Genomic DNA, 72,089 nt, shown 5'->3' on the forward strand with positions numbered 1-72,089 from the left:
ATAGTATTTCTCATTTTATATGCATATACTTACTTGTGTATATGTTAACTTCTTAAATCTTTTCCTCTTATATTTGCCTAACATCTAAAATATTAATGATACTAATAAAATTAATAGTAGTTAATAATGAATCATAGTTTGATTGATATCAAAGACGAATGTGATTGAGGAGGGATGAGCATCACTTAAGGATGAATAAAGGGTATTGTATCTCATTTTGGGGAGAGGGTTGTGCAAGGGACAGTTGCCTTATGTTGTATGGAAGCAGAATTTTGCTATTGTTTTACATATACATTTTTTAAAGATTTTATTTATTTATTCACGAGCGATGCCAGGGCGGGGAGGTGGTGTGCAGAGACAAGGCAGAGGGAGAAGCAGGCTCCATGTGGGGAACCCGATGTGGGACTTGATCATGGGACTCCAGAATCACAACCTGGGTGGAAGGCAGGTGCTTAACCGCTGAGCCACCCAGGCATCCCTTACATATAAATTACTTTAAGTGTGGTTAATAAAGGTGTATATAAATGTCAAGTAGACAAGGGCTGAATTGTGGTGGAATTGCATTGTATCAATTCAGCACAGCTAGAGCTACATTTCGCAGAAATACATTTCCCCTTATCAATCTGGGTTTAGTGTGGGCCAGATTTACTTAAATGAAAATTGGAAGAGAGTAGGAAGATAACAGTTGTATTCTTTTTACACTCATAGGTTAGAATAGGTCACAAGGCACGAGGCAGTTTACCTGTGTTATCATCTATCTGCTGTTCCAGCTCACCTTTTCTTGATGTGGAGCAGCATCTGGACCTGCAACAACTCCAGCTCCTGCTGCATTTCCTCTTAATTTTCTGATTCATGGACCAGGTGCATGTTCTCCTAGAGCTAAGGATACCAGCTTTATCATCAGGACAGGCTCATGGGCATATTTGGAGGCTGAGAGGCAGTTAGCAATCCATGCAAGTTCCAATCTGTCCACATGGATTCCATTTATCCTCAGAATTTTCCTTTAGTCTTTGCTGTCCCCGTGGGATGGCCATCTTCCTTCCCTTATTGCCTGCCCTGCCGACTATGGGCTTCAGCCCCAGACGGTATAAACAACCTCCCAAAGTCTATTTAACCAGCTTCCTAAATTGTGTAAGATCTAATCCTAACAATCAGTTGTGTGTTTTCCAGTAGTTCTGCTTTTCTGATTGAATGATAAAATGAGTTAGAAATTTTAGAGTCAATAGGAGAGTACTTTTTTATTTTTAGCAAATTATTTATTTTGCAATCATGGAAAACTGAAGTTACATATCTATCTGTACATGTGTATCAACTTATTATTCTACCAAACCACGTAATTATTTCTCACCCACTGAATTTTATCAGTTTCTAAGACAGCAAAGTACTATGAATTTTGTCATTATTTAATAAATATGACATTTGCACAGCTGTAGGAAATACATTTTTAACTCAAATTGACAGAAGCCAATCACTTCATTTCACTAAAAAAAACTCATCATTTTTAAGAATGCAGTGTAGCCCTTTTTATAATATTCTATGAATGATCAATTTTACTATATTAAAATCGTTTCTAATTTTGAAACTTAGTTTAGTCTTTAAATGCTACTTAAATTTTAGACTTCATTTTCATTTTGTTTTGAAAAATGAATAAGGTCTGAAGAATTCTATTCTGACATTGGTCATTCTTCCAACAAAACATTTTCAATATTTTGATTTGTTTTTCCCTCTGTAAGTATGTGCCCTGGGTAAAAGTGCTATTACTGACCAGATTAACACATAAAAGGAAAAATATGAGTTTGGCACTTGATAGCGGTTTTCTCTTCCAGCTCAGGATTATATTCCCTTCCAGATTTGAGTTATTGTTGGAACAGATGGACAGTCAGCCAATAAATGGCCTGCTATTGCATTTATTATCTTATAAAACACAATGGTCTCATAAATATTTTAATTTAAAATTCCTGGGCAATAGCTGAACTCTGTCTACTTGTCCATGGTGCTGTTGATATAGTGGTACTATGCAATTCAGATAAGGAAAAGAAAAAAGGTAGGTAGGATAGAGAGAGTAAAGCCCAGGAGATAATTATAATGCTGCACTTTATGAACAAAGAAAATGGAAAACAAACTGTTTAAAAACCACAATCAGATATAGCAATGTAACTGAGTACAGGAACCATCTTTATATATCACAGAAAATTTGGTATTTTAGAGCATGTCTTTATATATTTTAGAAAATGTATCTTTTGTCATTTGATTACACAGGCAATAATTTAACTTGTATTTGTGCTAATTAAAAATGTGGGAGACTAAAACTCAAACTCAGATCTAATGTCCCTTAGCTCGTTCATTGAAAATTATGTTCTCTTTTAATTGGCAAGAATACCACAGTGTGGCCAAGGAATGAGAATAGAGTCATCAGCTGATTCTTTATTAGAATTATGTAACCTGTTTAACGATATTAAAATAATCTTTTCAAAATGACAGCCATTCTGCAGTCATCTGTACTTCCAAATACATTGTACATAGATCCAACTGCAAAGTATTGAGATCCATATATTAAGTATTGACTCAAAGATGCCACATATTGAATACAATTATTGAATCTACTTTTCTATAGTTATCCTTTTAAATACATGCAGACTTAATTTATAAGAATGCCTGGGATTTTTAGGAAGTGAATAGCAATGTAATTTGTTAGTTCTTTAAATTTAATTTTTTAGATAAAATGAGCCTTACTTCCCTGAATAATAGTGAATATGTATGATAGTTCCATCACACACATACCAAGAAATCCCCCACTTATACTACAATTGAGAGAGATTTAATAATAATATTTTTACTAGCTTTATATGCAGTTCCTCTTGGACTATAAGATAAAAAGAGATATTGGATAATTTATTACCAAGTGAAAGTATTTTAAAAATGAAAAGAGGTTGGGGAGAAGAGAAATAGATATAACAAGAGAGAGAGACAGAAAGGACAATCAAAGCGGAGGCAATGCAAAAGATCAAAGAGATATAATGCACCTAGAGATTTTCTCTCATCTTAGTTTATTGATGTTAAAGGCAGTCATGAAAAGTGTAACCAGTGATGAAGTTGAAACTAAAATATTTCAATTGTAAATCATGCTTGACTTCAGAATTAACATGGTACGTTTTCTCATTACATTTATTTTTCTAATTCTAGAGTTTGACTTAAATTCAGGCACCTGGGTGGCTCAGTTGGTTTAAGCATCTGACTCTTGATTTGGCAGGGTTGTAAGATTGAGCCATGCGTGGGGCTCTGTGCTCAGCGGGGAATCTGCTGAGAGAGATTCCCTCTCTCCCTTTCCCTGGCTTCTCCCCACTGTGAGTGCGCTCCCTCTCTCTCTCTCTCTCTCTCTCTCTCTCTCTCTCAAAATAAATACATAAATCTTTAAAAAATAAAAAATAATTTAATGGTAAATTCTCTTAATCTAGGCTTTTCAAAACATTTCTAACTACTGAATTTCTACTCATTCTACAGATCAGATTAATACTTAAAAATTTCTGACCCTTCTCCCCAGAAGTCAAAATCAGTTCCTATTCTTACTTTACTCCCACCACGCTAGAACTGTCTCTTTTCATCCCCTATCATTCTGTCTTGCATAACATTTGTTTATACAATTGGCCCTTGAACAACATGGGTTTGAACTACGCAAGTCCACTAATATGTGAATTTTTTTCAATATTTTACAGAGGTATAAATGTATTCTCTCTTATGATTGTCTTGAAAACATTTTCTTTCCCCTAGCTTACTTTATTGTAAGAATACAGTGTATATGTATTTTTAGATATATGTACGTTAAGTTATATGCAAATATACAAAATAATGTCTTTCTCGTTCATTTATATATTAATTTTAAACTCTTGATATTTGTGATAATCATATTCAAGAATATTACACATTATTCCAATTTCCAGTCGTCCTTTAAGTAATTTAATACAGGGATCCCTGGGTGGCGCAGCGGTTTGGCACCTGCCCTTTGGCCCAGGGCGCGATCCTGGAGACCCGGGATCGAATCCCACGTCAGGCTCCTGGTGCATGGAGCCTGCTTCTCCCTCTGCCTATGTCTCTGCCTCTCTCTCTCTCTCTCTGTGACTATCAAATAAATATAAATTAAAAAAAAAGTAATTTAATACAATTTTATGTTTTTGTTCTTAATGGCTCTGCAGCTTTGATTTATTTTATTCTTAACAGAATGCGGTTTTCCCTCACCACTGTATTTTTTTCCCTTAATTCATCCTGTTTCCAGGCACATTAATAATTATCACTTTTTGTTTGACAAGGTATCTTTGATTTTACAAGCACAGTATCTTTACCAAAGAAGGATAACACTATGTATCTTTTTAAATATTCAAACTGATCGATTTATTTTCTCAACACATTAGCTAGATCGTCCATCAATATGTTAAATATTAGTGCTGATTGCAGACAGCTCTGTTTTATTCCTGATTTCAATAGAAATAAGATCATTTTGCTGTTAGTTGTGGCATAAGAGGATTTTTCATTTGGGATGGCATCTTGTTCCCATTTTCTGACTGTCCTTCCTACAAAGAATATGCATGGCCTTCTCCATGCCTTTTGATTTCCAGTACCTCTCAGTTGAAGAAATATGCTTCTCCCTTTCTTTCATATCAGACTTGACACAGGAATTTTTTTGGTTAAAGGAAGCACTGAACACCATGTTCACTGGAAGCTTTAAGAATCATCTCATGGCTTTGCCGGGACTCATTTTTTTCTACTACTATGAGAATAGCACGTTGCAGATAAAGACTACTACATTAGCCAGGATCCAAAATGAAGAGGCTATGTGGGATAAAATTAAATAGAAACAAGCAGAACTAGAGTTATGCCCTGAATACATGTAACTGGAAAGAAGTAAGCATTTCTTGCTCTATAATAGTTACCAAATCATTTGCTTCCAAACATTCCTATTTTATTTAAATTTTCATTAGAGTCCCTGGGAAGTTTTATCTAATGTCCTTTTGTCATCTGTTTCTATAGCTATATGGTTTTTCCTTTTAATTTATTAATTGAATGGATTACATTGATACAGTTCCTGAAAGACGACAATGTTCCTAGAATAAAGGCTACCTAGTTATAGCATATTATTTTTTAAAATATAATACTAGGTTCTGTGTACAGCAGTCTCTCTTTATCTATGCTTTCCCTTTCTGTGGTTTCTGTTACCTGGAGTCAACCAAGGTCTAGAAGCAGATGATCCTCCTTCCAGCCTACCGTCAAATCAATAACACTGATGTAACATCGCAATGCTTATATTATTCACTTCACTTCATCTTGTTAAGTAGACATTTTATCATCTGACATAATGACAAGAAGAAGAAGGGTGAGTACAGTATAAAAAGATACTTTGAGACAGGCTGGATTCACATACCTTATTTTATAGTATATGTCATAATTGTTCTATTTTTTATTAGTTATAATTGTTATTCTCTTATTATGCCTAATTTATAAGTTAAACTTTATCATAGGTGTGTATGCATAGGGGCAAAAAAATCAAAGTATATATAAGGCTCACTACAATCTGCAGTTTCAGGCATCCACTGGGGGTCTTGGGACATAGCCATGGATAAAGGCAGGGAGGGGACTACTGTATATAGTAATATTTTAAATTAGGTCTGTGGCATAAAATGTGAGAAATACCTTGTAGTATTATATCACCTGAATACTTTTAATTCCACAGGTCTTAGTTTTGCAAAGGCTCCTAAAAACTTTAAAATCTTCTGTACTAAATTCTCATTGATGATGGCAGCAGATTGCAATCCTCTCTATCCTCCAGATTCATGAAAATTATGAAAAAAAAAAGGAAAGCCAAAAGATAGGCACTTAAGAAATAGAAGAGAATATTTCACCATTTCATTGACCATAGAAGAGAGAGACATCTCTCAGAGATGGGCACGCTATAGGATGATACAGGAAAGTCACAAAAATAGGACAAAACAAAAGACAAAAGCAGCTCCAAGATTGTTTTATACATGGAGGGGATAGATACTAAGATCTGGATGGAGCCAGAGGCGCTAAAACAGTAGTAGCCAAGCAAGTGAACCCCTAGTGTATGTTTCCAAACAGGAGTGATGGGTGAGTGCTATCAGACAAGAGAAGCAGGGTGTTGTGGATGATGGAGGATGGAAAGAGCAGGGAGGACCTGTATGTAGAAGGCTAGCACTGGAAATACCATTAAGATACTGCCTTCTTTCTCTGAAAGTAGGATTCAAGACACATTCTACTGTCTCTAAGCAGTCTGCACAAACAGATACAAAAGATAGTTGAAATGGAAGCTTATTCCCAAAGATATATAGTCACACAGTCAAGATGTCTAACAGATCAAAAACTCCAAGACAAATACGAAGCTCAACATAGGAAAGGATTTAAACATCAGAAGAATGTTGATAGACAAGGCAAAACTGGACTTTCAAATATACGTAAAAACATTAATCCTAGTAGCTAACATTATTTCCTAGGTGGCTAACACCTCGTTATGTTTTTGTGTGTACTGCCATTAAATGGATAAAGGAACGGAGGACTAAACCATAGTCATACAATAAGAATTTTTAGCAGTAAAGGGATAAAAGTGGTAAACCTCAAAAATGAAAACTGTTTTTGAAATTCAAAACCAAAGTCCAGAATGTACTGAGAAGATGCATAAATGAGGTTCCAGAAGATCTTGTTAAAGAGTTAAACCAGAAAGCACGACAGTTGGAGAGAGACAAGAAGCGTGAAGGAAGAGCTGCAACACATGGAGGAGGCATCCATTAGTTTCAACATCTAACCGACTGGAAACCCAGAAGTACACAGGGTATATGTATGGACAAGACCACAGATGATCTGTAGAACTGAGGAATGAGTCTGTGATGAAAAGAACCCACTTCAGTCTTAAAGAGAATAAATTTAAAAAGCAAACTAATACATTTAGACATGGTGGCAAAGAGTAAAAATAAAACCTTAAAAGCTTCCAGGAAAGTATGAAGATAGGGCTACTGAACAATAAAACAATATCTTCGAGCAGAAACAGTGCAAAGGTCCTGACATATAAGGGAGAAAATTTACAGCCGTACATTAATGTGTTAATAACAAAAAGACTACACATCAGTGAACCCTGCTTTCATATTAGGTTAGGAAACAAACAAAATAAACTCATTAAAGCATAAGAAAGGATTAATACAGGGATAGTAAAAGTTAACATATACAAGCAAGAGTAGAATTAGTTCTAAAAACATATAAAAATAATATAATAACATACACGAACTTTTTGAAGTATGACCAAGAAAAGAAGGATGAAAAGCTAATAATTTTAGAATGAAGGTATGCAATAAATACAGATACAAAGAAGATTAAAATAATTGTAAGAAAATACTGTGGACAATTTAGCCTAATTTGTTTTGGGGAATATATATGAGAAAAGTGGCTCGAGAAGCAGAGAATTAGAATGGAGATGGGGTCGGATTGTAATCTCCTGAGACATTGACATGTTCTGTGAAGATCCACCCGGCTAGAATGCTTGTCCCTTGTCATTCAGCTTTCATCTCAAATATCAGGTATTTTGAAACTTTCTCAAAAGTCTCAAATGAAATCAGTTGCCTAGTCTACATCTTTACCCCATTTATTTTTCTCACGGCTCTTATCAGTGCTTGGGAATTTGCTATGTTGCTGTATAATGTTGCACCTGATAGTAACTACTCAATAAATTATCATCTCATTAGTTGATTGATGGACTGATTAATTAATCCCATTTTATCTTCTCTGATTCTTTTTGTTATTTTTTTTTCCTGCTACCACTTCGTACCTTTTGTTTATGTTTTCCTTTGTGTTCTTCCATTAGATTGCAGAATATAAACTATGATATTTTTTCCAGTGACAATTTTAAAGACGAAATCTAACAAACCTTCAAAAAACAAAATTTCTATCTAGGCTTGCTCTGTCAGCACCGGAAAAAGAGGAAGAGATGATGAATCACCCTTCTCCATCTGGCATCATGTTTCTTTTATCTTAATTGAAAAGAACCCAGAATCATCCCATGATGATTAGGCTCAAAATCAATAAAATTTCAAATTTCACATGAGCTGTTATAAATAGACAAATGCCATTTTAAGAGACAGCATCTACACGTAACCCAGACAGGAATAAAGTTCTGGGGAATGTCAGTGGGGAATAACATGGCAGGTACTGTGGATTCCTGGGGAAAACTGTTAAATAGTCCAAGAAAATTGTTGTGAGGCTGGGGCTAAGGTAAAATGCAGTCATAGAAGCAGCAGTAAGATGAAACATCAGGAGTTTAATTGTTGAGGTGTATTTGGAGTTTAGGGTTGACAAAAACAAGGTGGTAGAAAAGGCCACACCCAGGGACTAAACTTGCCTAAACTGGAAGATAGTTAAACAGCATTGGCTCCCTGGGGCTTTGACACTCAGGCCCTCTGCCCTGTGCTTGTCACATAGTTTAAGGTGTTACTTTATCAATTAATCATTGGTTAATGAATTTTCTAAAAGCACAAGACAATGGGATCAGAATTGAGAAATAATTCCATGAATTGGATATGCTATAATCCTTCAAAACTCTCCTCAATTCTCATTTTATCAGGGCAGTAATTATGTCCCATTTTCAAAAACCAATATTTCTATAATCATAGGTATTCATATTCTTCATAGCCAACTTGATTCCCTGGAAGAGCTCAATACTTAAAAAAAAAAGATTTATTTATTTGAGAGAGAGAGAGAGAGAGAGAGAGAGAACGCTAGTAGGGGAGGGACAGAGGGAGAGGGAAAGAAAGAAGCAGACTTCCTGCTGAGGTTGGAGCGTGACATGGGGCTCCATCCCTTGATCCTGAGATCACAACCTGAACTGCAATCAAGAGTCAGATGCCCAACTGACCAAACCACCCAGGCACCCCATGAGTTCAGTATTTTTAACTTTTTAGGCCTCAGGCACATTTTTAATGTGCAGGAGAATGGAATGGCTTCTTCTTGCTGTAAGTCTAAACACTTTTAAGTAGGTATGTTTTGCATTTAATTTTGGATTTTTCCATAAAGGACAGCCTGCTGTACTCTTTGAGACAGATAGTGTAGCATGCTTCCTTTACACTGGATAAACGGTGGGCGAGGAAATGAGCTGCCTGCCTGCTGGAAGAGTGACTGACGAGGACTCCAGTGCTGTGCTCTGAATCCACTGTCACCCAGTTCAGGTTTATACTTCTCAAGTCTGCTCTCAGGTGAGGAGGAGCAAAATACATGGCCCCAAAATATGCTGCCTTGGCATGTAGATTATTTCGAGCTGAAGGTGTTACAGGTTATTTTTTGCCTCCAGTGCCCAAGGTTCCTGGTCACTCTGCTTTGGAGAATAAGGAGGTAGACCAGACGAAGAGTGGTGGGCTGCAAAGCAAAGTTTATTGAGCGATAGTAAGTGATAGTACAAAGCTCCTGAAGAGAGTGGGGACCCAAGAGGGTTGTCATGAGAGTTTCTAAGTCTAGGGTTTTTATGGGCTTGTTGGCAGACTGCTTTAATCTGATTAATCTTCCATGAACCTGTCATCCAATCAGGTTTCTGTCCTCTACCTACCACACGGGGAAGGGTGGAGGGCTCCTTCCAGGGTGGCGTAAAATCCCTTTAAGGGTCGTTTCCTCTTAAGGTGAGGTCCCTGCCTGCCTTTCTTCCAACTAGCCTTCATCAAAGGCAGTTAAGACCCAGTCAACTCAAGAAAAACTTTTCTCTTTCTTTTGACTAACTGAAAGAATTTAGATTGGGAGCCCAGTCCAGAAAAAAAAGTTGTATTACCAGAGATAAATTTTTCTCTGAAAGATCTATCTGTGTGACAGGGCAAATGTCTAATTACCAAACATCTGCTCTTCTTATTGTCCTATAAACTACCCTCCTCCCCTTGGAAGCCCCAGGCCCCAGTCCCATCCCTTAATTTACAATGACACATAAGCCTCAACTGAGTGACTTGTCCTTGTGTCTCATATTCTTACAGGGCTTCCCATATGTATGTAATTAAATTTGTTTTTCTCCTGTTAATCTGTCTTATGTCAATTTAATTAATAGACCAGCCAAAAGATAACCTAGAAGGGTAGAGGGAAAAAAATGTCCTCCCCGACACAGGCAATGAGTGAGCACAGCAGAAGACTACGGCAGACCTGCTCCTGGAGGGTGACTTGGGCTGAAGGACTCTGTGAAAGTCTTGATGAAACGTCTGAGAACTGTACTGCAGAAGGAGCTACTTCTGCCCAAGTCTCCTCTTTTTCCCTCTCTCTTCCACAGGCATCAAACATGCATTGATCACTTCCCTTGACTGTGTCCCCATTTATCCTCACGAGCAGGGCACCTAATAAATCTCTTGCAGATTTAATTACATGTTGATGTCAGCTTCGCAGAGGGCCCAGCCAGGTACCAGGCTGTTTTACATACAGGCTTCAAACTTGTTTTTGGTAATATTTCTGAAAAAAATTTCCTCTCTCTTCTTACCAAATTGCCAGGTAAAACCACTGTAGCTTTTGAAACTAAAATAAGAAATGAATTGACACCAAAAAAATAAAACTCAGTGATGTAGGAAAGATGTTAGGGTTCGAAGCCAACAGCCAAGAAAGAATTCTTGAGAAGTCTTTGGTGAAGAAAGGGGATTTTATTCAAGACCGGGGACCGGACCCGTGGGCAGAAAGAGCTGCACCAGGGTCATGAGGTGTTGCACCTTATAAGCTTTCGAGCTGAGAGGGGATTAGGGATGATGTAAGAAGTCTCTAAGGAATTTTGGAAGCAAGGTTTCTAAGACATTGTGGGGGCTAGCTATTGTTAGAAAAAAGGTCATTCATTATAGTCTAATACATCCTTAGTCATGAGACCCTTCAGATGTATATCGGTGGGCCATGGTTGGGGGATGATTGGCAACATGTATCTTGGGGGGGTGGTTACAGATAAGGGAATCTCTAAAGGAATTTTCATATGTGAAAGTAGCCTCACAGGATCCTGGGGGTTGGGCAAAAATCACCTTTTGCTCTTAGTGAAGTATTAACGTGGAGGCAGCTGAGTCCCTACAGGAAGGTCACTCTGCCTGTGTCAGGGGCTTGTCAATGGGCTGTAGGGAGTAAGAAAATTTAATAATTGCTCTTCTGCCTTTGTTTCCCACATCCATTTAGACCACTGAATTAAGGGACCAAGTTCAAAACCTTGTTCTAGATGTTAGAAATACCTGTTGATAAAGTTTTGGAATGTGGGTGAGGTCCAGAGCCGATGACTAAGGAAGAATTCTGGGGGGACAGGGGTGCACTTGAGGGAGCAGAGTTAAAGTGGAAGTTACAACTGTGTGGCCAGCCAGGGGGCACTGGAAGTGTTGGTGTGGGAGAAACATCACAGCATGAGCAGCAGCAGAGCCTGGACACCCAGAAAATTCAATGTCCCTCAGGGAAGGGAGCACCGTCCTTAGGGTAACTGCTGGGAGGAAGTCTGAGAATAAAAATGAGCAGAACAGGAAAACTGGGAAAGGAAGGGGGGCGGGGGAATAAAGACATTCTGAAGAACACAGCACATTTATTAAATAAATTTCTAGGCGCTTAACAGAAGAGGGAGTCCTTGAGCTGAGCAACCCAGGCAGCTACTCCAAACCTTTCCTTCCACCTGAGACTAGCTCTCACCTCTCTTTTCAACTGCTACTAGCTGGGCCCTGGGGAAATTTATTAATATGGGAGGGAGGTAAAGAGTAGGGTGATTAGGGCAGGGATGTAAACAAGAAAAAAGAATCTCTCTGTTTACCTATTTATGTAGTTTAGACTCTTGGATCCCACAAATGTGATACTACTCAAAAACAAACAAGAAAATAATTTCTTGGGATTAAAAATGAATGGAAACAAGTTAACCAAATTGCATATCAGTTTTAAAGGTGACAGTGCAAAGAATGGGACTTCACAGCATACAATTTTGACTGTGTATCCTTGGTGAAGTGTACTGTAAGCACAGATAAAAAGGTTGATTTCATCTCATTCAGTGATTCAATTAATTAGTAGTAATATTAGTCATCGTATCTTGAAACCGTTTCTTGTATATAATGAGATAAGGCAATTAAGTATGTTAATTATCTTGATTCCTGATTTTCAGGGCTAGAGAAGGTAGATGTGGTTCAAAGACACTCTTTCTCTGTGTCTCTCATGAATAAATAAAATCCTAAAAAAAAAAAAAGAAGCTCAAAGAACTCAGGTGAATCTGCTGTTACGTTAAAATTGAACTGGATTATCAATGTGAATTCATTATTTTAAAACATATTTTCTAAGTGTCTTCTAATTATGCACCCAGAATGGTCTGAAAGCAATGTCGTTCCCATGGTGAGCATCTCTAAGCCTAGTGTTTGGCTCCCTCGTGCCATTTTTCACTAAAGGGAACTAGAGTTCTTTAGAAAACCCAAGCAAACTAGCAGTCAGCTTGCTCATTCCAAGAAACAGCCAGAGTGGTGATGCACATACTGTGCTCTTCCTCTGTCCCTACCTAAGTCCCCTTTTCCAACACCCTTGCTTCTCTCTAAGATGACACGTCGTGGTAATCTAGCACTGTGTAAGACTTTGTTTTCTAGAATCTAGAAACACCTTTAAACAAACTCCTGTCCTTGTAATTTGATTATAAAGAGAAATGATTTAGAATTTTTGCTACTCTTTTGTAATAGGAATGGCCCAATTAATGATAAAAGGCTTAATATGATAAAACAATATCAGTAAATGTAAAGAAACTATAAACATTAGAAAATTATCATGATACAACCCGGGTAGAAATTACAGTTGGTGTTAAAACCATTAGCTGACTTATTGATGAGGATTGAGAAATTGACAAAGTAACAGCACAGGGATCTTCCTCAGAGGGGGAAACTACAACTGCATAATGAAGAAATCATTTAGTTACCACTTATATCCAGTGATCAATGTTAGCAATGCAAACGTTTTGTCCAAGCCAAGTATAAAATATATTTTTGAGATAAGAGCAGAATTTTTTATATCAACAGCCTATTAGGTAATATTAGAGAATTAATATTTTTAATACATTTCACTCAAAATAACATATTTGGGGCCTTTCACAAGACCTAGTCATATGGACCTATTATTCTGTGTTTGTAGTAAAAAGAAAGAATATTGATGATCACTAGTAATGTCTTCTGCAACGATACCAAGGGTCTCTATCAATAAATACGGATATAATCATTTAATTTGGCCCTCTTTAATATACTTTGGTAAATTGCATGAGGATGTCTGGGGGTATGCGTAGGCATAGACAAGGTAACTATAATGTATAGCAATGAACCACTAATTTAAGAACAACAAATAGTGAAGCTTGATTAGTTTTCTAATGAAGCTATTCAGTCCTATACCAACATTATCAACATGTAATCTGGGCATGCTATTATTCAAAGTGAGGGATGGGGAATCCCTGGGTGGCTCAGTGCTTTAGCGCCTGCCTTCAGCCCAGGGTGTGATCCTGGAGACCTGGGATCAAGTCCCACATCGTGCTACCTGCATGGAGCCTGCTTCTCCCTCTGCCTCTCTCTCTCTCTCTCTCTGTCTCTCATGAATGAATAAATAAAAACCTTAAAAAAAAAAGTGAGGGATGAATGTGTAGTCCAATCCTGTGTGATGGCTCATAATCCTTGTCCCTCCTGAAGATAACAAACAAGCATTATGAACCTGGCCCACAGCATTGAGTCAAAACCCAAGTGACCAAAGGTGAGAATAGAAGAACTGACAGGGAGATCCTTGTAGGTAGGGCCTCAAGAGCTGAGATATAAAAACCGACAGCCTGCATGGTGTCAGAGTAGCTGGGAATGCAGAGCCAGATGCCCATGGACACCACAGATAAGTAAATAAATTGTTAGAGTCATGCAGTGGAATATCAGAAACCCGAGGTATGTAGGAAGTACTGTGGATGAATCTCAGTGACATAATTTTGAGGGAAGGAGGCATATTGCATGTAGCATAATGTTCTCTGATAAAACACAAAAGCAAGAAGACCCAAGAAAAATATTGTTTCCATTTAAATATATGCCAGAAAGCTATTAAAAGTAGGAGAAACACAGATAGTTATTTGGGGGGATGCTGTAAGATGAGATGAGAAGGAACACTGGATAAATTTAGGTAATCAATAATTATTGTCTCAAGTTGTATTCATTAGTTAAACAAAATAAAACAATGTCATGCAAGAACTGAAGAATAAAGGATAAAACTTAATCCAATTCTATGCACCTAGGGTCTAAAAGATTAACTTAGCTCTCACATTTGAAGATCTTATTAAGTAATTTGTTTGCAAACTAAAAAAAAAAGTATTATTGATCTCAATATTAATTCCTGTGACATTCCTGCAGCACAACATAATGTTAACATATGAACCAATTCTTAACTTGACGGAGATGATTAAGGACATTTTCAGAACCTCAGGTCTCTATAGAAACAATTAAAGCAGGGAAAAGAAATGTACATAGCTGCCTTTTATTTTCTGCTTTGTTGAGAATTTGCTTCATTGAAGTAAACAATATTAAAAATATTTTAAAAGGATAATATGCTTTTGAATGAAAATATTTGAATGAAATTAATATTACCTCTCTAAACAGTAGCTATGTATTGGTTACTTTTTTTTTCATGAAGGCTAAATTACCAGAGCCTAAAATGAAAAAGAAAAAAAATATATATATATATATAGAGAGAGAGAGAGAGTGAGCATGATTTTCATTCTACTATGGACTGATCTGGGTTTCCTCAAAATTCATATTTGAAGTCCTCACCCTAGTGTGACTGTATTTGGGAATAGGACTTACAAGAAGTAGTTAAAGTTAGATGAGGTCATAATGATAAGGCCCTAATCCAACAAGACGATGTCCTCATAAGAAGAAGGCCAGACAACAAGCTCTGTCTCTGCCATGTGACAATGGAGTAGACAGGCAGCCATCTATCTGCAATCCAAGAAGAGAGATTTCCACAGGACCTGACCATGTTCACACTCTGATCTCAGAATCTCAGCCTTTAGAATTGTAAGGAAATACATTTTATGTTATGACAGCCTAGCTGACTAATACACATATTGATAATAATATAAATATTATATATTTATTTAACTGAAATTTGCTATAATTCTTAAATATATGGCAGAGTGCTTTTTGTAGCAATAGAGAGGTGAAAAGAGCTCTGTAATCATAATAATGAACAATCCAAAACCTTTGCTTATTGATGTAAAATCAAGAAGTAACAATACATGCTAATTATTTAGAAACATGAAGTAAATTTCAAGCAGAATTCAGAAGAGAAGTGAAAATTTTTTATCTGGGGAGATGGAAATGAGTAAGGAGGTAGAAATGGAAAAAGATGTAGGACTGTGTTGGGGAGGAAGGATTTCCTCTGCCTTTCAAGATTCTTCTAGCTAGACTTAGAATCAAATTGACATGAGACAGATTAACAGGAGAAAATCAAATTTAATAACATATATGCAGGGAATCCACACAGACATAGAAATACTAAAGACAGACAAATGATGATTATATGAGCTAAAGAAAAAGGTAGGGGTCTGAGGATACAAAGGAGAGAAAGATCAAGAACATGAACTTGGAAGGAGACGTTTGGAAACCAAAGGTGCCCTAGGATGCAGGTAGGTTTCTTAGATAAAGAGGCATCTCTGTTAATTGCCCTCTCCCTGGTAGAGCAAGCAGCGGAGGGAGAGATAAGCTTTTTCTCAATCTGCTGGGTTTGGATTGCTTTAACTCAAAATAATATTCATGCCAAAGTTGTCCATCTTGAGGTGGTCTGCCCCTGGGCCCTAAAACTGCAAGCTTTGAAATAAAACAAAACTACTTTAATCTCCAAGTTATGTATATGTGAAATTTTAATAAATAATACAAATAAAGTAAATGTGTGTGGTGTATGTGTGTGTGTGTGTGTAAAAAGTTTGAATTTCAGTGATTTATTTTGGAGATGTGAATAATCTGGATCTTAGTAAGTAAAAACAAAATGCCACCAAAACTCCACTGTCTTTTTCCTGAAACTTAATTTATGAAAATCTGAACACTGGATCCAGAAGCTGTGTCACCTACCCTCTCAAAGTTAAGATCTAGTGGGGAAAAGTGAATCTGCTTCCCATTTGACCTCAGGGTACTCCCACCACTGCAGCAAGAGGATAGTAAGTCCTCATTACCTCAGGCCTTGATCACATACTTTGTTTCTGAGCTGCATATGGTGGCATCCTCACCAGAAACCAGGGACCAAGAGTTAGTAGGAAATATATCTCCAAGAGAAAGCAGGGTGAATGGATATGAGTGACCAATACAAAAAAAATAAGAGTGTAACCAAATGTCAGTTCTAAAATCCAAATTCTGTATGTTCAAAACTGAATGTCAGCTGGCTGTATCTCCCATGTGATAGTGGTGTCATCACTATAGGCATGCAGCTTTAGCATTTCTAAGTTGTCTTCGACTCTTTTCTGTTTTTTATTTTTATTTATTTATTTTTAAATATTTTATTTATTTATTCATGAAAGACACAGAGAGAGGCAGAGACACAGGCAGAGGGAGAAGCAGGCTCCATGCAGGGAGCCCGATGTGGGACTTGATACCAGGACTCCAGGTTCACACCCTGGACTAAAGGCGGCGCTAAACTGTTGAGCCACCCAGGCTGCCCTGTTTTTTTTTTATTTTTTTTTATTTTTAATATTTAAACATTTGCTAAATTCAATCATAAATACTGCTTAAGTGACTCTAAAGTATTTCATCATTATTGTAGTTCAGTATATTGCTACTGCTTGCTTAAATTATTGAAGTATTCCATTAATGGCTTAACTCAAGTTTTTTGTATTTTTTTTAACCTTACCCAAGTCCCATTATCACATATTTCTGATAATTTACTGCTTTTTCTTAACTAATTCCTACACTTTAATAGCTTAAAACTAGAAACAAACTAAATGCTTATTTAATAGACTTCAGTACTTTAACTTAATGGAATATTATACAACTCTTAGAATCATAATTCTGAATATTTTAGGGGACATATGTATATAATATATACATATATAAAATATATATATATATATGATATAACATTAAAGAAATAAAGAAGTATGCAACAACTGTTAAATCATTACACAGGGGTCACTATATACACCTTAGTTAATGAAGAAATGAATTCACAAAGCAAACAGACAAAATGTCTCAATGGATGCTAAAATTATGTTTCTCTATAGTTTTCTTCAATATTAATGATAACACATCTATTCTGGAGACTCCTAATGCTCACACACATTGATTATCTGTTCCTGTGGGACATTTGAGAGGCTAATATTTTACAGACTGTTTGTAGTTGGGTGGGATCAGATGATTGGTTTTGGCCAATAGACCTGTAATAGAAATGACATGTTACATTTTCATGCTGAAGCATTTATTTGCTGGGGTGAGCCTTCCAGCTATCTTTCTTCCCTTATCATAATGATCAGAGAAGAATTCTCATGTTAAGAAGCCTGGGTCACACTGTGCACTTTGTACAGGTAACAAATCTTTGTTGAGTTGTGTTTATTTGTTTAAGCAACATAAGCTAGCCTATCCTGATTAACACGTTTTAAAACAAAATTTACATGACAAAAATATTGGATAACCAAATGAAAAAAAAAAAAAAAACTCTTTTACATGCTTAACCCAAATGAGTACAAATCACAATTAAAATTGTCCTGAAGCTTGATGCACATTTAGAAATGAAACGATTAGTTTTCCACTGACTAATGTTAATCTGAATTTATTTTGTAGTTGCTCAAAGTCTGGCTTGATTGCTCCCTGGCAGCAATCCCTGGCATATCAGTCCTTCTGTGACTCATATGATTATTCATAAAAAGTAACCATAATTTTATTTAATTCCAACTGAAATTCAGTTCTTGATGTTTTAGTTCATTCATTTATTCTTTTGTAAATATATCAACCTATTTTAATTGAAAACCTTTCATATATCAGATACTCTTCTAAGTACTAAGAATACAATTGACAATAATCAAAAGTACATTTAATAACTATATTTTTTGCTTTAGACAGTATTTTAAACTTTTTATCTAATTTAATCTTCTCATATTATGATAAGCCAGACTACTATTCTAATTTTATTTTACTTTATTTTATTTTTTAAAGATTTTATTTTCAAGTAATCTCTACACTCAACATGGGGCTCAAACTCATAACCCCAAGATCAAGAGTCACATGTTCCACCGACTGAGCCATCAGGTGCCCCACTATTCTAGTTTTAGGTAAAGAACCTGAGGTCCAGAGAGTTCAAGTAACTTGCATGAGGTCACACAGACAATAAGAAACAGAACTAGAACTCAAACCCATGTCTGAATGCAACATCTGGACTCTTTGCCTCATCCTGAACATGACCATACACCCCAGTTTGCAATTTGCATATATTATTCTACCGTAGTTTCAAATAGAATACTCTATCCTCTTCCAAAGCAGTCAGGTTTAGAAGATAAAATATATGGTCACCCTACTCATGCCCTATAACTTCGCATGGCCCCAGTTCACAGGATAGACGGAGATTAACCATGTTTAGAGGTGTTTTAAAAAGTGATCATATATGAAAGTGAAATTCCAAGTGCAATGAGCTTTCCTAGCTCATCATTGTCCTATGCAGCAGATAGAATCTAAACAGAAAAGGGCATTTTAGGAAGAGCAAAAAAACAGAAAAGTGGGCAGCTCCGTATATAGAAAATCAAAGTCAGGCAATGCCAATAAGGAGAAAAACTGAGCTGTTTTGCTGTTAAGAAAGCAAAACACTAGACTCCATGATATTCAACCTTTTTTGGCTCTTCCTAGCTTGTTTACTCACTAGATTGTGCAAGAATAATCAGGTGATCAGTCAGGGTAATATGGGTGAGTAGGAAAGTGCAAGAAATTGCCGGAGAAGAATAATATCACTGCTAAATAAGGCTGATCAGTCCTTGAACATCACAATCAGTGCATTTGTGAACCAACACGGGGATCAAGGATGAAATGCAGCACAAGTTTATTCTGTGGCTCTGGGCATCAGTCATGGTGGGCTTCTTGGTCAGATTATAAATGAATTCCATAGCACTAGCCTCAGATTAATGGGTGTTTCACAGAAAATGACTGAGGTTTGCATAGATTTATGGAATCTTGGAATCTACCTTATTTTGAAGTAATTTATATGGCTATTCCTGTCTCTTTGGACATCTAGTATGATATTAGAACTCAGGAGGGGAAGCCTACGAACCAGAAATAGTCCATGAAAATAAAATTGTTTTGATACAATTATCCAAGTGACTTTCAAATGCAGTTTGTTCCTTGATGGCGTTATTCAGAAAAATATATCTCAATCTGTCGCAACACTTTATGTTAGTTTTGAAGTGCAGGAACCCTTTGTATCATTTGAAGATTTTGAATCCCTTTCCTTCTGAGATTTGAGAAGGATGCAAAGTATTATTCCATATAATGAGAACAAATTATGTTATTATCAGGCGGTATTAGAAAATGTGAAGTAACTCATGCTTAAAATTGGTGAATTAAACATAAGTAGCATTTTTACACTATTTGTAATTAAACTATTTATCCAATAAAAGCGCTAATTAAGGACAAGAAAGGCGTATCATAAGGTCATATAGTTTGTTAATCTATCTGAACTATGAGATGAATTCTTATGTATCTAGAGATATATACAGATGAAAACTGCATAATTTTCATTTCAGAAAGTTGGAAAGATACTTTATATTTTACTTGACTGAACTCTAGTCGTGATCTATTTTATGATCACAATTTTGCTGGATGAATGAAAGAATGAAGGGAGGAAGAAAGGGAAGGAGGAAAAATAATTTGTAGTGCAAAGATGTGGACAAATCTGGTTTCATATTTTGGATTTTCTTAGAAGTTATTGCACATGGAGAAAAAATATTTAACATCATTAATAGTGACCTCATCTATAAAGTAGGGCACATAACATTTAGAGTTGTTAGGGTGACAGGAGGAGCTTCCGAGAAAACTGATATTCAAAATGCATCAAGAATACAATGAATTCATATAAAATTTTAATATTATTTGGATGGAGTTCTTTTAAATATGATGTCCAATGCAAAGAATAAAACAGTCCTAAATAAATCATGGAGATGAAAAGTACACTATAGGAAAACAGTTAATAAAATTGTAAGAATGTTAAAATAATAACATGACAATATTAATACTGTGATATTATGATATTTTATATATTAATACTGATTGTAATATTATAATATTATATATATTATGGTGACTACACTTTTCTTGATGAGTATGGAATAATGTATAACATTGTCCAATCAATATGCTATACACCTAAAATTAATATGACATTATATGTTAATTATATTTCAGCTAAAAAAAGAAAGTAGTTCTGTACTTTAACACCAAGTTCAGCCCACATCTGGATAATTGACCCTTATATTTGCCAGCAAATAGTGGAATTTTGTTAGTAAGGAGTTGTTGAGGGGATAGTGAGGGCCCCGGCACCCATGACATTGGAAAATAGAAGAAATAAGGATATTTAGATTTTATCTGACATAACATTGAGAGAACATATCTGTCTAAATACTTAAAAGGCTTTCACCGTCAACACAAGTGAAATCAGTCAACGGTGAATGTTCTGGGAGTAAGATTTGGCTTACTCATTATAGATAGCATCGTTATTATTCTTTGATCCATTAGAATTTCTCCATGTTAGTGACACCTGGGTGGCTCAGTCAATTAAGCATCTGCCTTTGGCTCAGGTCATGATCCCAGGGTCCCGGGATGGAGCCCCATGTTGGGCTCCCTGCTTGGTGGGGAGTCTACTTCTCCCTCTCCCATGCCTCCTGCTTGTGTGCTCTCTTTCTCTCCCTCTGTTTCTCTCTCACTCTCTCTGCTGCTGTCAAATGAATAAAAAATATTTTTAAAAGGTTTAAATTATATATAATATATAGAAATTTTCATATATATTTAAATTTTTATATATAAATTTATATATATATATATAATTTCTTTACATTATTCCAGACAAATTCTTTCCATTTTTGAATGTCTTTAAAAGATACAGAAGGCTTTCTCAGAGCATAGGTGGAGGTGTGTCCAAATGTTTACAGATGGGAAAATGATATTTTGTACAACGTAGTAAGTTTAATCTTTTTTCTGTAGTAGTTATAGAAAAACCAACTATCAAAATTTCATATAGGTTAAAACACAACAAAGCAATAAAATACAGTCAACTACTTAGTAGGGTCAAATTCCCCTCTGCTCCTGTACGCTTTGACATGTCACAGAGGAGATCTAATTCTTTTGTTTTCCATTTCCACATGAAATTTAGAATTTAAAAGAAGGCCAGATCAGTTGTGCCTGTGTTGAAAAGGGGCTCAAAGGTAGCTTCCTGGGAGCAGTGACAGTGCCTGCTTTAGTGAAATATCTAGTTATTTGATGCTGGTTGTATGAGAGTCAACAAATGATATTTGTTCAGTGACAAGAGGGAAAACAAATTGGCATATGGTCAATAATATCCTACACCGTTATTAACAGAGAGAAAGATCTTCCTAGAGCACCGTCAACTCATTTGGTTCCTCTTACACAGCACAGATGTCCTCTCCGACTTTTTTTCTCCCGTTATTCCCTCTTAAAAATAAACTTCCAAAGCTCCACGTTGCTTATCCATTTACCATACATATACTTTAACATAATAAATTCATTCTCCCTCGCTCTCTAGTGCACAGCTAGACTTGTTTCCAAATCTTTCAATTAGTGATAGTGACATATGCCTCAGTCCTGACTGATGGAATAGAGTGGAGTGTCACAGCTTTGGGTTTTTGTGGAGTCATGCATCCCCGAATAATCACATAAAGGATGACCTTGCTCATCTGAATCACACTTGTTCAAACTGTATGTGAACAACAAACAGATTTCTGTTGTACTGAGATATTAAATAATAAGCTAATTTTCTAGCAGCTGAGCTCTAACGAGCCCACATGGCATTCAACACCGCTTAAGGCATATCCAGCTAGTATCCTCTTGCACAGCATTTGGCTTTTGCAGCATGTTTTCTAGCCATAATGGTCTGTTCTTTATTTCTAATTCTCCAAAATGATTTAATCCTCCCTGTTCTTATGTTGCCTTTTGTCAAGGATAACTTTTCTTGGAATTGGTTAACTTCTTGGAAATCTCCTACTCAGACTTCTTTAGAAATATTCCAGCATTAGTAGGGAAAACCATTATTTCCCACAAATACTCCCACAGCACCTTTCATACACCTATTATGGATCTTATGTCTAGTTCACCAGTAGTTCTTGGGTGAAGATCCAGCAGTTAGTGTCAATTAAAACTTTTTTTTGGTATCGTTTATATTGGAGTTTGATTTGCCAACATATAGCAGAACACCAAAGTGCTCATCCCGTCAAGTGCCCCCCTCAGTGCCTGTCACCCAGCCATCCCATCCCCCTGCCCACTTCCCCTTCCACTACCCCCTTGTTCTTTTCCCAGAGTTAGGAGTTGCTTATGTTCTGTCTCCGTCTCTATTTCCCACTCATTTTCTCTCCTTTCCCCTATAATCCCTTTCATTACTTTTTAATATTCCCCATATGAATGAAGCCATACAATGTTTGTCCTTCTCCAATTGACTTGACGTCCTTCACTCAGCATAATACCCTCCTCTGCTTCCACGTCGAAGCAAATGGTGGGTATCTGTGCTTTCTGATGACTGAGGAACATTCCATTGTATACATGGACCACATCTTTTTTATCCATTCATCTGCCGATGGACATCGAGGCTCCCTCCACAGTTTGGCTATTGTGGACATTGCTGCTATAAACACTGGGGTGCAGGTGTCCCGGAGTTTCAGTGCATCTGTACCATTGGGGTAAATCCCCAGCAGTGCAATTGCTGGGTCATAGGGCAGATCTATTTTTAACTCTCTGAGGAGCCTCCACACAGTTTTCCAGAGTGGCTGCACCAGGTCACATTCCCACCAACAGTGCAGAGGGTTCCCCTTTCTCCGCATCCTCTCCAACATGTGTGGTTTCCTGCCTTGTTAATTTTCCCCATTCCCACTGGTGTGAGGTGGTATCTCGTTGTGGTTTTGATTTGTATTTCCCTGATGGCCAGTGATGCGGAGCATTTTCTCATGTGCGTGTTGGCCATGTCTATGTCTTCCTCTGTGAGATTTCTCTTCATGTCTTTTGCCCATTTCATGATTGGATTGTTTGTTTCTTTGCTGTTGAGTTTAATAAGTTCTTTATAGATCTTGGATACTAGCCCTTTATCTGATGTGTCATTTGCAAATATCTTCTCCCATCTATAGGCTGTATTTTAGTTTTGTTGACTGTTTCTTTTGCTGTGCAGAAGCTTTTTATCTTGATGAAGTCCCAACAGTTAATTTTTTATTTCATTTCCATTGCCTTCATGGATGTATCTTGCAAGAAGTTTGCTGTGGCCAAGTTCAAAAAGGGTGTTGTCTGTGTTTTCCTCTAGGATTTTGATGGATTCTTGTCTCACATTTAGATCTTTCTCCATTTTGAGTTTATCTTTGTGTCTGGTATAAGAGAATGGTCCAGTTTCATTCTTCTGCACATGGCTGTCCAATTTTCCCAGCACCATTTATTAAATCCACTTTTTCCAGTGGATAGTCTTTCCTGCTTTGTTGAGTATTCTGGGAACCCATTTCTGGCTTCCATATTCTGTTCCATTGATCTATGTGTCTGTTTTTTGTGCCAGTACCACACTGTCTTGATGATCACAGCTTTGTAGTACAACTTGAAATCCGGCATTGTGATACCCCCGGCTCTGGTTTTCTTTTTCAATATTCCCCTGGCTATTCGGGGTCTTTTCTGATTCCATGTCAATTAAAACTTGAGAAATGCATTCAAGAACTTATAGAGAACTCTGTTCTCTTCCATTTTAATAATAAGTTTACCTGTTGGATTTCTGTCGTCTGAAATTTCATCCATTGAGATTCTGATACTGTGCTCCTTTTTTATGTCTAGGAAATTCAGGACAATGGAAAGTACACTACTGCCTAGGCTCAGAGAAAGAGAAAGTAAATGTTAAACAAAATCAGGATCTCAAAGATCTCAATCTTTCAGATTTCAATATTCTCAGATCTCAATATTCACTGCAGCATTATTAACAATATCCAAAAGCTGTAAGTTGTCCAAGGATCCATCGGATGGGTGGATAGATAGGGAAAAAATGTGATATATGATTAAATATTATTTAATCTTAAACAAGAAGGAAATTCTAACACATATTACAGCATGGAAGAACTCTGAGGGCATTAATTAAAGTGAAAGGATAAATACTGTATGATTCTACTATATGTAATGTACTCAGAGTAGTCAAGGTTATAGAGATAGAAAGTAGAATAGTGATTATCAGGGGCAGGAGTAGAGGAGAATGGGGAGATATTGTTTGATGGGCACAGAGTTTTAGCTTTACAAGATGAAAAGAGGGATGGAGATGGATGATGGTGATGGTTGTACAACAGTGTGAATGTATTTATTGCCCCTGAATTGTACATTTGCAAATGATTAAGATGGCAAATTTGATCTTATAGTATATTTTATTCTATTTCTACAAAGGTTTTTTATTTTAATTCCAGTATAGTTAACATACAGTGTTATGTTAGTTTTAGGTGTACAATATAGTGATTCAGCTATTCCAGACATCACCCAGTGCTCACCGCGAGAAGTGCCCTCTCTAATCCCCATTATTTATTTCATCCATTTCCCTCCCCACCTCCCGTTGGTAACAATCGGTTAGTTCTCTATAGTTAAGAGTCTGTTTCTCTCTCTCTCTTTCTCCTTTGCTCTTTTCTGTTTCTTAAATTCCACAAATGAAACCATATGGCATTATTTATCTTTCTCCGACTGACTTATTTCACTTAGCATTATAGTCTCTAGCTCCATCCATGTTGTTCCAATGGCAAAATTTAATTCCTTTTTATTGTTGAATAGTATTCCATCGTATAGATATACCACATCTTCTGTAACTATTCATCTATCAATGGATACACGGGCTGCATCCATAGGTTGGCTACTGTAAATACTGCTGCAATGAACATAGGGGTGCCTGTATCCCTTTGAATTTGTGTTTTGTATTTTGGGGGTATATAGTGCACCCAGTAGTCCAATTCCTGAATTTAGGGTAGTTTTATTTTTAATTTTTTGAGGGACCTCTATATTGTCTTCCCCAGTGGCTGCACAAGTTTGCATTGCCACGGAGAGTGCACAAGGGTTCCATTTTCTTCACATCCTTGCCAACACTTGTTGTTTCTTGTGTTTCTTGCTTAAGCCATTCTGACAGTGCAGGGGTGTATCTCACTGCATTGCATTTCCCTGATGACGAGTAATATTGAGCACTTTTTCATATGTACATTGGCCATCTATCTGTATGTCTTCTTTGTGGAAATGTCTGTTCATGTCTTCAACCCATTTTTTAAATTTGATTATTTGAGTTTTTGGTGTTAAGTTATATCAGTTCTTTATATATTTTGGATACTAACCATCTATCAGATATGTCATTTGCAAATATCTTCCCCCATTCAGCAAGTTGCTTTTTGGTTTTGTTGTTTGTTTCCTTCACTGTGCAGAAGCTTTTTGATCTTGTCCCCCAATAGTTTATTTTTACTTTTGTTTACCATGCCTCAAGAGACATATCTAGAAAAATGTTGATGTGTCTGTCCTATATCAGAGAAATTACTGCCTGTGCTCTCTTCAAGGTATTCCTTACTTTCTCTGTATTTTCCTTTCCAGTCTGTTTTCATTCTTTTTCTAATTTGTGATTCCGTATAAATTGGTTCATGAAAAGAGAGAAAGTAATTCACTTTTACAAACTTTTATATACCAGTCCCTACATGGAGCTCTTTTCCTTGTAGTACACAGTATCATTTGTATTTTTCAAATTTCCATTTTTTAAATAAGGTTTCTCAGAGCATGTCCTGCAGCTGGATAATGGTGTAGGGATTTCATCTGGATAAATGAGGTGTCCAGAACTGAGTGATAACAATAGAACATTCTCCTCATAGAATATTCCTTTCTCCCAAGCATCATCAGTTTCCTATACAATGATCAAACATATGGCAGCAGCTCAGACAGAAGACACCTAACGGGGCATGTCAGAGTCAGTCCATGGAAGAATGTTTGAGCTCTGTAGTGATTGTAAGTGACCATCTCCCTTGATCCTGAACTCAGCAGATGTGCAGACTCACTCATACCACAAACCCACATACATATGTCCTACAGCTTCAGGCCATATTCCAACATCTATTCCACCCCAGTCGGTCCTTCAGCTTCTCAACTAGGAACTTCTTGGCTTTTCCTACTGTTTAAATTCTCTTATTTCTCCTCTAGGTTTTATACTCAGCCCTCTTTCTCTAATTTAGACTTTTCACTTCTTACCTCAACCATAATCAAATTCTCCTTGAGCTTATAATAGTTTAACTGCCAGTAGTAACTACTTCATTTACTCCAGACGAGGCTCATAAACCTTATATTTCAGTGCAAGTCTTTGTGAATAGTTCCCCTAAATGTGTTGGCTGTGCACTCACAAGCGTTTCTCAGACTCAGGGAAGAAATCTGATGGCTATGGAACTTTTTCAGTCATCATAAGCAAGCAACAGAACTAATAGTTGTTGCTGCTCTTTCCTGTTAATTAAACTAGTTTCTACAACACTGCATGAATAGTTCATGAAAACAGCGAGTGCTGAAAAATTCAAAGAGTATTTTTCTTATTCTCAGTGGATGGGGGCCATGGAAAATAAGTTAAACTCATGTATATGTGTGTGTCCCAGGAGCACCATTTACTCAAAGATTACTTAGCAATTAAAGGGTGGTGAGAAATGTAATTTAAGCCCTTTATTTCATAGTTACATTGAAACATACTTTATTAAAAGGTCAGACTTATAAATGACCTAATATGTAATGTTCTGTGCCTTTGGGATCCAAAACTGTAATCTTGACACGTTATTCTACCCAAATGGAATTGGGTGTAAAGGCAGGAGATAATAGCATCCTTCTACCAGATTTCTGAGAAAGCCCGCTGGTGGTTGTTGGAGGGAATGTGTGTACGTATCTTGGCTGAAAGAGGCTTATATGACATTTTTTAGTACATTTGAGAAAATTGGCATCTATGATTATCAAAGTAGCCATTTTAAAAATGAATAGAAGAGCCACACCACTTTTGAATCACAGGTCTCAGATTTGCTTGTTAAAATAGAAGTTATTCATTTTGAAAGGTTGTGAGTGGCAGTTCTTGGGTGTAGCTTTGTATCTTTCACAAACGTTTTAATATCTCTGCTTCAAAATTTTTACTAATCTTAGTGAGATATGTAAAGGTAAATATAATAGAAGGAAATGCCTTTTTTTTGCAGGTGCTTCCCCCATAAGAAACCCCAAAACACAGAAATTTAAGATATGTCTACTTACACTAAAGATCACCCATAGTGGAAAAATGGAAGTATGCACTGTGAACTAATACAGGATATGTTTTATATTGTATTCACTAAAGAAAACTCTTTGAAAACAATATATAAAACTAATTATAACAGAGATAAAGAGATTAGGGAGGAGTAAAAAAAAAGGACAATAAAAATGAAAGAAGAAAACTCAACAACAGAGATGTTTCAGTAAGATTCAATAGCAATTTAGGTTAAAGATTAACAGGCCAATAGAAGAATTCACATAGAAAAGACAAGAACACAATTTATTTTTTCTAATATTATATTAAATTAGAACTTGTTTGATCAAAATGCTTAAAGTTAAAAGAACATCCACAAGTAGATGTTGTAAAGCATATCCCTAAGTAGCCAGTGATTGCATTTGACTAAATTTAGGTGTTGTTAGCCCATATTTTATTTCCACAATGAGCAAGCTGGTTCCTTCCAGAATCACTGGTTCCATTATACCCCCATTACTTATGTACACATGGAATCCGGTGCCTGAGAGCTCAAGTCAAGTAATGGGGGTAGCAACTGAAGAAAGCAAAAGGGGCTTAGAATCAGAGAGATGTTATACTGTCAAGCTGGCTTTCTTCTTGTGCAGGAAAAAAAAAATCCCACTGGGTAGCTCAAAAGAAAGAGCAGTTCTATACACTCTGTCATAGCAGAATTTTTCTGGAAGGAAGAGATTTTTCACTAATAGTCCAAATATGTCAAATTTCACTAAAATCCATGTTTACTCGTTAGAGAGGCCCTTAGAATTTCTGTGGATTTAGCACGTTATTGAAACCTAGAACTAACCAGATGTCTTGCGGATAAGCCATGGTTTCCAGATCCATTGATCTCTTTGACAAATATCTCATCAGAATGCTGAGCAAAGAATCTTTCTTACAAAATCCCTAAACAAAAGACTTCATTTCAGACAATTAATATAACCCATCTCCAGATATCCTTATAGAAGATATGTGTAATTTTGAGTTGGGAACAGAGACAAGCAGAATATAAAACCGGAAAAAGTCAGCTGAGAAAATACAACACTTTGTCATTTATGAAACTGACAACACAGACTTGGCTATAAAACAAATAAAATCACTTAAGCAAGTTGCCTCCTCAGTTTGTAGAATGTGCTCCACCATGCACAGCTAGACCTCATTTCAGTTACACTCTTTGTGTTCATAAGGATATAGCATGACACCTGGGATTGTGTTCATAAGGATATAGTATTGAATAGCCTGGGTGCTAATAATTGGTTATTTTATGAAAGTAATTGTTCATATTATAATCAGGGAAACTCAGAGTTAGGAAGACTGTCCACATTTGATCTAGCCCCATTGCCCCAGCCTATTGGCACAGCGAGTGGTAGATGTCACTCTCTGCAAGGAGTCAGTTCGAATTTCAGCTCTGATGCTTGCCAGTTGGTGACATCAGCAATGACTTCATTCTTCGGTTCATAGCTGGTGCATACAAAAGATATCAAGATAATATATCATTCAGAATTGGTGAAAGTTTTCAGAAAAGCTATACATCCAGATATGATCAGTAGTCAGCAAAACTGGATTCCACTGCCTTCAACAACTCATGAAAAGACGTGCTGGTCATTTGCTGATTTATTCTCAGATTCACCATCACCCGCGCTCTGCTCTGCGTATCTGGTACCAGTATTAAATTATCTCTGTATAAATGATAGTTTGTTTTCCTGGCTGGACTCTGTCCCATCCAATTGTGTAATCTCCTTCTGAAGAATTATTAGCACAAACTTTTATTTTTATTTGGCCCTGCCTTATGAATTATTCATGGTATATCACATTCCCCTGGTTAGCATAGGTTTATAAAAATCGTAATGAACAAAATGATTAGACACTTTTATTTTTTTGTTTGCACATAAAGAAAGGCTTCATAAATCTAATTTTACTGTACTTTAGCTGTGCCACATCTCCCTCTAATTTGTATTTACAAGTAATTGCACATGGTGAGTAAATACTTGTACTATTTCAAATTATGCCTGTGAAATCACATTCTCGTTCCATTCTCATTTTTTAAAAAATTATATTTTAATAGCTTCACTGCCCTGAAAAGTCATAACAATTTAATTATTTTTGAATATATTGTGCATTGTGCCTATTTTCTATTCATAATCCATCTGTGTTATCGAAAACCTTACAATTAATACTTAGAAGTTAATGAATTACTGGATGTAAAAATCCTCTGATGATGGCCATTGAAGGACTGAATTATTTCCCACCAGTGAAAAGGTCAGAATGAAGGTATTGATTTCGGTGCCCATTTAGTTCCATCTTACCCTGTGGTTTACTGGGTTATAATCACTCTTAAATTGGAAATAATTTTGTTCAACTCTCTGCAGCTGTTGAATGGGAAAGTTAGATGTTCAGTATTGAGGGTAAAGATGAGGGGGTATAGAGGGGCTATTTTCATTAGTCAGGACAAGTAATAATAGCTGTTGCAACACAGTGAGATCTCAGTGGCTTAGCCCACACATGCAAAAATGTTTTTAATTGTTCACACAGGGCCTAATGCATGCCAGTGAGGGGTATCCTAAGACACAGGGACACAGGCTCCATCAAACTTGTGATTCAGCTGTCTCAGCATATAGACTTTTAGAACAACCTGGCAGGGGAAGAAGGAGCAGGGGTTTCACCCAGGATGCTTTCAAGGGGCAGAAGTGCGAGGAGCTTATATCTATAGCCTTTGCCTGATTCATTGATTAGCACCCAATATCATTTACCCAATCTAATTACAAGGCAAAGTGGGAGGAGTACATGAAATAGTAGGTGGGTACATACTATGTCTGCTATGTCCACCAAACAGGTGGGGATGAAGGAGATAAAGCTGTGTCCATATCTTTGCCCATCAAGTTTCTTCGGGTTGGAATATCTGGACTTCTTGCTTTCCAGAGGAATTCCTATGTAGCCCTTTTACTAGGAGATTTGAATGTACTTTCTCCTTGGGGCCTATCCAGATACGATCAGGCAGATGTAATTGCCCCTTTCCCTATATTTTTCTATTATATTTTCTATTTATTTTATAAATATTTTATAAATATCTATATTTGTTTTATATTATGACTATCAAGAAGAAGAGCTCCTGTTTATTGAGTATGTACTTTATGGCAGTTTGTGGAATGGGGAGTGATCCCCGTTTGCCCAAAGACATCACAATCTCCATTCACCCCATTTGCCCAAAGACATCACAATCTCCGTTCACCTTCTGGCTCTGTGGTCCCCGCATGATAATTCCTGGAACTACTAAACCAACAGCACATTCTTTCCATCAGTCTGCATTGTGCAGACCCAGTGGATTTATAAGCTCTTTCTTTTTGGAGTATATTTGAAGAGGCAAAAGAGATCTTACCATGTGCTAAGCTAGATGAAGTAATTCCTTCACTCATGCGTTTCCTCCTGTACTCATTAAGTAGTTGTTAGACACCAATGGTATCTGTGCTAGAGACTGAAGATCAAAAAAGCTTTTTCAGAGATTTCATTCTAGTAGTGGAGCCTGGCATAGCATACAGTTTCAATACAATAGGAAAAAGGAACTATAGAGAAGGGGTGGTCAAAGTGCCCAAAAAGAGTTCATTGGCTTTATAACTCTAAAACAGGATATACTTATAGAAACTCTTTTATGAGTGGAACTATTTTAGAATGTTAATTTTTTTTGGTTCTTTTGAATATAGCCAATATAGGAGCCCCCTTTTGTAACAGGCACTTTGTGGAGAACCACGTGAAGGTAGGAATTCCAGCTATGATTTACTTACATACCAGTGAGGCTGCTCTAGATTCAACTGGGTCCTGGAAAAAGCCAGAGTGTTACACATTCTAGTCTCCAAAACACTTACAGTTATAAATCCTGCACTCATAGATCGTGAACTTTGGAAAGATAAGGTCTATCTTCTACTTTTTTCTTTCTTTTTAAAAGTTGTTTCCTTCCTTCCTTCCTTCCTTCCTTCCTTCCTTCCTTCCTTCCTTGCTTTCCTTCCTTCCTCCTTCCCTTTCCCTTTCCCTTTCCCTTTCCCTTTCCCTTTCCCTTTCATTTTCTTTCTCTCTCCCTTTCTTTCTTTCTTTCTTTCTTTCTTTCTTTCTTTCTTTCTTTCTTTCTTTTCTTTCTTTCTTTCTTTCTTCTTTCTTTCTTCTTCTTTTTTTTCTTTCTTTCTTTCTTTCTTTCTTTCTTTCTTCTTTCTTTCTTTCTTTCTTTCTTTCTTTCTTTCTTTCTTTCTTTCTTTCTTTCTTTCTTTCTTTCTTTCTTTCTTTTTCTTTCTTTTTCTTTTTTTTTTTAATTATATTGCCCAGCACAGTTCCTGCCTCAAGATACTCAATAGCACGTTTTTATAATAATCCCATGTATGCCAGTAACTATCGATGCAATAAGAAAAACTATCCCTTAGAGCTCCAACCAAAAACTTGATTTCATCTCTGCATCTCCAATGCTTAATATGAGTTCTAGAATACAGTAAAGTTGACTTTAGTTTGATTAGCAAGTTAGTTACATTTGCTTTATTGACATAGCCCAATTGTAAAATGTGTTGCAATCTGTTCTTATCAAGTATTCAAATTTGCTGCATTTGGTTAAGAACTTACATAAAGAAAAAATACTCAAACCTCTTCCACTGAGTTGCTTTTTATTCTTGGGAGAAGCCAGTTGGTTAATTCTCTACTCTAGTGATTTATTTTTGGTACATTTGCTCACTACATTTAATTCAATATAATTACAAACTAAAATTGGCAGCATGTGAGCGCAATGTAATGTGCTATTATTTTCCTCATTAGTTATATCCAAAGCTCACTATCCCTTTTACACAGGTTTCTTGAAGTTTAATATTTTTTCAAAATAATTCAAAAGCATCGGTGAAGAGAAATACTTTTTTTTTTTTTTTTACAAAAGACATAATTTGGTTTAATTCACTGTAATTGGTTCCTAAGTGGGTTTTTAGTTTTTAAGATTTATTTATTAAGAGAGAGAGAGAACAAGTGCAGTGGGGAGGGGCAGAGGGAGAGAGAATCCCAAGCAGACTCTGTGTGGAGTGCAGGGCATGACTTGAGACTCAATCTCAGGACCCTGAGATCATGATCTGAGCTGAAACCAAGAGTAGATACTTAACCACCTGCACCACCAGGCACCCTCCCAAAGTGGGTTTTTAAAAAAATAGCCTACATTGATGTCTGTTTTGTCTTGTTTTATGAGAAATATTGATCCGCAAATTGCTTCTTTGAAAAGGGGAATTATGTACTCAGGTCTTTATGAGAAAGAAATAAAAAGTATTTAATTATTGAGTGTGCTGCCTTTATTCATAGTCAGTACTTCACTTTCTTTATTCATAAATATTAATATTTTTATTCATAAATTCATGAAAAAGTGAAGTCAATGTTGAATAATTTACATACCTTAAAAAACTGTTTGATTAGTTAATTTATTTATTTAAATTGAAGTATAATTAACATACAGTGTTATTTTCAGGTGTACAGTACAATGGTTCAGCAATTCTATACATGACTCGGAACTTGCCACAATAAGTATATTCTTAATTCCCTTTATGTCACCCATGCCCCTACCCACCTCTCTGGTTCTCTGTATTTATGAGTCTAGCATTTTGTCCTTTTTATCCCTCTGTTCATTCATTTCGTTTTTTAAAAATTTTACATATGAATGAAATCATATAGTATTTGTTTTCCTCTGACTCACATACTGTGTTATACTATCTTGTTAAGTATCATTAAATTCATTCAGAAACTTTTTGTAGTCTTTATGTTTGAGGACTCTTTTTTTAAGTTCTTGTACTTGGTATGATAAAATGTGTGTGTGCACAGTATTTTAAGAGTAGAATCTTTTTATATAACACTGGGATTTTTCCATTTAAATGTTATTTGATGCAAACAATATTAATTGACAATAAAATAGGATAATGATAAAATTTACCATTTTTTTCCACAGAGAAAATAGATTTTGCAGTGTAGATGTTTACACTTGATACCATAAAAATATCTGTGAATAGAAATATTTCAAAATAGCATTGATTATGATAATTCTGAAAGCATTGAACTTTCAATTCTAGCAACATAATTTACTTAGTGTCTCTCATCCAGTTTGGATTTGCTTATCCATGTATCTTAAATTCAATTTTTTTTCTCTGCTTGAAATACTCTGCTCTCTTGTCTCACCACATCTGTCAAGGACTCATCAAAGCTTACTTCAGAAAATTCTCTTCCTTGAGACCCCTGGGTGACTCAGTGGTTGAGCAACTGCCTTTGGCCCTGGGCGTGATCCCGCGGTCCTGGGATCGAGTCCCACATTGGGTCCCTGCAGGGAGCCTGCTTCTCCCTCTGCTTGTGTCTCTGCTTCTCTCTGTGTCTCTCATGAATACATAAATGAAATCTTAAAAAAAAATCTCCATAATGAAGATTGCATAATTCTTCTCAACATTTCCTTGAGTGATCTGTCCCATATGATTTTCTTTTCTTTGATACTTTCTTTTTATTTATATTTGTGTAGCTACATGCATTCCTTTGTTTGGAAAACCATGAGGTCCTTGAGGATAGACTAGTTTGTCGATGTATTTTTATCTCCTAAGCAACTGGTTTTGGCAGAGCAGAAAACAGATCCCTGCACTTTCACCCAGAAATGAGAATACACAATTCATCCCTAGTCAAATTTTAAAAATACATCTACCCTTCTACCTCCCCAGCTTCTATGCTGCTTTAAGACATTAGGTGAACAAGTTGTCTCATTAAGTGATAAAAATACCTAGTGATAAAATCATTAAACTGTGCCACCATATTCCATCATACGTAATATGTTATGGCTACTATTCTGTGCACTCTGGATATTTCCAGAGTCCCCCTAAAGAGAATGTAGTTTTCTTCAAAGATAGAAAATTCTCCCTCTTGGTGCTTCGAGGCAATAGTAATAGAATGTGTCATATGAGCAAATGAGATTCTACTGAGTTCCTGCTGCTCTTTCTCTTATTTGATGGTATTTTTATATATTTTGTTTTTTCTGTCATTCTCATTGATACGTTTTCTCTTATGCCTAAAGTATTTTTCACCTTATCACCACTCTTTTAAATCTCTCTAAAAGCTTTTCTTTAACAAAGCTATACAGTGTATACCTGCATCTTTCTCATACAATCCAAGGGTGAATGAATCCTTCAATTCAGAAAAGTTGACATTTCTTCTAAGCTGTCATCTGTCTGTCTGCAAGTTCATTATTTTAATGTAGTGTTTATTTAAATAATTCCTAAAAGTCTTCAGTGAGTACTCTTTACAATTTCCCAGTTTCTATTGTTTGGATACTAAAATTAGACTCCTTTATTATTCGATGAAGACATTCTAAAACGCAGTCTACTTAAATTCTATTCTAATCTATTATTTCCTTCTTCAACTTGCCAATTAATTATCCCCAATTAATACCTTGTGGCTCATTTCATGCTACAGAATTTTAGACACTTAAGTTTGGACGATTGTAACCCAGTACTTGAGTTCTCATTGTCACTCTCAGTGTTCCAAACCTGTATTATACATTTCCAGGAACGTCTGGCCCCAGAAGCATTTTTATTTTGTATTAAGATAAACACACAAGGTTTTCCAACAAGCTCACTAACCCTCTAACTGCCAACTATCCAATCCAAGTCCAATGGGATGGCCTTAAGCTATCTTCACAAATATACAGTATATCCTTAAAGATTGCCTTCTCTAAGATAATTCCAGTTACCTCAACCATGTGGTTTCTAATTTCTGACATTATCTTTTCATCTGGATATCTCTTTTGTAGTGTGATATTCATATTCATAACTGAACTCAGTATGCCAAGGGTGATGTGAATAATACTGAATAAAGATATATTTTTGTTCAGTGAATCTCAAGTGGAGGAACATTTCTTTCCCCACTGCCAGAGCCTCTATTATTGTTCTTTTAAATTTTACAGCCATCACGCTGACCTCTCCAGTGTTGAGAATCACTATGTAATGAAAGTCAATACTGACAGAATTGTGTTGCCTGACAACAAAAGTTAAGTATACTATTTTACATAAAATATTTCTGTTATTGCTCTTCAAAATCACAAACTCAATTCAGATTGTAACTTATTTAAAATGGAAAGGCTCTTCAAACTGCATTAAATCATGGCGATGACCACTCTGCTTTATGGAGTTGTTTTGATGGTAAAGATGAGGAATCTCAAATTTATTACCTGGAAAATCAAGTAGAATTCTCTGTGGGGAAGAAAAATGGTAGTATAAACACAAGCTTACAAGTTCTTTTCCCAGAAATTAACAGAAATGACTAAAAACTGTAAAGACAAAAAATAGGTAGGGCATGATGCCAACTACATTCCATGTGTTTCTTAATATGGCTACCAGTAGAGCTGGGATTAAATTGAAGGAAGGCATCAGAAATTGATTCGGGACAGTGAGAAGTGGGAGGGTGGATTCTTGAAAACTCCATATTTATTCTTCAGGTTTCGGAGCAAAATGTAGAGTCACAATTTGGGAGCAAATTGTGTGTGAGATGTAAGCCACCATGAATGAAGCCTTTTTCCTTGCCTCAAACCAAAAGAATTTGAAACCTGAAATAACCTTAAAGGAAAGTCAAATCCATGGTCTTTTATCACTATTTCTCTTTGGCTCCCTTTGGTATTAGCAGACTTGGTATAACGTAGAGGAAAATCCTTCTGGATTTGGAGGAGCAAGGTTTTATACTGGAAGTCTGGAAAAAGTGATAGTTTATTTTATTTCTTCAATTTAATAGATGTATCCCCTAGTCTCCATTGTTGTAAACTGGCCAAACAAAATAAGGAAAGATGTAAATCAAGTACTCTGGAGATTAAAATTCTTTGATTGTAAACATCTGAAGACTGAGTTTTCTTCACTCTTGTCAGGCTACTGAAATACAGAACTTTTAAACACACATATAACAGCCATTTTTACCAGTTTCAGTTCTGAGTGGAAAATAGATCATATGGACAGAAGATGGAGAAGGAAGAAACCTGTGTTTCTTCTGTGAATAGAAATATTGGATTAGTTGGTGACTGAGATTGTGAAAACAGAAGAAAAAACATTAAAACTTCCAAAAAACTGGGAAACAAAGTATAAAACATAAACGTAGCATCCAAAAACTCAAATGGAAATTCACATCAGATTTTCCCAAGGAAAAAGAAAATGGTCTAAAAATTGTCTATCTTCCCAATAATTTTTTTTAACCATACCACAATTAAATTATAAACCAAGAAGAAAGGAAACTAGAAGACAAATTAAAAACATTTAGTCTAATAATGTATATTATTGGAAAAGTAAAAATAGCATCAGAAGCAATTAGGAGTAGACTCAGTGGTGTGAAGAAGAGATCTGAGAAAATCATCCAGAAAGCAAAAGAAGGAGACAAAAAAAATGAAGAGATATAAGAGAAGGATGAAGACATGAAATATAGTTAGCAAAAATTCAAAATATAGTTGCAAAAGGAACACAAACAATATTTAGTTTCTGTGTATATCCTAGGATATATATGGACTTGAATTAATGCTTCATTTTGCACATTGAAAGGAGTCATCAGATGATAAGTGCAATCAATGCTAATATAAAGAAATACCTGGTGAATCTCAGAGATAAAGAAATGTTCTAATGAGCAACAAGGTAATATAAGTAGAGTCATAGGAAAGATGGGGAGCGCTTTCATATATCAGCCTCCAATCTCTCTGTGTTCTTTGTTCTCTGGTCTCCAATAGAGTTGATCAGGACTCAGTTGAATACTCAGGAGATGCTCCTGAGTAAACCTCCAGAAAAGCTCCTACTCTGTGCAGCTTTTTCCTTCCTAGTACTTGTATCTGTGAATTCTAGCTTCTTTGGCTTCTTAGAACTACATGCTGTGTCTCATCATTCAGCAATCTGCCTGGGTTCCCTAGAGATTTTTGAGGTAATAGGTTGGAGCAATCCTGGGACTCACTCCATTTAGTTCCCATTTGTCAGGGATCACTGTCCTTCATTGCCTGGTATCTGGTACCTAGAATGTCTTGCTCAAGGTATTTTTTCCAGTATTTTAGTTGTTTCAAGGTGGGTCTGTTCAATCCCTGTTATTAGACCTTGGGTGAAAGGGAAAGTGTGCATTGCATTTTACTGGCTAGCTTTCTTAACTTCTTTCTCCCACCCTTCAGCTTTAAATATAGATAGATATCTATCTATATATCTATATCTATATCTATATCTTTATCTATATCTATATATCTATATCTATATCATCTATCTATCTATATCTATATCTGTTTTGAAATCTATTTATCATATGATATTTTCATCATTAGTGAATTTTCTTTTCTTCTTTTTAACTCCTTAAACAAAGTCGAGTGGTTTAGCTGAGAGAAAATTGCCAATGTCCTGGCTTTCAAACTACTGTTTTCCTTAGCCATTGAAGAAATATTGGAAGTGTAAGTCCCAGGGGATTTAAGGTACACACTCCAGCAGCTTATTTCAAGCAGCATACCACATATCCACGTCTTCATTTCATCACTTCACTTCACTTCACATCACTTCATTTCATCACTTCATTTCATCATATCCACATCATCATTTCATCTAAGAGTGTTGAACTTTGTTCAAAGTAAACTTTGTTTACTCTAACCCTGGAACCCAGAGCAGGTATGTTTTTTCAGCTCTGGGCCTCAGAGATGTTTAAGTTGTATTTGTCATTGTTTTAAACTTGTATTTATTTGAATATTGGAGCAAAATCAGAGTTTCAAGTGTGGCCAGATAATGACTACAAAAACGCTTGTTCAGAAGTCTCTAGGCTTTCATGAGTTTTCCTCGTTACATCTCTAATACATTATTCATCATTTTACTTTCTGTTATTAATAGAGAATGAGATATGTAATTATTTCCTTCTTAACAATGTGGGTTGTTTGAAGGTAAGGACCATGACTTCTTTATCTCTGTTATTGTCATTCTATATTTAGACCATCAAGATATTTTGAACCTCAGGGCACCTAGGTGGCTCAGTTAGTTAAGCATCCAACACTTGATTTCAGCTCAGGTCATGATCTCAGAGTCTTGAGATCCAGCCCCGTATTGGGCTCTCTACTGAGCATGAAACCTGCTTGAGATTCTCTCTCTCCCTGTCCCTCTGTTCCTCTCCCCACTTGCACATGCTCTGTCTCAAAAATTAATTACTTAATTAACTTAAGAAAAAGATACTTTCTTTGAACCTCTCACTCACCTAATGAACCATATGTGAAAGCCATAAACAGTTATCACTCAAAGAAAGTGTCCATTTATTAGAAAGAGAACAGTTATTTTTTGAGTTTACCACAGAAAAGGTCTTAGGAAGAGAAATTCTTCTTTTTAATGGATGTATTAGTTATGACAGCCTGGGTGGCATGGGTTGAGGCAGAATTATAGTTTACTTGCTTTGGATTAAAAAAAAAGAAAAATGGATAGAGATTTGTGGTGGAGAAAAGAGGAGCAGAAGTCAAACAGGTAAAAGTGAATCTAATTAAAATGGCCATAGGCCAAGTCTCTACAGGGGAAAAAGGCTGAGAAACTTCAAAACAGGCTTAGCTAATAATTCAGCTTTAAGTTGTTGACTATGACTTATGACCATGTAGTTCCTCTTCTGTTCACTCAGATATTGATAAAGTCTTGCTACACAGAACTTTATGACATTATGTTTGTTTAGTTTTGCTTTTCTTTTTTTGATACAAGAGTGAAAGTTTTTACTTGCAAGGGAAATAAATGAGAATTGCAGTCGGCAAGAGTGAGCAAGGATCAAGAACTCAGAAGAAGCAGAACACTGGAGCAACAGATACCCTCAAGATCTCCAGAGAGTTCAGTCCCTCAAAAAGTTAAACGTGGAGTTATATGACTTAGCAATTCTACTGTCACGTAAATGTGTACACAATTGTTCGTGGTGGAATTATTCATTATAGCCAAAATGTGGGAAAAGCCCAAATGTCCCTAAGCTAATCAATGAATAAACAGAATATGATATATCCCTACAATGGAATATTGCCAGCAATAAAGTACAACAATGTATTGACATACTGATACATGCTACACGGGACACAAGCCAGAGGATGAAGGAATTTCAAGAACACTGTGTTAACTGAAAGGAGCCAGTTATGAAACACAACATATTTTATTATTCCACTTATATGATATATCCAGTCTGGGCAAATCCATATGTGGAATGTAAATTAGAGGAAGCCTTGGGTCAGGGGATGGAATAGGGCTAGTAGAAATGGGGAGTAACTATCAATGAATACAGAGTTATGTTTTATGGTGATAAAAATATTCCAAAATCGATTGTGGCAAAGATTTTAAAACTCTGAGAGTATCCCAAAACCCATCAAAACATACACCAAAAGTAGGTGAACAGGTATACAAGGTATACAAATTATACCTCGTAAAGTTAAAAAATATATGATTGGCAGATAAAATACAGTGTGCCCAGTTAAATTTGAATTTGAGATAAACAGAGAATAACTGTTTAGCATAAATATACCCCAAATGTTGCATATTACAAAGTTATTTATATTTCTATCTCATACACAAATTATTTATTATAAATAATTATTCATTGTTTATCTCAAATTCTAATTTAAATGGGTTTCTTATATTTTTATTTAGTAAACCCGATAGCCCTACATTATGACAAAATAGTCTGGGCCTAGACAGTATTGGTCTGTCTTTCATCTCAGTAAGCACCTAAACAAGTCGAAGGGAGTTTCATAGGAAGATACTTTTACAGTGTCTAAGAGCATAATAAATAGTACAGCTTGTATAGCTTAGTACCTGTTGGGCATTATCTTGCTGCTCTCATATTGGTAATATCAGTTTAATATGTATAAGTAATTTAGCCCTTGCCAAACAAAGTATCTAATTTTAATAAAAAGACAAGAAATTTTCATATCTTTCCTGATTATATCTTGGGTATACTGTTGAAGGAGCTATTTTCCATATTCGGAATGAAGGCAATCTAAACTATCTTATTGTGGCAACTGGGGCCTAAATCTTCAGAGAGCAAACAATTTCAGAATGCAGCTGGAAATTTACACAGTAGTCAGATTCTTAAAAAAAACAAATTCACTTCTTTCAATGTCCAAATTGATTTTGCATATATCCAAGTAACCCACCTTCGAAAGTCCAACACTTTTTTGCTTAGGATTATCTGGGTTAAGGTCGAGTCAAAAGCTGAAAACTTAGAAAAATCAGCATCTTTATTATCATACCTCAAAAATCATCCTAATGACGTATCCAAATTTAATCACTTGCTCAGTCTGTAGGGTTATCTAGAGAGTGTTTGCCTATTCTTCATGTCAATTCCACACTCGTATGATCACAAGTGAGTGACTTTAAAAATATTTATAAGCGATAGACACATCATTGGGATAATTTACATGGATATATGTCTTAATATTTTTAAATTCACAGAAATACATGAATAGCTCTTACTGGCTTTTTCAAATGATCTCAACATTGTGGAATCCAGTCTAACAAAAGGAGCTATGTTTTTATGTATGAAACACCAGATCTACAATTTAAAAAAACAAACACAACATGGCATATGGAGAACAGTATCTGTTCTCACTGAGTTTAATGTTTAGCAGGAAATAATTACATAATTACAAAAAAAGAATTTATCACCATTATAATCATTTGGTAAATTTTTTGTGAGTATCCCTCTGAGTATTTAAAAAATCTTCTAAGTCTTTGCCTTGTTTTCTTTAGGAACTTGCTCAGATATTTGAATTTTAATCGGTAGGTATGTATGTGGTTTTCCTGCCTCATAGCATTCCAGAATTTGCAAACTGAAGCAAAGTGGAAGGAAAAGCTCTGATAGAGAAGGACATCTAACAATAACAGAAGTGATAACAGACAATGGAGCTCAAGGAAGAAAATAAGATTAAAAGGTGTACAGATATATAAATATGTCTTAGCTCCATATTTGCTGTTTTTCAAACTTCTATCTTTATGCGTAAAATTTATTCTTCAAAAGAAATCATATCTGGAAATCAAAAAAAGAAACCCAGAAATTTAGGGCTATTCTTGTGAAGATAGAAAAGGAGGATGCCTTTCCTTAGAAGGTCTTGACATTTTTTGATTGTCAGTCTCCCCCCCTTAATTGGAAGTATGTAGATTTTACTAAAATTTTAGAACCTTATGCTAAGCCTCAAAAAAAAAAAAAAATCACTGTAAGTCTTAGCAGAGAAGTATAATTTCATCTCCTATCCCATATGTAACATGATTTACATAAAACATTTGTTTTTTAATAGAAAGATTCTAATTCAAATCTCATGAAGAGGATTTAAGTGCGATGTACGTACTTACGTCTTGCCCTATGAAATCACCAAATACCAAATGGGGAAAAGGTTGACAGCCTTGGAACTTTGTTGAGTTCCTTTTCAAATATTAAATCTTTGCAGCAATCATTAATATTATGACAACAATAATATTTAGGGGCAGAAGACTAATTAAAAGCAGAGGGCATTCTTTTGGTATTTGCCAGTGGTTCACATGACATTTAATTCTCAAAAGACTCCAATACAAATGAGAAAACCAAGACTCAGGTTATATGACACTCCGATTCTCATACATCTAGTAAATTTTGGACGAAAAGAGGATTCAAATCCTAGATATTCTAAATGGGGTGCTCGTCATAGGATAATGCTCCTCTTACAGAAGAGACAAAAACTGAGCCACGTGTTACTGGAATATCTCATTTATGCCAAGATACACGTGAAGGAAGAAGAAAGCAGATGATTACAGTTAAAATTTATTGAGAGGGCAATTTGTTTAGACAATATAGTAACTATTTTGCTTGCATTTTTTCAGTTTATCTTCATGAGCCAGCTTGTAATGTTGCTGCCATTTCTCTGCATGGGACATAGTAGAAAGTGACGGGAGCTGAAGTTACTTCACCAGGATCCCAGAGCAGGCAAGCAGTGGAACCAGAATTCAAGTTCCGGCTGGCTCGCATCGAGTACTAAGCATAAGTCTTAATCCTGTGCTCTACTGCACCTCTGGTCTTGAGGGATAAAAAGAGAACTGAACTTTCAGATTTGTTGCTAATTGCAAGAAATTATTTCAATGGATCCGGCCGTAATTGAACACCAGGCTCTTCAACAAGACATGTTCCAAGCATTCATGGCACAATTGCCTTTCTTTCCTGTTCACTAGACTTTATTCATATAATCAAAGATTATTCATCATGCTAAGTGCGAGCAGCATGGGCACTAGTTTAGGATAAAAGGATTTTAAAGACTTATGCCTTTTCTTTTTTCTCTGTTCCTTCTCTTACAGAAAAACCATAATTTATCACAAGGACACTGCTGAGCAATTTATAACTTCTCTTGTGCTGAGCAGGAAGATATACTCAATGGCAACTTTTAATCAAATGATTTATTTATATATTCGTTCAATTAGCTAAGTACATAGATCCTCTAAAGCGGTGTTTCTTGGCCTTTATTTGAATTATGCATCATCGGTCAAGATTTCCCTGAGCTCCGCATTCTGCAGTTTACATAAGGAGAATAGCCATAATTTTTCCAGCTATAAAATGATAATCTAATATTGCATATGGTCGTTAACATGTATATTTGTCACTCTACCCTGCTCCATCCTAGAATTTCCACTCTCTTCTTTTATCCTCTCCTCTCTTTAAGAATCCCTATTGGAACACTAGAACATTCCTTTGAGGTGACATGGTTCCCGTAGCTCTTTCTCCACCTCTCAGGACCAGATTCTCAGTCTTCCCTCAACTCTGCCCTCTGTACCTGTTCCCCATGTGATGACTCTCTTTAAAGTCCTCCAGCATTTAAACATTTTGCTCAAAAAAATAGAGCTCGTAGTTCCATAATTTTATTCTGTCCGTTGGTGGGTAGCATTGGAAAGAAAAAAAAAAAAAGGTACCTTATTCCTGAGTGATATGGGATGGAGGTGAGGCAAACAATAACGACAGAGCTCCAGTCTTCAAACTCTATCTACTTTGCTAGTCTTTCTCTAAGAAGATGAGCCATGAGGCTTATGTGAAACTCCATCACATCTATTTTCAAAAGGCTGGGGGAAAAAAAAAAAAAGAGCAAACAAGAAAGGAAAATTCATTTCCTTGGTCTGCGTTGGCAAAAAAAAATAAATAAAATAAATTAGTTTTCCTGAACTTTCATTTGTAAACCCCATCCTACAAATAAACGTTAAGGACTATGGTTTTGTGCTTCAGGGGTTCAGTCAGGGTTCAGGGAATGTGGGCTTGTGGATGCTGGGATGACCATCTGGGGGCCCCGGGTACCAGTCCCATGGCTGCACAATGCATGGTGAAGGCCCAGGATGGGGAGGACAGGACACATTCCTGTCAGAGGAGAAGCCAGCGGGGACAAGGAGGTCAACCTAGGGCCTAGCAGAGGCGCTGTGACACAGGCTCCCTTGTCTCCACCACCAGTGTGTGCCGGTGCTGCTGTTTCTCTGCACCAGCCTATCAGAAAGAGGTGGGCAGGGTGGCCCAGAGCGAAGACTGGCCAAGGCCTGGACAGGTCGGGGATGCACGAAGGGGAGTGGGCCTTCTGATGGCTGGAGGGATGAAACACGTAGCTGTCCTTGCCCAAGTGAGCTAGAAGATGTCAAAACTAACTAGAGGGGGCCACAGAAGGTGAGCAAAACACACTTCTCCACTCCTATGGTTCTTTTCATTCCTCCAGGTTTTTATTGATATTCCAGTTAGTTCACACATAGGAGAATTCCAGCTTCAGGGGTAGAATTTAGTGATCTGACACCTACATACAACACCCGGTGCTCATCACAACTTGAACCTTACCCCTGCCCCCCTCCCCTATGGTAACCCTCAGTTTGTTCTCTATAGTTGAGTTTATTTCTTGGTTTGCTTCTCTCTCTCTCTCTTTCTCTCTCTCTCTCTTTTCCCTCCTATGTTCATTTGTTTTGTTTCTTAAATTCCACCCACTGAGCCTAGTCCAAGCTCTAGTCACTCACTTCCTGAGTCAATTTTCTATCCTCTCGAAACTTCAAATTCCTTTTTTTTTTTAACTTGTGAAATGGGGATCATAAGACCTATTTCATAGGATTAATGAGATAAATCAATTTAAATGATGTATAAACATTCCTTACTAGCCCAAGGGGATGAACAATTCTGTGCCAGCTATTTTTACAATTACGTGAGGATGTTGTTTCCTAGAGAACGTGGCCAGAGGAAAGGTGTCAGAGGATGAGCAGGGAGGGAAGCCCTTAGGTACCACCCCCTGAGCAAACAGAGGATAAACTCAAAGAAAAGAACATTATCATACTCATCATAGGGCAGTGAATGGACGCTCAGATGGTAAGAAATGTGTTGTTAAACGTAATATTCTTGAGCACATCCTTTCTATCGAGCGCTGCTCTGAGGTTTCAACCATGAGCATGTTTAAGCTCACCCCGATGAGATGTATTCGATCAATCTTCTTATTCTGTAGGTGAAGAAACTAATGACTGAAGAGACCCTGAGGTCACTGAGGTAAGCAGAGGAGGATGTGGAGAGAAGGAAGCCTCATGAGAGGATCTACATCTTAATCAGCTGAAATCCTGCCTCTCAGGATAAGATTTGGGGAGAAATGTATTCCATAATTATGCACTCAAACCGTTAAATTAATGTGGCTTTTATGCTAGTTAAATGTATGAATTCCTGACGTAGACAACATAGCTGTGTTTCAGTTATCCGACGGAATGCTGGGAGGTAGCACGGGGAACAGGGCCACAAAAGTAATAGTCTACGTCTACCTCTCACTCAGCCTCGGTATCTCCGTAAATCACATGACTGTCCCCATCGTTGTGAAGTCTCAAATCCAAGAGGCGTCCTTAATTCTTCACTTCGTGCCACCCCCTCCTTTCCAGTCTCAATAATCCTAATGATTCCATCTGGAAACACATCCCAAGTCAACACATATATATATATATTTTTTTTTTTGATTCAATATGCCCACCTTAGACCAAGACATCACCCTCTTTCATGCTCACAGATGTAGCTCTTCCCAGCTGTCTCCGTGCCACAATTCATTCTCCTCATGGTGGCCCTAACAGTCCCACCCCTGCCCACCTGCACCACCTCCTACCACTCCCCGCTCCCCTCCACATTTGATCCACACTGGCTTTTTCTGTGGTTCTTGAAACACAGGTCATTTCCACTTTCACGCCTTGAACTTTGCGTCACTAGTGTCTCTCTTGCCAGTCGTTCTCATCTCTAAAAACTCTCATGACCACTCAATCTGAAGTGGTGCTATAAACGACAATTTCATTAAAACATTACCCAGAGAGTTGTAAGAATGCACCAATGGAAAGGTTTCAAGAGCAAGGTGTTGTTAACTTTTTTAGGTGGGTACAAGAATTAGAATAGGAAAGGAGGTAACTACAAATCAAGCAGGTATTGGTTTAGTTGAGAATAAAATTTTTCCCATCAGTCTGTATGTTTGAGGCTCACTCTACTTCTTGAAGTTTAAATCTGTTTAAAAGTAAGACATTTATTCAGGATGGGTCCTGAGCATGGACGCATTGCTTGATTTGGTTTCTGCAGTGAGAGGTACTCATCCTAAGCCTTGAATTTAGAGAGGTGCTTTAGTGCTTTGAAAAGGATAACAAAAATTGCTTTACTTCAAAAATAAATGCTTCTCTTTGCTCAGCTGTCTCCAGAGCCCTCTACAGGAGTTAATTAGACTAAAGAGATAATTAGGGCTTAGGAAGGCAAAATAGAAATAAAATGACTGGCAGACAAGGAGTTTGGTGGAGGTTTTTTTCTTCATTTTTTTCTCCCTTCCTGTCTGCTTCTCTTCTTTTTTTCCTTTCTTTTTTCTCTTTTTTCTTCTCTTTTCTTTTCTTTTCTTTTCTTTTCTTTTCTTTTCTTTCTTTCTTTTCTTTTCTTTTCTTTCTTTTCTTTTTTCTTTTCTTTCTTTTCTTTTTTCTTTCTTTTCTTTTCTTTTCTTTTCTTTTCTTTTCTTTTCTTTTCTTTTCTTTCTTTTCTTTCTTCTCTTTCTTTTCTTTTCTTTCCTTTTCTATTCTATTCTTCCTTTATTTTCTTTCTTTTCTCTTTTCTCTTCTTTTCTTTTCTTTTCTTTTCTTTTCTTTTTTTCTTTTTTTTCTTTTCTTTTCTTCTTCCTTCCTTTCTTCCTTCCTTCCTTGCCTTTGGAGAGAGAAAGCACCATAGGTTCTTGGGACTCTGTTCATATGTTTGTTGTTAAGGAGTTCACATTTGCTGAAGGGGGATATTTAGCAGCGCACATAGTCTTTTTGCCTTATTTCCTTCAGTTTGGAGGTAACAGGGACAGACATAAGACTGGATTATCCTGTTTGGGGAAGGATATAGAAGCATCTCATCTTCCTTGGGGAATTTCTCATTCACAGCAGTAACAATCTCTACAGTTTATTGAATACTCTCTTTGTGCCGGAATTGGGCCAAGCTCTCCGCAAAGCCTGTCAGATATGTTGGATTTAATTCAGCCCTCATGATTCTATTAAGTTGATATTATCATATGCATTTTATAAGCTCAAAAACCGAGGCTTAAATATCTTTTATAATTTACACCAAAGCACTCAGCTAACACACAAGGGAGTCGCAGACTGAATCCACTTTATCTGTATTAAGGCCCTTGGCTTACCCATTTCACTACATTGCTTCATATCTATGTCAATCAAGTGTATTAGCTGAAGTCCCCAAAAGTTATCTTTCCAGATCTCAAGAATCTTTGTGTGAGGGGGTAGGCAGTAAAGATCATGCTCCTAATGACTGAATAGCTGTGAGAAGATGAGGGGTGCTCGTGGTCAATGCACGGGATCCACTCCCATCCCATGCACATCCTTGCCAGTAACATCAGAGTAACTAACTACAACAAACTGGAAAGAGCCATTTTCCACAAATTAGATGTCTCCTCTCTTTTGTCCGATGTGTGTGTGTGGATACCTACATCTGTGTGTATAACTGTGCACTAAATTCAATTGAAATCTGACTGAAAAGTAGCAGGCATTATGACACACCAAAAAAGATGCTATTGGAGCCATACGAGGTTGGGGCTCCACTAGATGTCTTTAAAATGTGACTTTGCATTAATCATTTCCCCTTCTAGAGCCACAATTTCCTTAGTAGCCCCAGGGAGGCTGGAGAAGATGATCACTTGGGCCATTCTTTGGTTTTGAAAGTGCAGAGAGCATGAAGTGGGCAGGCAGCTGCCCCCCTACCCCCGGGCCCCTGGCATTCCTCACCAGCTCTCTGCTCCCCGGTGCACCTGTGATCTTTATTTTCTCCACAGCTTTCCTGAACTCTTGGAGAACAGGTCTACTCCGATTCTTTCCCCTGCCATCTGCTTTTCCCAATTATTTAAGATTAAATTATTTTTGTTAGCTCTTTCAAGATCCTATGTCAGTTAATTACAGCTGATGTCATTTTTATAATAACCTTCTTTAAAGACCGCTGCCAGCTTTCCCTAGGGTTCCTTTCATTACCCTCCTTTGATTTTGTTCTCCAGACACTTCTTTTGGGTCCTTTCCTGTCCTTCTGGAATGGCCAAGCCTTCCTCACCCCCCTGGGCTCCCCACCTCCTGCCTTCTCGTTTTCATCCCCCAGACTCTCTCACAAGGTGAAATGCCCAGTTTGGTTTTGCCCCAGACTTAATAGCACATAGCTATTAAGGAATCATAATCATATCTAGCTGCTGCATGTGTCTTTCTAAAAATTAACGTTTCAGGCTGTCCTAAGTTAGTGGATATTCTAACAGGAGAAAGCAGAAACAAAACAAAACTCAGTTATGAGAGTTGTTTTTTAGTATCTGCAGAGAGGGAGATATTTTATCACAGGACCGAAGATATAAATACCTTTCCAGATTTGCTGCTCACAAGCTCATTCGTGATAGAATAAGCACAGATTTTCGAGAAAGAAAATCCTTAGTTCAAGTGTCAGCTTCACCACTTACTGTCTGAGATCTTGAGCAAGTTATTGAACCTTTCTAAACCTTTTATGTTCATCCCTCTCAAATGTTGATCCTAACCCACAAATTTCAAAAGATATTAAGGATTGTAGTCCCTGGACTTCGAAGATCTGCCAGCTGGCTGAGAATAGGAAAAAAATAAAAAAATAAAAATAAAAAATAAATAAAAAGAAGAAGAAGAAGGAGAAGGAGAAGAAGAAGAAGAAAGAAAGAAAAGAAACAGAAATAATGCTTCAGCAGGCTAATTCTCTGGTGGTATTCTCAAAGAATCCATATGTCTACACTGAGACAGTCTTCCTACCCTGACACTAAATTTGCATTACCGGTACTTTACTACTGTGCTGGGAACAGATTGGGGCTCTTTCAAATATACCCAGCACTCCTCACATTTATTTGGTAATAAATCACTTAACGACAGATTATTTTAGAGCAGTCTAATGGCACGGTATAAATAAGTAAAACCCAAATAGCCAGGCACTGTTGAGATAAAATCAGGATTCATGTAGTTTTGTTTGTTTTGTTTTGACTTTATTAATTCTCTGGAATGTCTGCTTTATATCAGACAGTAATAGTTCCTGAGGATGCAGTGATGGATAATACAAATTCCCTTCCCTCATGGAGTCTCTATTTAAGCTCTGCACTGATTTAAAGGTCAAACCGGACCAGGATAAGTCACAGCGCTTTCAGCTCAGTGCTCATGAACAAACAATGACCATAACGTGACTGAGCATGAACTTCAGAGACACAGCCTTTCAAGGCCCCAAAGGGGCTCTAATGCTGGGCTCATCTGCTCATGTTATTTTTGTTAATGTTTTTATTTGAGATCATTGTAGATTCACACGCAACTGTAATAAATAACACAGAGGGAGACCAGAGACCATGTTCTCTTCACCCAGTTTCCTCCAAAGGTAACGTCTTGCAAAACAACACTATAACATCAAAACCAGAAATGTGATGTTGATAAAATACACCAATCTTACTCAAATTTTGCCAGTTGTACATGTGTTCATTTCTCTGTGTGTGCGTGCGTTTAGTTCTGTGCAATTTTAACACACATGTAGGTTTCTGCATTCACTATCCCAATCAAGATGCACTTCCCTTCCATACCTACTCCTGGGAACCATGAATCTGTTCTATGTGTCTATTGTTATTTCAAAATTGTCATACAAATGGAATCATGCAGTATGTAACCTGTGGGATCCACTGTCTTTTTCTTTTTTAATCTTAGCATAATACCAGGGACACCTGCGTGGCTCAGTTGGTTAAAGGTCTGCTTTGGCTTCGGCTTTGGGTCATGATCTTGGGGTCCTGGGATGGAGCTTGTGTGGCCCTCTGCTTAACCAGGAGTCTGATTTCCCCTCTCCCTCTGTGCTCTCTCTCTCAAATAAATAAATAAATAAATAAATAAATAAATAAATAAAATCTTCAAAAAATAAATAAACTAGCATAATTCCCTCAATATACAAGTTGTAGCATTATCAACAGCTCATTCCTTCCTATTGATGAATATTGTTGAAATTTTAGTATTCATCATAATTCATTTTGTCTTGAATATGCACATGAAGTATTCTGGATCAGAGACAGATTAACATTATTCACTTAAAAATCAAATAATGAAAAAAAAATCAAATAATGGTGTGGATTCCTCCCCCCAATTCTTAAAGAGACAGCATGATAGAAGTCAGGTGGAAATTCCTATACATACAAACTTCAAAGTCTGTGCCATTAGTGAAGAATGGAATAAGATAGATATTCTCTGTGAGTGTACAAGAAATGGAGACAACTGGCTCCCCGGCCCCATTTCCTCCCAGAAGAAGAGAAAAAAAATCTTTGCTCCAAGGAAAGGGGATGTGAAGGTCCCTGGTTCCTCCCTCTAGCTTTTGTAATGTAAATATATCTCTCCAAATGCAGATAATCTTTGGTGTCTCTGACTTTTATGACCTAGAGATGTCTTCAAGATACGGATCTTTATTTTCTTTTGAAATGTAAATGAATATCTCTGGAGTTAGGTAGGTTTCCCTAGGGTTCCTGCACTATCTTGACAATTGTAAATTAAGTTCTCCTGGCTTGCTCAGCCCTAGTTCTCACATTTTCAGCAAAATGTATTCAGAAAGCTCCAAATCTGCAGGAACATAAAAATATTTTATGTACAACCCACAGTAGTATTCCATATTATTAACATACTTCAGTTGTTTCACCAACTGAAGGATATTTGGGTTTCCCTTTTCTGGCTATTACAAATTAAGCTGTAATGTACCTTCATGTACAGGTTTTTATGTGAACGTAAGTTTTCATTTCTCTGGTATAAATGCCCAAGAGTACAATTGCTAGGTCATATAGTAATTGCATGTTTATAAGAAATTCCAAACTGTTTTCCAGAGTGGCTGTACCATTTTACATTCATTTACATACATTTTTATAAAATATTTTAACCATATGCAAATTAGACCACTGTCTCCAACTCACATCTTATCACATGTTCCCCTCATGTTGAGAAGCAGTGGAGCAACTGTAGAGAATTTAGTGATCTAGCTAAGAGGAAAGTGAATGAGAGGTACTTTTAGATTGAATTTAGTGAAATATAATCATGTGGCTCAAAATCATATGCATATGTAATGAGGTATTCCCAGACCAATATAGGAATGTCCTCTAGGAATACTTCAACTGCTCTGTACCAACTCCACCAGTGATTTAAACTGATGGTGCACAATATGAGCCTATCCTACCCACTGGAAATATGTCTACGATAGAATAGAACTAAAGTCTAATGCATACTTAGAGAGTCAAGAGTTAGGTTGAGGAAAGTTCTTCCAAATCTTATATATATTAAGAAATTTTCTATTGATTTTCCTAAAATTATATGACTGTAATTTTTTACCATATAATGAATTGAGAAGGCAGATTATATTTTTAGAAGTATATGTAATACAAAAACAAATTTGGATAAATTATGCTAGATAAAATGCTATTTTTCTTTTATTATTTCTGTAGGAAAATAATAAAATTTTACCCATACCAGGAGGCAATCAAAGAGCTTGTAGATACTGACACAGTATAAAGATATGTCAGGCAGATAATTAATGAAAGTATATTTTATTTGTCTTTGGTGACTTGTGTTATTAATTAGCTTTTTCTAATTTGCAATCTGTTCTAAATTATTTTCTCTTTCTAATTGTATATTATCTTGCACATCTCGTTTTATATTCATAATTGTCTATTCTCTTTCTTAAAAGAGTAGTAAAAGAGTATGAACTTTAGGCTTCACAAAACCTGAATCCATCTCTTCCTATAACACCCAGGTCATCAGGAATAAATAAATACTCAAATATGTCCCCCAAAATGGCCAACATTAAGTAGGGACACTAAATATTTCAGATTTACTAAATAATTACACAAGAGAGAGATGGGGATTTTAGCATCCCAACCTACTTCTGAGAATAGGTAAATACAGCCCCTCCAAAAGAATCTAGAATGGGAATTTCTAAAGAAAGTTCATAAATTTACAAGAAGCAGTATTATTATGACTAGAACTGTTGTTATAAAATGCTTTTACTTTTTAGCATTTATTCTATCTTTTTAACTTTAAAAATAACTTTAGTTTTATTTAACTTAATCCTTTAAGAAACTCTCTGGAGTAGTAATAGCAGGGTATTATAATGAAATATTCATTTTACATGTGGGGAAAAAGAATTTCAGTATGAATCGATGACTTTCCTTTGGTCACAGAATTAATAGGGAACAACAAAGAAATGATTTGAAGTCTCTTGGTATCAAAGCTAAAGCTTAATTCATTATTCCTTTTTGGATCCATACAGAAGACGGGCTCACTGCCAACACCGTCATGACAGATAATAAACTATAACATGAATATCTTTAATTAAAAATGCTAAAATGATCTTTTAGAATAAATGTCAAAGCTGACCCTATTACAAGACTGAATTTATTTTTAGAGATATTATGTTAAATGAAGCAGGTAGGGATCCCTGGGTGGCGCAGCGGTTTGGCGCCTGCCTTTGGCCCAGGGCGCGATCCTGGAGACCCGGGATCGAATCCCGCATCGGGCTCCCGGTGCATGGAGCCTGCTTCTCCCTCGGCCTGTGTCTCTGCCTCTCTCTCTCTCTCTCTGTGACTATCATAAATAAATAAAAGTTGAAAAAAAATATTTAAAAAAAAAAAAAAAATGAAGCAGGTAAAATATGGTGTTAATTATAGTGTAAAATGGTGCCAAAATGTATATTGGAGATTACTGGACTGACTAGTTCATGGGATTTCATTAAGATCTTCTTAGATAATTTTAATATGAAATAGGAAGATAAAGGAAACTCATCATCATCCTAGTGGGTTAGTAGAATTCTCTTTTCACCAACCCACTTCTCCATTTATACATACTATTCTGAGAAGTAACTGATCTCTCCCATCTGCTCTCCTTATTTGCCTTCTTTGTACCACTGTTATATTTATCACATCCTGGTCTATTATATATTGTTCATCTATTTATTAAGTTGACAAACATTTATTGAGCATTTACCATGTCCCAAGCACTGTATTAGGCACTGAGATAGAGGTGTGAATGGAACTAACGAAAGTTAAATGTTTCTTCATCATGAAGGAAGAGCCCCTGTGGGCTGAGACCATGCCAACCTCTAGTCTTAGTATCAAAACTTATCTGAATGTCTCAAATCAATTAAAGTACTAGAAGTTGAGTTGGACCCCATGAGTTGAGGGCAAGATTGAAACAAAAAGGAGAAGGATTTTAAGAGGAAAAAAACAACTTTCATTGTTTTATGCTTTTTCCGTACATAATCCATACTATAGCCCAGGCAGAAAGTAATAATATCATCCCTATATTGTCATAAAGAAGATTGAGGTTAAATGAATTATTTAAGGCCAAACAACCTAGTGAGTTGCATAGACAGCATTGAGTTCCAAAGTCCATGCTCTTATCCAATCCTACCTAAATTATAGATGACAGTGAGAGAAAAATATTTTTTAGAAAGACTTATTTACTTATTTGCTTACTTACTTAGTTACTTACTTGAGGGAGAGAGAGAGAGAAAAGGGGAGGCACAGAGGGAGAGGGAGAGAGTCTCAAGTAGACCTCACACTGAGCATGGAGCCTGACATGGGGCTTGATTTCATGACCCTGAGATCACAACCTGAGTCAAAACCAAGAGTTGGGTGCTTAACTGACTATACCACCCAGTACCCCAGAACAAAACTTTTAAAATATCATTGATGAAAGGTTTGACCTCAGTGGACATGTGTTACTTAATTTACTAGCCAAAAGGAATTATCCTGTAATAAGGCCATTAGAATTTTAGAAACTGCATTTTGGAGTATGTGCAAGCTGAGAATCTCAAGCAGGGAAGCTGCCTGTGGGTAAGAGGTGATCAGAAAATGTTGACGTCTGCAAGTGAAACATCCTACGCATCAGGCATTTCTTTGATCATTCAATTTGCAAAACCTGCCTGTATGCTCTGTTTCCATCTTCCTTTATAACCCAAGATGTTTTCTAACAAGTGTTTATTGTGAAATTCTCAAATACATATTGGGAAATAGGTTGCCTTTGATAAATGGTTGAGGTTTATTTGACTGAGACTGACTTTTTAAAATTATAGAACATTTCTATAGAGTTTTTTCTAAGCAGAGGGTTTCAAGCTGGTTCCTGCTGCCATACTGCTAGAAGCAGTAGGTTCTAAAGTCTAACTTTAATTCCAAATCTTCATGAAACCTCTGAGATTATCCCTTGAGTGTTTGATCGCTTTTTCTAGAGTATCATAGTAATTTTATTGTTTTGGTAACTTGCTCTTTTTTCGTTTTTTAATTAAAGCATAGTTGACACACAATGTTACGTTGGTTTCTGTTGTACAACATTGTGGTTTGACAACCCTATAGGTTATGCTACGCTCAGCATGAGTGTCGCTACCATCCGTCTGTGGCAACTCTTATTGGGCAGTTTCAGTCATAGATTTGACTTTGATACAACCTCCTTCCTTGAATAGGAGATTCTTGAGGACAAGAACCATATTCCGTTAATCTCTCTATTCACAGTACAAGGGAAGTGCTAAAAAATATTTAACTAAATTATTGAAAATGCCATCAAAATTGGCAATCACGAGGTCATTAGTGACAAAGAAACAATGGGGGGGTAGGCAATGAAAAGTAGAAGTTTGGCACTATAATTTATATTTTTAGAATGAGAATTTTCCCAGGACAGCTGTGGAGGGAATTAGCATTAGCACTGTATAGTGCTCTCACTATAATTGAAAATCTCTGCTTTTTGATTCACTCTGCCGCTTTGTTATTAGAAGCTTGTGCTACTTCATCATTTAGAGCAATTACATACCATTAAAGGTTTTGCCCTTTTAGTAGAACAAGTTATTTTCAATGTCTCAATAGTTTATCTTAAGCTCTCCATCAATACAGTCCGTGGGAGGGTGTCCCCTTATTCTGGGATTTATTTACCTCAAGGCTGGAACATTTTGTTCAACCAAGAATTTTTCTGGGCCTTTGTATCTCAATGTCTTTTTATTCTTATTTTACACTATTCAACATTCAGGACTCTTTTTTTTTTTTTTTTCCCTTAGCCCATATGACCCTTGATCTCTGATTTCTCTCAATTCCCTTTGATTTTTGCTTGAAAACCTACAAAATCTTGGCCAGTTCTTTTCTTGCTATAGTCAGTCAAAAAGTAAGCAACATATACAAAACTTTCACTCTCCAAAAATTTCTCTAGAATCATGGCTCTCTGAGAACCTGTCATCTATATTCCATGTAAGCGAAAGTATCTGCTTTACCAAATATTTCCCCAAAGCATACTTTCTCCCATCTAACACTTTGTTCCTCATCACACACATATGAAACACTATAAAAAAAAGACAAATACTTTAGCTCATTGTTAAAGTAGAATCCCATTTCAAAGTACTAAATTTTATGCTACTTACTGCAATGCTAGATAAGAATGATAAAATGCAAAATCACAGTGGCATTACACAGAAGATGATTATTTCTTACTCACATAAAGTCTAAAAATGAAAAAAATGGATGCCTCTGATTGGCAAGTGGCTATTCGCTCTGTCCTAATTCATGAAACTGTATATTTTTCTACACCATGGCTCTGACATCAACACGAGTTTCAAAGGTATAGTGTTTTCTTGTATCAAGAGAAAAATGGAAAGAATGTGGAGGTCCATGTGTGAGTTCTTTATGAACCAGGCTTGGAAGTGCCTACATATTTCTGTTCACATACAGTTTGTTAGATCTCAGGGCAACTGACTGGCTCAGTTCAATAGAGGTTACAACTCTTGATCTTGGGTTGTGAGTTCAAGCCCTAAGTTGTGTGTAGAGATTACTTAGAAATAAAAAAAAAAATCTTTAAAAAAATTGGTTAGATCTCAGTTAGTCCCATTTATTATTAGGAAGGCTGAAAGAAGAAAGAATGGCATCTGGAGAATGCATAGTCACCTTTGTTATAGTAATACATAATTAAACTACTTATTTATGTGCTATTAAATAAATACATTACTTAATATTAAAATAGTGATTAATACTGAAACATTCACAGCAGATCCTTGGAGAAGGTGGTATTTAAGCTGTGACTTTAAAGGTAGGCATCGAGGAGTCTGGGTGGCTCAGTTGGTTAAGTGTCTGTCTTTGGCTCAGGTCATGTTTTCAGCATCCTGGGATGCAGCCCAGTATCAGGCTCCCAGTTTAGGGAGAAGTCCGCTTCTCTATTTCCCTCTGCTCCTCTCCTCTGCTCATGCTCTCTCTCAACTAAATAAATAAAATCTTTAAAAAAATAAATAAAAATGAAAAAAAAAAAGTAGACACGAATGCAAGTAATGAGGAAGGTACAACCATAGTAGGGGTATGAGATAGGGCTGAAGGTAAGCTACTTTTCTCTACTGAGGGTAATATTATATTTCCCTGCCTGCCTCACAAAGTTATAGATAGGAGATCTTTGACCTATCACCTTGATGATTTGTTTTACAAGAAGGACAATATTTTTTAATTGTTTTTATTTAAGTCCGATTTGCCAACATATAGTAAGTATAACACTCAGTGCTCATCCTATCAAGTGCCCTCCTCAGTGCCCATCACCCAGTTATCCCAACCCCTCTTCCCTCCCTCTCCTTCTGCAACCCTTTGTTTCCCAGAGTTAGAAGTCTTCCATGGCTTATCTTCCTAATTTTTCACACTCAGTTCCCCTCCTTTCCCTTATAGTCCCCTTTCACTATTTCTTATATTCCCCTTATGAGTGAAACAATATGATGATTGTCAAGAAGGACAATATTATTTGGGAGTTTTGGCTATGTTTTCAGAGAGCAAAAAGAAGTATCCTAGTCTCTATGACCCAGCGTTCAAATAGTTTACAAGTATAAAGTAAGAAAAATGTGGTAAGGAATAATTATTGTATCAAAGTATTGGACAATTTTAGATAATGAAGCTTTGCTTTTGTCTTTAAAGAAGAATTTTGCCACCATATTAATCAATCAATATTGGAAGACAGATTATATCACACAAGTATATAAGCAAGTTCTCACTCTGTTTCTAATAGAAATCACCCTGTAGTCTTCATTGAAGAATAAAGCTTTGGGATCTTACTTACTTTCTGTTTTTGGCCATTTACAGGGATCTTTTTACTAGTACCATCTACTTCTGATAGCTTCACCTTGAGAGTAAGAGCTCATTCTTGTTAGTTCCTATTTACATTCTAGAAATTGGTCAGAATTTTACAACATCAAAGGGCACAGGAGAATGTCTGTTCTAATCTATTCATGTTATACACAAGGATAATTGAAAGCATGATTTCCTCAAGGTCATGTAGGCCATTCCTGGAATAGTTTCCAATTTTAGAACTCTTACCAGTATATGCTGTATTTTAAAAAATCACTTCTTTATCCAGTTTTGTTTTTTATGCCTGATTTTCTCATCACTCAAACGTTTCTAACTCAAAAGTAAACTGCCTTTGTTAGCCTGACAATGTCTTTTCTCTTTAAATTTGAAAGTGGACAGTTTTGATCCTAAGTAGTGTTATAATTCTAAAAGTTCAGGATTAATGACTGTCATTGTCAGGTGGTTGATGCAAAACTTCACTTTGTATGTAAATTTTGATAGAAGCTAGGTATTCAACGTTTCTTCCTGATGAATTTGTAAACTATTTGACTAACAGAAGTACTCTAAAACTCAGTGAAAAAACATCAATAATTTATTCTTACATATGAACCTGCAGGTCAGCTGGTTCTGCAGAGCGAGGCTGGCTCAGGATGTGCTTGGCTCAAAGCTGTGGGTCAGTTCTGTGTCTGATGTATATGTCTTACACTTAGACTAGCAGCTGACTGAAGCATGTTCTTTGAATAAAAGTCAGGAGAACATGACCAGCAGTACAAGCATATTTCCAGCCTCTGCTCCCATGTCTCTGTTAATATGATTTCATATCCTCAATCAATACCATATGTGTCCGTAGAACCCATGTAATGTGCTACATCCAAAGGCCCTCCTATCAGCATGAGCACTGGTTGTGAATTTAACAGTAAACGTAGGAAGACAGGAAGATGAGAAGGACATTAATCATAAGTAAATGAAGAGTGTTAGGTTTTCCTTTTGGGGATCAGATATTATAAACTTTAGTGACTATGACGGCCAGTCCTAAATTATAGAGGGAAAGGCTGAACATCAATAGACCTCATAGGTATAGTTCTGATGGCCGACAGGAAGAATGATTAAGGATCAATAATGTGACTGAAATGTGTGTATGTGCGTGCATGTGTGTGTACATCTGTATGTTTGGATATATGTCTAGAAGACACATGCATATACTGTATGATACACCACACACATGAACACATGCACACACACAGATGAGGGATTGAAAGAATATACTCAAGTGTGTATATAACACTATATGTCTGAGTGGGTGAGATTTGGGAACTTCTTAGATTTTTTTTTTATTCAATCTATACTTGTATTTTCTGTAATGTAAATAGCTTTGTAATATGCAAAAGTTTTATTTAAATAAAAACTCATGACTAGTGGGTTGTTGATTCTCCGAACATGCAAATAGGTAGGTCTAGTAGACTGTATCTTCAAAAATGGATGGCCTAATGCCACTCACCTCACTCTCTTCTTACCATGTGACTTTGTCAGTCCTTCCATAAGACGATGATATCTGTGTTCCCTTCTGTTGAGTAGGGTAGATTTGTGATTATGGCACAGCTAGAGCTCTATTTCTTATTAAACTAAGATATTAAGCCATTAAAGTTATCACAGCTTCCCCTTGGTTCTTTTAGGATCCCCTTAAAATTTAGCCAGCATAGTAAGAGAAATCCTCAGATACATTGTAGAGATGCCCACATGAAGAGAGGGCAACAGCTTAAACTACTATATAAGCCATGTGACTGACCATTCTGAAAGTGGATACTTTATCCCTAGTGATCTGTTGTTTTTTGTTGTTGGTGGTGGTTTTTTTTTTTTTTTTAATCTCATTCCCTCATTAATATTAAATTCTCAAATTCAACTCTTTAAAAAAAAAAATGGATCCCTTTATCCCAGATGTGTTACCCACTTGATGTCACAGAAATGGACTGAGATATGCCCAAATTGCAGACTTATGAACAAAATAAATTATTGTTATTTCAGGCACTCAGGTTTTGGATAGTTTGTTAGACACCAATAGATAATCCAAACAGTCAACATAATATGGTAATTAGCAGCTTAGATATTAGAGTAAAACAGATCTAGACATCAATTCTAGCTCAACCACTTACTATGGTGACCTTGGACACACTCTGGTTCTCAGGTGTCTTGTCTATAAAATGGGCATGATAATGGTATTTTCTCTTGTGGTAAACATAAGTAATACACATAAAATACAGAGTGGTGATTCAATAAATTATAATTGCTATTTTGTTACTTCTGCTCTTTCTAGTGTATCATGAAACACATGGAAGCTCAATAGTAGGACATTTATGCATTTGGCTGTGATAACATTAATTCCTACTATTAATCTACTCAGAAGGTTGGTCTCTAGAAAGAAACATCCTGCCTCAGGAATGGACATTATCTACTATAAAATTGGCCAAGCGATTGTTCTGGTGGGTCTCTTGAAGCTCTAGAGTCCTTACTTCTATATATTTTCCTAGTTGTATAAGACGAGAGTGACAATTCTCAAAGGAAAAAATGATTAAAACAGAAATAATGAATCTTCAAATGACGGTGAATCAGTGACCAAACAGAAAAGCTCCATAGGTAGAGATTGAAGAACTCACATCACAGTATTTCTTCTCCCCCCAATCCAATCCATGATAGTATTAATTCCCTGTTCCCAAACTCCCCATGGACACATACACATCAACAGCTACATAAAGACACTGTGATTAAAATGGCCAATTCTCACATATGTAATTTGAATCACTCCACAAGATGACACTCACACTGGGTGTTAGGTTTCCTTGTGAAGGAAATTGCAAGGTTTAATATGGTTGTAGAATAACAAGTAATATGATTTATGTTTTACAGCTTCAAGAGCTGACTTCAATGATTTTGTAACAGGCATGAAAAAGGCAAAATGCTGCACTGCCATTTGAACAAAGTCATCGCCAAGGCCTCATGGAAAATGCAGAGTAGGCAAAAAGGTTCCTATTTCGAATGAACTTGTGGAAATTTTACATGTAAAAATAGTACCAAAATTGTAAAATGTATCACAGTGGATGTGTTAGAAAACATCCAGTAGCGTTCTTCCCCTTCCTACATTTCTACAATATTTCATATGCTGTGAGAACTTCACACACACACACACTCATTCACACCCTTATTATCAGAATTTTATTTTGTTCTTGTTATTATGTTTAAGAGTTTTCCAAAATAATCTCAAATCTTTTAAATCTATCTGGAACATTATCTGGAACAGGTACTAGGTAGTGAGTTCAATAGAAATATATTAGGCTGAACCACATAAAACTGTCATTACTTAGGCAAAAATAGCCAAATACTAATACTTCCATTGTGTTGATTACTAGATAACAATGTGGTTGGGGATAGAAATAAAGTGGGGAAGGGACATGTTATAGTTCTTAAATAACAAATAAGACCCAAATAGACTATTGGTGGACAAGTCCTTTGAGGGACCAGCACACCCTATTAGCACAAAGACTTTTTAGAATGAAACAAGAAAGTTGCCCATCACCTGGTGTTCCCAGTAACAGAGGCAAAAATTAACCATCCTTGCTAGGGAAGGATGTCCATATTCCAAGAGAGAAGATGACAAAATACTTATTAGTAGTTGCTTAAATTGCTGATCTACTTGTGATCCATCTCTGAGTACTTGATAGAACAGTGTCAAGTCACTGGACTCATATTCCTCACAAATAATATTTGTGTTTCCCTGACATTCAGTTCAGTAAAGAAGACAGTATAGTCTGTTGCCTTATTCCAATCAGGTTATCCACCACGATTTCCAAGGTATAAAATGTGCTTAAGCATGATGTAAGGCTAATCATCAAACCGCCAAATCAACAACAGAATCACAGAGAATGTATTGTATTAATTCCATGCATGAAATTAATTCCATTTCCAAGTGTAAATGATGACAAGCCTTAAATTCCAGCTCTGACAATGGCAGGCAATGAGGAAACCTGCCAGAATAAAAAATAATACTATGTTGATCGTATTGCCATATAGAATGGAAATAACAAGTGGTTTGGAGTCAGAAGAAACTCTGTATTTATGTATTTATATTTTATTTCTTCCACTTAGTATGTGACCACTGAAAGAACAAATCAGCAATAGAATATTTTAAAACCTAATTTAACATGGCTTTAGGCATGAATCCCCATGTTTTGATTTTTAGCTTTACCAATACAACTAATCTTGGATTATAGAATGGACAAGGCACATTTATTTTTTCAAGTGCTTTTGCAAGCTATATGATGCATTTGTTCAGAAGATTGATTTTTCCCAAAACTTTCTCTGAATTTATGATATTGAGAAGCCTCCCGAGCGTATATTCCTGTTCATCTCAAAATAAAGCAAAAAAAAAAAAAAAAAAAAGTTTGTTTTAAGCTAGATGCATTGAAGTTCCCATGGGGAAAATTAAAAATAAAATAAGCAGTGCAATTTGAGCTTCCTTTCTTACCTTATGAATAAATAATGCTGTATTAGTTTGCTTTCAAATAAGAATCTATGACTACATAAGTGATATCATATTAGAAGGTATTTATGTTTATTCAGATAAACGGTGACATTTTTTAAAAGTAAGCTTTATGCCCAACATGGGGCTTGAACTCATGATGCTGAGATCAAGTTACATGCTCTACTGACTAAGCCAGCCATGCACCCCCAGATAAACCGTGACTTGGAAGCAATTACCACAGTAAATTTAATAATGATTTTCAGAGGTTAAGTGGTCCATCAAATTAAAGAAATAAAAATCAACAAAATAAAATCTTATATACTCTGGGAAAATATGTTGAACCATCCTTGTTTCTAGGGATAAATTCCACTTGACCATTTTGTATGGTTCTTTCAATGTGCTGTTGAATTTACTTTGCTACTTTTTGTTGAGAATTTTTGCACCTATATTCATCAAGGATGGTGGCCTGTGGTTTTATTTTTTTTTTTAATTTTTTTAATAGGATCTTCATCTGGCTTTGGCATCTGAGTAATGCAGTCTTATAAAATAAGTTTATTAGTTTTCTTTCCTCTTCTGTTTTTGGGAGAGTTTGAGCAGAATTGGCATTCATTCCTTCTTTAAAAGTTTGACTGAATTCACCAGTGAAGTCGTCTGTTTCTCAGCTTTTTTTTGGTGAGTGGTTTTAATTACTGATTCAATGTCCTCACTTGTTATTGGTCTGTTCAGATTTTTTATTTCTTCCTGATTCTATCTGTGTAGGTTGTCTTTTCTAGGAGTTTCTCGGTTTCTTCTGGGTTGTCCAATGTGTTGGCGTGTGATTGTTCAGCCTTCTCATGATCCTTTGTATTTCCATTATATCAGTTGTATCCACTGTATGATGCTGCTTTTTAGCAGATGCACAGCTCCCGAGGCCTGGGCTGGCTGCCATTAAGGGTCCTGGTCTTGGAGTGGGATAGCAGGAGGGACTGATGCAGGAGGCAACAGCAAAGATAAATAACTGCGGGGCAAAGACTAGTGAAATCTGCAGGGAGACTGGTTTCTTCTCTGGCGAAAGCTGCTGGGATTGTTTGCAGAGCAGATCACTGGGAACAGAGGTAGCTCCCACTGTGCAGCTGATACTAGTAGCACAGTTTTCTTTCTTATTCCTAGCAGAGACTAGGAACATCTGAGGTTTGTTGGTCTCTGAGCGGGATGAAATTGAAGCAGGTCCTTGGTAGGGTGCTCTGAAAGAATGGAGAACCTGGTGCTCACCTGATTTCCCTTTTTTGGTGAGAACGACTCTTTCTAGCTGCTCAGGGATGAGGTAATGTAGGCAAGTGAACCTGTTTTTCTTTTCTTTCTTATTCAGTTATTCTCAAGTTTTTGTTCTCCTATGTTGCTGAAGTTCTTAAGTGTACTACACAGCTCTTCTAGAACTGTTCTTGTTTATAGGTTACTATTTAATTACTTATCATTGTGGGGGAATGGAGGCTGAGGTCTCCTATTCCACCATCTTGGTCACATTAGAGATTCACTTTTTATTCATTGTTTAATTTAAAAATATTTAGCGGATGTTAACATATGTATATAAAATGAAGCTTTAGTATAGGAATTACTTAATTTTAAGGTCCTGACTCAACTCATCTTTGACCCTTCCAGCCTTGCATAAAATAAGGAAAAAGTAAAAGGAAACATGAAGGAGATGGAAAGAGAATAAAAGAGGAAAAAGGTAATAAAGGAAAGGAGCAAAAGGGGCAAGAAAAATACCTTGTATTTAGAAAAATGATTTGCATCAAAAGATAGACATGATTTCCAAGGCCACTTTTGTGCTCACTACGCATGTAATCCTTGGCCTCATCTGGATAAGGAGGATAATATCCACTTCTTTCTTATGTGGATTTAATGAGATCTTTACTACAAAGTATCTGGAACAAAATCAACTCTCAATACATGATAAATATTACCTGGTTATATATATCTTAGGAGTCAACTCTCTGCAGACATTTTTTATCCAAAATTCTTGATGATATTGTATGTAGGAGACTCAAGACCAAGACAATCAAGTTTGAGGAATGGTGAAATTAAGTGAATTCACTTAATTCAAATTAAGTGATTTTAGAAGATCAAAATAAGTCATCCACATTACAGAGATAGAATAACAAACTCTAACAGAGTCAGCAACAATGCAAATAAGAAAGAATCTACTAAAGGAAACAAAACAAAAGCAAGTAATGTCAAAACCAAGTAAAGTAAGGAAGACTTGAATACATAAGAGTCTAAAAATTCATCATTCATTCCATTCTATATTGTTCAAGCTCTCATTCCATTAGAACTCTGTGTCTTACTTTGACTACCTTTGTTTAAGAGAATGAAGTCAGTGGTGACTGGGTGGCACAATTGGTTAAGAATTGAATTCTGTTTTGCCTCAGGTTGTGATGTCAGAGTTGTGAAATCGAGCCCCTTGTTTGGCACCATGCTCAGCCCAGAGTCTGCTTAAGACTCTTTCCTTCTCCCTCTACCTCTATCCCCCTGCCCATAATAAATAAATAAATAAATAAATAAATAAATAAATAAATAAATAAATAAAAAAATTTAAAAAATAAAACAAAATAAAAATGAGGAGCACCTGAGTGGCTCAGTTGATTAAGCATCTAACTGTTGTTTTTGGCTCACATCATGAGATCAGGTCTTAGGGTCCCTGGCATGGGGTTCTAGGCTCAGCAGGGAGTCCTCTTAAATTTCTCTCTCCCTCTCCCATTGCCCTTCTCCACCCTGCTTGCATGCTCTCTCTCTAAAACAAATGAATGAAACTTTGAAAAAAAATTAAATTAAAAAATAAAAATTAAAGGATCAAGTGAAACTGGAAAAGCTTTAGGAATGAATGATAGCAATGGAAATAAAACAAAGAAATGGTAGAAATAATTTACATCATTTGACTTAGCAAATAGCATTTTGTGAAGTGATTTATAATTAGTACTCAAGATAATTAACTTCACTTTTTTTTTCTAAACATCAAAGTATTTATTTTTCAAGTCCATAAAAATAGAAATAAAAAAGAGGAAAGAAGAGGAGGAAAAAAGTCAAATTTAAAAAAGAATTTCAGTTAAAACTAAGAAAAATGAGATCTATAACCAAACATTGGAGGAAATGGCCTGAGGGTTTTGGTTTGGGATTTATTACTTTCATAGCCATTAGCATGTTTACAAAACAACTACTATTTGTCTTAGACTATTTATATAAATGCTTTTGAAAGGTGGGAAGCTGTAATAATGAATCTCTTATTTTATGCTTAATAATTTAATAAATCACCCAATCATCTCAAAGTCACTAATCATAGAAGAAACAAAGAATGTGTGCTGAGTATAAAGAGTTTTGTGGTACAATAGCTATGAAACTAGAGGAGAAATTGAAATTCTAATTAATATGATTATGTGCAACTGCCAAACACTGATAATTGCTAATATTTTTTGAGTACCTATCCCTGTTGAAGATTATGGTAAGCCCTTTAATGCATGTTTTTAATTCATTCCTCACAAAAACTTTGAGTCAGCCTGTTATTAATATTGCCATTTTACAAGTGTAAAAGAGTTTTAAAGAAGGGCATACAGACAATAAATATGACGGCTGGGATGTAGTCCCAAGTCCAAGCCCAGAGCCAAGGTCTTAACATTAAATCACACTGCTGCAGCCTAAGCTAGAGGTACTGGCTTTGATATCCCTTTAAGGCCAAGACTAATGTAAGAGAAGAATGGCTGTTTGCAACATGAAACAGAGCTGAATATAATCTTCCTCCTTTTAAAATAATCAGGCCTAAGAGGAGAGAAGATGGCAGAGGAATAGGGGCACCCTAAAGTCATCTGGTCCCTGGAGTTCAGCTAGATAATTATCAAATGTTTCTGAACACCTGCAAAATCGATCAGAGATCTGAGAAAAGAAATGCTACAATTCTCTAAATAGAACTGCCTTTTCAGAAGGTAGGAGGTGTGGAGACTTGAATCAGGGGCTACATATTGGAGGACACCAGGAGGGGAGGGAGCCTGCCTGAGGAGGCTACCACAAAGTATTAGCAGCAGCAGAATGCAAAACTGGAACTTTTTGAAGTTGGCTACGGTGGAGGACATCCCTGACTTAAAGGTGCTCAGGTGTCAAAGCAGGAGAAAATACCAAGTGGAACAGCAAGGTCTCAGGATCCCTGGGGTCACAGGAAGAACAGGGGTGCCTGGGTGCAGCAGAGTTCCCAGTCATTGAAGTGGGAAAGCCAGATGAAAACTGAGTTTAGCACCGGTTTTCTGCTCTGTGTTGCTGTAAACTGTGAAGGGCTGCATGGTTTTGTGACCACTCTCTGGGCAGAGACCCAGAAAAGGTAGAAGCATGGTGACACCCGCCTCCCTCTCCCAGGAGGGACAGTCCTAGAGCAGCAGAGTACACATTCCTCATGAGTGCTCATGGAATGTTTTCCAGAATAGATCACATATGGGGTCACAAGTCAGGTCTCAACAGGTACAAAAAGATTGAGAATATTCCATGCAGGTTTTTTGACCACGATGTTTTAAAACTTGAAGTCAACTACAAGAAAAAGTTTGGAAGGATAACAAATAAATAAAGGTTAAAGAGCATCCTACTAAAGAATGAATGGATCAACCAGGAAATTACGAAGAATTAAAAAAAAAACAACATGGAAATTAAACATGACAGTTCAGAACCATTGCAATGCAGCACATGTGGTCCTAAGAGGAAAGTCTGTAGCCATACAAACCTTTCTCAAGAAATAAGAAAGTTCTCAAGTACATAGCCAAACATTGTACCTAAAGAAGCTGGGAAAAGAACAGAAAATAAAGCCTAAACCCAGCAGGAGGAGATAAATTATAAAAATTGAGCAAAAACCAATGAAATAGAAACCAAAAAACCAGTAGAACAAATCAACAAAACTTGGAGCTGGTTCTTTGAAAGAATTAAAAAGATTGACAAACCCCTAGCCAGACTTATCAAAAAGAAAAGAGAAAAGACCCAAATAGGTAAAATCATGAAAGAAATAGGAGAGATCACAACCAACATAGAAGAAATACAATTATAAGAACATATTATGAACAACTATATGCCAACAAATCTGGAAGAAAACAAGAAGAAACAGAAAACCTGAAAAGATCCATAACCTGTAAAGAAATTAAAGCAATCATCAAAAATCTTGCAACAAACAAAGAGTCCAGGGCTGGATGGGTCCCAGGGGAATTCTTTCAAAGAAGAATTCTTAAAGAAGAAATTATACCGTTCATCTGAAGCTGTTTCAAAAAAGAGAAATGGAAGGAAAACTTCCAGACTCTTCCCATGAGGCCAGAATTACCTTGATCCCAAAACCAGACAAAGACCCCACCAAAAAGGAGAATTACAGATCAATATCTCTGGTGAACATGGGTGCAAAAATTCCAAGATATTATCTAATAGGATTCAACAGTACATTACAAGGATTATTCACCAAGACCAAGTGGGATTTATTCCTGGGCTGCAAGAGTGGTTTAATATCTGTAAATCAATCAATGTGATACAACATATTCATAAAAGAAAGGACAAGAGCTGTACAATCCTATCAATAATTGTGGAAAAAGCAATTGACAAAATACAGCATCCTCTCTTGATAAAAACTCTCCAGTGTAGGGCTAGAAGGAACATATCTCAATATCATAAAAACCATCTATGAAAAACCCACAGCAAAGATCATCCTCAACTGGGAAGAATTGAGAACTTTTCCCCTACGGTCAGAAACACGACAGGGATGCCCACTCTCACCACTGTTGTACAACATAGTACTAGGAGTCCTGGCCTCAGCAATCAGACAACAAAAAGAAATAAAAAGCATTCAAATTGGGGCAAAGGAGAAGTCAAACTCTCACTCTTCACAGATGACCTGATACTCTATGTAGAAAACCCAAAACACTCCATCAAAAAAAAAAAAAAAATTGCTAGAACTGATACAGGAATTCAGCAAAGTCACAGGATATAAAATCAAGGCACAGGAGTCTGTCACATTATTATACACTAACAATGAAGCAGAAGAAAGAGCAACCAAGGAATTGATCCCATTTACAATTGTACCAAAACTCATAAGATACATAGAAATAAACCTAACCAAAGAAGTAAAGGATTTTTGTACCCTGAAAACTAGAGGACGCTTATGAAAGAAATTGAGGAAGGCACAAAAAAAAAAAAAAAAAAAAAAAAAGAAAGAAAGAAAAACATTCCATTTTCATGGATTGGAAGAACAAATATGTTAAACTGTCTATACTAGCCAAAGTAATTTCCACATTCAATACAATCCCTATCAAAACACCACCAGCATTCTTCACAGAGATGGAAACCAGAAAAGACCCTGACTTTAGCCAAAGTAATGTAAAAGCTGGAGGCATCTGCATGCCGGATTTCAAACTGTACTACAAAGCTGTGATCATCAAGACAGTGTGGTTCTGGCACAAAAACAGACACGTAGAACCATGGAACAGAATAGAGAACCCAGAAATGGGCCCTCAACTCTATGGTCAACTCATCTTGGACAAAGCAAGAAAGAAAATCCACTGGAAAAATGACAATGTCTTCAACAAATGGTGTCGGGAAAATTGGACAGCCACATGCAGAAGAATGAAACTTCTGGAGGAGATGTGGTTTGGGGGGATGCGGACACTGGGTGATGGGCATTAAGGAGAGCATGTGATGTGATGAGCACTGGGTGATGTATGCAACTGACGAACCACTACATTCTACCCCTGAAACAACTTTTTAAAAAAATGGAAAACAAAACAGAACAGAACAAAAAGACAAAACAGGCCTTTTCCTCAGGAACCTCCTGCTCTGAGATGACAAACTTAGAAATAATTGAGGATTTTACTGATTTCATTTTCACCCACCTATCTTATGATGGTGCTCTTTGTTGCTTACAAATTAATTGGAACCGCAACAACAAATAGAAGAGTCTGTGGCTTATGCATTCATCAAAATTTAAAAACTGGGTCTGCTAGCTAAGCCTAAACATCCTCAAATTCAGTTACCTCCATGTAGTGAAGTTGAAATTTTTCCACAAAAAGAAAAAAGAACCTATTCTTTTATTTATAGAAAGGGGAAAAAATCATTGTATATATTATCAATGTTGAAAAGCAGCATTTTTTTTTTAAATCTTAATATAGGGGGGAGTTGTGTGGGTGTGTGTGTGAGAGAGATCTCTTTACTTTTTAGTTTTTTGTGTTTCTTTTTTTCTAAGTTTTTATTTAAATTCCAGTTAGCATACTGTGTAGAATTTAGTGATTCGGTACTCCCACACAACACTGGGTGCTCCGCAAAAGCAGTGCTCTCCTTAATCCCCATCACCTATTGCACCCTTCCCTCCACCCACTTCTTTGGTAACCACCACTTTGTTCTCTATGGTGAAGTCTGTTTCTTGTTTTCCCTGTTTCTCCCCCCGGTGTTCATTTGCTTCATTTCTTAAATGCCACATATGAGTCAAATCATATGATATTTGTCTTTCTCCGACTCGTTTCGCCCAGCATTATACTCTCTTGTTCCATCCACATGATTGCAAATGGCAATATTTCATTCTTTTGATGGCTGAGTAATATTCCAGTATATCCATTCATCAGTCGATGGACCCTTGGGCTCTTTCCACGTCTTGGCTCTTGTTGATATTGCTGTTATAAACATCAGCGTGCATGTATCTTTTCGAATCAGTATTTTGTATTCTTTTGGGTAAATTCCTAGTAGTGCACTTGCTGGACTGTTGGATAGCTCTATTTTTAACTTTTTGGGGGAACCTCCATACTGTTTTCCAGAGTGGCTGCACCAGTTTGCATTAAGTGGAGGTTTTTGTTTTAGATTGATTGATTGATTGATTTATGAGAGATAGAAAGAGAGAGAGCAGGAGCAGAAGGGACAGGGAGAAATAGGTTCCCCACTGAGCAGGGAACCCAACCTGGCATTCGATCCCAGGACCCCAGGCCCATGACCTGAGCTGAAGGCAGACACTTAACTGACTAAGCCACCAAGGTGCCCGGGACTTATTTTTTTTTTTTAACTGAATTATTAAATGTCATCCATCAAGTCTAAATCTGAATGGTCGGACACACAGGCTATTCTCATCTGAGATCCCTGGCCCACATCATATGTCAAGCTGCTTCACAGTTCCATGCTGAATGTTTTATTTTTATTTTTTTTTCATGGCAACACTTTCATATTCGGAGCATATTTTCCCACGTGGCAATGAACTGTGAAGAGAAAATGGACTTTTTATAGTTTGTTCATTGCCAAATTTGGAACCAGAGTTCTTCCTTTCCATGCCACATAGACAGTTATATGTTTCCTTAAAAAGTAAAAAAAGAACCCCACTGTTAGCAAAGGCAAACCAAGGCTCCAATGAGTTTTCGGATCACATAATTGCTATTTTTTATGAGACCACCTGAAATTTACTCTTAGCAAGTTTCCAGTATCTAATACAGTAGGATTAACTGTAATCATTGTGCAATACATTAGATCTCTAGACTTATCCATCAATACTAATAATGACTTAAACTGTAATAACAAAGAAAAATAAAAATGTTAAAATAATTATTTGAAAAAGATATTCTATTACATGACAGTTTCTTTTCATGTCTAAAAATTGCTAGAGGTTCTATTTAAATCAAGAAATCAAAATGAACTGATGTGGTTGGAACATCTCTTATTGCTTCTCTATCATGGCCTTCAGGATCCGTGGTGGCTCTCCCATGTTTCATCCCAGGGCGATTTTATGTCACATAGGAACACACATTCCCTTTATCCAATGGTACAAATTCACACAGACTTTTCCACTTACTACTCCTGTCCTCTCTCACAAAATAAATGTTGTGACTTATATCGGGATAATAGTCCTGTAAATGGACTCTTAGATGTAATTTGGAAGAAACAGAAGCACATCATTCTGACAAGAACCCTGGGGATTTTATAGATAAGTGGGTTCAATCTTCAGAACTCAGTGAAATCAGTAGAAGTCACAGAAGCTGAGTAGTTTCTGTGCTATTGGGAGTTTTGGTTTTTGTATTTTTAAGGAAAAAATTCATCATCTAAGTAAATATTGAATGTTTAACTATTTTAACCATCACAATAGAAATGCAAAATCTAGAAATCTCTTTCTGTGTTAAAAGACTTTTCAAAATTCTGAAAATTATGTTAAGAATCACTGCCACAAATGGAATCACATGAGCTTACGCTGATCCCATACCCTTAATCAAAGAAGGGCACCATCTACATCTTCTAATCTAGAGTCCAGTAAGCAAAGTGCAGGGATGCAGGGATGAGTGCTCTAATTGGAGTGGATGTGGCTCCACTTGTTTCCCATTCTAATGGCCTACATTCTACATTTCTAGAAACTCTAACACTAACATTTGGATGCGCAGCCTTCATGCTCTGCTCATTGTTCTGTACTATTAATAGTCACAGTATAGAGGCCGATCTTTTGAAATGACAATTTGAATTTTAACAAAGTCTGGAAATTTGTCAGTATGTACACAAGGGAAGATCATTTTGAAATTTTGAGAGGAAAACGTGTTAAACATCTTATTCAAGTATAGAATGATACTCTTCTGTTTTCTGCTGCCAATAAACAACGAAAAAGTCAGCTACTAATACACTACTAAATTTTAAAATGTCTTTTTTGAGGGCACCTGGGTGGCGCAGTAAGTTGAGCAGCCGACCAAGAGTCAGCTGCAATTTCAGCTCATGTCGTGATCTCAAAGTCCTGAGATCCAGCTCCACATTGGACTCTACACTCAGCACAGAGTCTGCTTCAGATTCTCCCTCTGCCCTTCTCCTTTGTGGTTTATTTCTCTCTCTCACAAATAAATAAATAAATCTTAAAAAATAAATTAATAAATAAAAAATCTTTATTTTGATACAGCTTGCATGCTAATGTTTTCAAATGATATGTATTAACATTTATGAGTGTGCACAAGCTTTTTTTTTCAGTGTCAATGTTCACTTTTTATTACTTGGAAGCAATGTGAAATGAGAATAATAACATCTATTATTACCGTCAGAAAATTCCAGGATATGCTTGCTATGTTTTCTCCTGAATCTAAATTTAATTTAGATGTTTTATCAATGTATTCCCTATGTCAGGTATTTTATTGCGACCTAACATTTTTAATTTTCATTGAGGTACAGAGAAATATTTTATGTAACATTATTTATAAAAATATCAGTAGATCTACTGTAGAAGACCTAGACTTAATGCCTACCACTAATAGGTTGTGCCTTTCTACTTTTGTGAACTCCAAGGTCCCAGAAAGTTCCAAAACTCAATGATTAAAGTTTGATGGAAAAACCCATGTAAACGTATATATCACCATACTATATATATGTAGTAAGTACATATAGTATATTATAGATTTTTTTCAACGTCAGATTGGCATCCAACAAAAGCCAGTGAGAGAATCAAAGTCCTGCAGACCTCAGAGTACCATTCCAGGTATGTACAGTTTAAATAGCAAGTTATTAAATAATTAAATAATTTTCTAAATTTACATATAAAATTGGTCAAATATATATGCATGCCAGAGGCGTCTGCTTAAAAATTTATAC

At 36.4% G+C, this 72,089-nt stretch overlaps 2 long non-coding RNA genes across 2 annotated transcripts; one reads left to right on the plus strand and one right to left on the minus strand.

The window, feature by feature from the left end:
• Window positions 1-26,057: 26,057 nt before the first annotated feature.
• LOC118351863 (uncharacterized) lies at window positions 26,058-43,551 on the plus strand. The gene is made up of 4 exons (XR_004808022.2): window positions 26,058-26,171; window positions 35,381-35,463; window positions 41,166-41,195; window positions 42,270-43,551. It is a non-coding gene; the product is annotated as an uncharacterized LOC118351863 (long non-coding RNA).
• Window positions 43,552-61,989: 18,438 nt separating this feature from the next.
• Window positions 61,990-63,779, minus strand: LOC112667767 (uncharacterized). The gene is made up of 2 exons (XR_003141306.3): window positions 63,461-63,779; window positions 61,990-62,740 (listed from the first exon to the last, which is right to left on the minus strand). It is a non-coding gene; the product is annotated as an uncharacterized LOC112667767 (long non-coding RNA).
• Between the last annotated feature and the right edge of the window lie 8,310 nt (window positions 63,780-72,089).

Source organism: Canis lupus, chromosome 21 (genome assembly GCF_003254725.2).
Source record: "Canis lupus dingo isolate Sandy chromosome 21, ASM325472v2, whole genome shotgun sequence".
Classification (NCBI taxonomy): Eukaryota; Metazoa; Chordata; class Mammalia; order Carnivora; family Canidae; genus Canis; species Canis lupus.